Source organism: Mytilus californianus, unplaced genomic scaffold, assembly GCF_021869535.1.
Source record: "Mytilus californianus isolate M0D057914Y unplaced genomic scaffold, xbMytCali1.0.p SCAF_45, whole genome shotgun sequence".
NCBI lineage: Eukaryota > Metazoa > Mollusca > Bivalvia > Mytilida > Mytilidae > Mytilus > Mytilus californianus.
The window spans coordinates 1,606,737-1,678,825 of NW_026262696.1; the positions used below are offsets into that span (position 1 = coordinate 1,606,737).

The 72,089-nt window shown below is 34.1% G+C and overlaps 5 protein-coding genes across 5 annotated transcripts; 1 reads left to right on the forward strand and 4 right to left on the reverse strand.

Annotated features, from left to right (window-relative positions):
* Positions 1-7,406: 7,406 nt before the first annotated feature.
* Positions 7,407-11,677, forward strand: LOC127699949 (uncharacterized membrane protein DDB_G0293934-like). Its single transcript, XM_052203324.1, has one exon. It carries the CDS (start codon positions 7,407-7,409, stop codon positions 10,617-10,619), a length of 3,213 nt encoding a protein of 1,070 aa, XP_052059284.1. The 3' UTR covers positions 10,620-11,677.
* Positions 11,678-22,542: 10,865 nt separating this feature from the next.
* LOC127699950 (collagen alpha chain-like) lies at positions 22,543-34,401 on the reverse strand. The gene is made up of 4 exons (XM_052203325.1): positions 33,705-34,401; positions 31,703-32,062; positions 31,217-31,645; positions 22,543-22,640 (listed from the first exon to the last, which is right to left on the reverse strand). Exons 1-4 carry the CDS (start codon positions 34,399-34,401, stop codon positions 22,543-22,545), a joined length of 1,584 nt encoding a protein of 527 aa, XP_052059285.1.
* A 537-nt stretch (positions 34,402-34,938) lies between these two features.
* LOC127699951 (fibril-forming collagen alpha chain-like) lies at positions 34,939-40,193 on the reverse strand. Its single transcript, XM_052203326.1, has 5 exons — positions 40,142-40,193; positions 38,475-39,518; positions 37,277-37,636; positions 35,219-35,695; positions 34,939-34,943 (listed from the first exon to the last, which is right to left on the reverse strand). The coding sequence occupies exons 1-5, from the start codon at positions 40,191-40,193 to the stop codon at positions 34,939-34,941; spliced, it is 1,938 nt and encodes a 645-aa protein (XP_052059286.1).
* Positions 40,194-40,233: 40 nt separating this feature from the next.
* Positions 40,234-45,121, reverse strand: LOC127699952 (fibril-forming collagen alpha chain-like). Its single transcript, XM_052203327.1, has 3 exons — positions 44,344-45,121; positions 43,975-44,271; positions 40,234-41,222 (listed from the first exon to the last, which is right to left on the reverse strand). The coding sequence occupies exons 1-3, from the start codon at positions 45,119-45,121 to the stop codon at positions 40,234-40,236; spliced, it is 2,064 nt and encodes a 687-aa protein (XP_052059287.1).
* A 2,713-nt stretch (positions 45,122-47,834) lies between these two features.
* Positions 47,835-52,589, reverse strand: LOC127699953 (collagen alpha-1(XI) chain-like). The gene is made up of 5 exons (XM_052203328.1): positions 52,556-52,589; positions 52,055-52,198; positions 51,388-51,765; positions 49,573-50,022; positions 47,835-48,529 (listed from the first exon to the last, which is right to left on the reverse strand). The coding sequence occupies exons 1-5, from the start codon at positions 52,587-52,589 to the stop codon at positions 47,835-47,837; spliced, it is 1,701 nt and encodes a 566-aa protein (XP_052059288.1).
* Between the last annotated feature and the right edge of the window lie 19,500 nt (positions 52,590-72,089).

Consider the following 72,089-nt stretch of genomic DNA (forward strand, 5'->3'; position numbering starts at 1 on the left):
CCTTCTAGACTCGAGGAAATAAGTGTGACCTTCACATACACGGATTTCCCTACCTTCTAGACTCGAGGAGATAAGTGCAACCTTCACTAACACGGATTTCTCTTAAGAGCTTAATATTTATTTGACACTAGTTCATAGTTGAAGACAGTGTATATGGTATATTGTCGACTAAATTCTGTCAGATGTTTTGTTTCGTTGGGCTACTGTCTCATAGACGTATACCGAAATATCTCCTTTAATTCATACTGGTGGTCTAAAGGCTTGTCTCTGACGTTAATGGTATTTTTGTAACATTTTTACGTTTTAGTTTCTGCTTCAGGTAAATTATTTGCAAGTTATACCAAAAGTGTTTCATTATAGAATAACTAATCGAAGAATTCAAATAGAGAAAAATATTCAACGAGTGACCGAACAACACATTAATTCACGAATGCGCGTAGCGCATGAGTTAATTATCAGTGTTGTTCGGTCACGAGTTGAATATTTTTCGATATTTGAATTCTTTGATTAGTTATTCTTTTTATTACATTGGCAAATGGCTTTTTTTAATGAAATTAATGTAGAAAATGTAAGGAACTATATCTTTTTTCTACGCATTCACAATTTGTTTTGATCCGACGTTATCGACGTCTTGACAACGCCTATTGTTGTATGACGTCAGAGAGTGAAATAACCACGTTTATTTCACATGTGAAATTATCGGTTTTTATTTGACTGGGAAATCAATGTAATTCAAAGCTACCAATGTAATAGTTTTTAATAGCTTTATGCCTTGCAGTCTTGATGGAATCCCTGCACATTTACTGGGTTATGACTGTTATAGAACTGATATCTGTTTCACAGATGACGACGGATATGTTCCAATTGTCGTAATCACAATCCAGTCCTTTTTTCCCCGAAAGCTGCATCACCAAAATGTGTACTTACATCAGTAAAATGACGAGTGCCACATTTAGAGCACCCCCAGTGTTCGTGTTGCTCAATCTTTAGTTTTCTATGTTGTGATGTGTTGTGTTGACTGCTGCTTGTCTGTTCGTCGTTTTTCGTTTTTGCCATGACGTTGTCAGTTTGTTTTGGACTTGTGAGTTTAACTATCCCTTTGGTATCTTGTGAATTTGACTATCCCTTTGGTATCTTGTAAGTTTGACTATCCCTTTGGTATCTTGTAAGTTTGACTATCCCTTTGGTATCTTGTGAGTTTGACTATCCCTTTGGTATCTTGTAAGTTTGACTATCCCTTTGGTATCTTGTGAGTTTGACTATCCCTTTGGTACCTTATGAGTTTGACTATCCCTTCGGTATCTTGTGAGTTTGACTATCCCTTTGGTATCTTGTGAGTTTGACTATCCCTTTGGTACCTTATGAGTTTGACTATCCCTTTGGTATCTTGTGAGTTTGACTATCCCTTTTGAGTTTGACTATCCCTTTGGTATCTTGTGAGTTTGACTATCCCTTTTGAGTTTGACTATCCCTTTGGTATCTTGTGAGTTTGACTATCATTTTGGTATCTTGTGAGTTTGACTATCATTTTGGTATCTTGTGAGTTGACTATCCCTTTGGTTTATTCTGCTTTTATTTCAAGTGTATTTAATAAACTGACCTACACGTTTAAAAAACATGATTTTGGAAAATCCGCAACCGAATGTCTCGTTATCAACCTGACATGTACAAACTATAAAACTTGTGTTACACGATAAGTCATGCTGATATATCTTACAGAATACATACATTTATGAGAAGGACCTAATTATGAACATTAGGGAAGTGATGTTTTCGTAAACGTCAGTTAAACAGCTAATCAGCAAACAAGACTTTTTTTTTAAATTTTTATATTAACAAAAGAAAACGTTTAAATTTGAACGTTTATGTTTATTGATACTCTTTGAAGTTTTAATAATTTTGCTTTCCACATTTGTTAGTCTCTAGTGGGCGTACTTGGTGAAGCTTACACCATTTCTATATTATATCAGTTTGAAAACAAATATCTTTAGCGGAGCAGGATCTGAAGCATCTGAGATCACCGCTGATTTTTTGGTGGTGTTCGTGTAGCTCAGTCTATGGTTTTTGTGTTTAATAGACTGATGTTCGACTTTTCTTTGCGTTTTCGTTTTGGTGATGGTGTTGTCTGTTTTTCTTCCAATTTTGATCTTTAATTGTCTCCTTGGTATCTTCTGTCTTTTGATACACAACAGAGGATATTTGTGAGAGCATTATATCTTTAATTCACATAGCCATTGATATGTGTCATATATGGTATTAGTTTTCCGGCAATAATTTTATTTCATGTAAAGGGCTAGTCACTGAAATGTGTCAATCAGCGTTACAAGGGTGGGAACAGATTTTCGCGTACTGTCTTGTTGTTTTTTTAGATTAAAATCTCACGTTTTCTGTTTTTTTTTTCTTCTACAATTTATTGTTCTTTCCGATGTTTTTTCGTATATAATTAAGAAGTACAATCATTTAAATTTTCCTTGCTTTCTAATTGAAAAAAAAATATGTGTAATTGACCACATTAATCATCTATAAATTGTGATAATCAGTTAATAAAACATATGTAATTTTTGCATTGTTGTAATGAGATAAAATATTCCTTTGGAAAGGTAATTACATGAAATACATGATGTTAAAAAATTTGTAAAATTCAAAATTTAAATGTTAAACATGACATTCTTGATATTTCATTTAACGAGGTTTTTCAACATGTGAGTTCTTAATTGAAAAACATTAGTATTTGATTAATAAATTAAATGTATGTTTTTCATATTCAAATTTAACATAAAAAGATTTTTTTTCTCTCAAAAATTCAACCTACCACTTCTGAAATTAAATTCTTTATTTTTACTTTAAACGCAATCGTGTCGTGTCGACATTCTTATCGTTTGTCAATAATTGGGGGGAAAAGATAATAATTATAATTAATATTTCACGTGTATTATTTTACATGCATTTCCACGGATACAGTATGTATCAAAATGTACAAACGGTGACAATTACAACATGTCAATTTTTTTATTGTCTGATCACACTTAAACTCTTATTTTATGATTAATTATTACATGATTCTATTGTTTGCTATTTATTTATAATATCCGGAGGACAACAACAATACGGGCATAGATACGTCTTTCGGAAAGCGGATACAAATTTCATTATAATTTAGCAACATAATTGATATATGATATACATATACATGCATCTGTCAACAAATCAAACTCACAAGAACATTTTTACATTTTAATTTACACCAAATATAAAATGAAAACTAAAAGTTAGAAGAATATTGTATTGCACAGCAAATCAATATTTCCTAAATTTATCGTTTAAATAATTTAAGTTGCAGCGCAAAATTGCTTATCAATCATTTTAGATAAAATAATAAGACAATTTCACATTTTAATTTACCACTAATGAAAATATTTAATAAATGAGAGACCAATTCCAATCTTTATTTATATACCCTTAATGGATTTTTCTCACTCATTTTGGGACACTCATTATGTGTTCGAGCTTTTGCTTTGCTGATTCGACTGTAAATCGTTAAAGATATACGTTCACCAATATTATATAAAATTGCAGTCAATTACAATCACACGGGTAGTTAATTACCTTTAAAATTAGTAATTGATTAGATCTTCTTTTTAGTCCTTTTAACTGTTCATGTTGCTAATTTTGCCAAATAGATACACTAATTTTAATCAATAATTAGTTTGATATTGGGACTGCACTTCCTGTAATGGAGCTGATAGCTTACTCATTCGGAACACCCGAGTTCCTACGATGTGTTCTCTAGGTTTTGTGTCTCTTACTTCATCTTTCGTTTACCTTGTACCATTAATGATTTGTCTCTTTTTCTTTTGGTCTTGATGTTGTCTATACTTTTTCGGCTCCTGAATTATTGTCTTATGATCTTTATGTTTCATTTGTATGATGTTATTACAGTAACATTACCTTTGAAATTAATGGATTTTAAAATTAGTAATTAATTAGATCTTCTTTTTAGTCCTTCTAACTGTTCATGTTGCTAATTTTGCAAAATAGATACACTAATTTTAATCAATAATTAGTTTGATATTGGGACTGCACTGCCTGTAATGGAGCTGATAGCTTACTCATTCGGAACATCCGGGTTCCTACGATGTGTTCTCTAGGTTTTGTGTCTCTTACTTAATCTTTCGTTTACCTTGTACCATTAATGGTTTGTCTCTTTTTTTTTTTGGTCTTGATGTTGTCTATACTTTTTCGGCTCCTGAATTATTGTCTTATGTTCTTTTTGTTTCATTTATATGATGTTATTACAGTAACATTAAATTTAAGATATTTGTAAATTTTTATGGTAATCGGTCAGGTGAAGGCGTAAATTTGCATTAATATAAAGTATGTTTTTATGATCTTACAGCATATTAGGTTTATCCTCTTTTTATGACTGTTGTGAATTTTTGTGACAAATTTGTACAAAGATATGACCTCGAACATTGCATTTGTAATATGAGTATTATTTAGTTGTTTCACTGTTTACTACAAGATGTGCATGTGTAAACGACTTCGTACATAAAGACAAAAAAGAAAAACCCAGGAAGCATAAAAAGTTCTTTAAGGTATGCCATCGATACAATTTAAGAAAAAAACATTTCTCGTTTGAATTGTTTTACATTGTCATTTCGGGGCCTTTTATAGCTGACTGTGCGGTATGGGCTTTGCTCATTGTTGAAGGCCGTACAGTGACCTATAGTTGTTAATTTCTGTGTCATTTGGTCTCTTGTGGAGAGTTGTCTCATTGACAATCATACCACATCTTCTTTTTTATATTGGTTTTCTCTTTTAAACTGTTTCACATTTTCATCATAGGGCCTATAATAGCTTATTAAATGGTATTGGTTTTGTCAGTGAAGAAGGCCGTACTGTGATCTGTATAGGCTCACGTTCTTGTCCATTAGTTTTTGACATGTTTGGTGGATAGTTGTCTAATTAAAGTAATTTAAAAAAAAATAGTAGTAAAAAAGTATATAAAAAAATACCGAACTATAAGGTAAATCCAAAACTTACAAAATAAAACGGTATCAATCATCCGAACAAGTGAAAAAAACAACTGCCATATTGCTGACTTGGTACAGGCATTTTCCGAAAAAAAATGATGGGTTTTATAGCTAGCTAAACTCCCACTTGTATGACAGTTGTAAACCTACCTTATATACCTTATATTATTACTTTCTTTGCGATGTCTTTTAATCGGGATTCTATCACACAGTGAACTAAAATATTTATCACATTTATTACAGATAAGTTTACGACCAGGAGCCATTCACATTCCTTCCATTAGTTCAAGACACAGAAATATTGTCAGCCCGAACGATCTCCGAAATAGTAATGGTGACAGAAACAGATTCATGGGAACAGATCTACAGAATGAACTTGTAAGAAACAGGCCTTTAAATGGAAATAATGATTTATCTAGAACTATCACGAGTGTATCAGACCCTGTATTTGGAAATACACGAAGGAATGAAAACCAACAGACAAGAACGACACTGGATGACGTAATTAATTCTCGTATCTCAGAACAAGTTTCCCAACCACGCCGATCACGTGATCGAGTGCGACATAGAACTTCGTTAAATTCTGGAACGGCTATTTCTCGGATAAGAAGAAAACTTCTTGTCGATTTGCGTACAACGTTCCGTTATGTACTAAGAACAGGACAACTCCCTCGAGGTATAGCTTTTAACATGGAGAGTGGTAGACCACAACTTGTACAAATAACCCCTGGATCGCTGGCAGTCAATCCATTTACTTCCAGACAAGTACGTAGATACCTTCGATCAATAGAGCGATCATTAAACGGTCAAGAAAGTTCACCAACAGATAGAGCAGGTCAAGGAAATCAAGCTGACAGCACTTCGCGGATTGGCGGTTCTCCAGTTATAAATACAAGACAAAATAATGTTGAAAGTCTCAGAGATGTCACATTAGGTTCAGCATTTACTTCAAGTACAAATCATAGATCAGTAGGTCATCAAACATCTTCTCGTCAAGGGATTCAGCCATCTAGAACAACCTCCCAGAATATCAACTCTTTGACCACGAGATCTAGACCTAATTCCCAGAACACGCAAATATTCAGCGAACCGAGAACAACACATAGCCAGTCTCCAAGAATACTGCCAGGGGTTCCTGTACAAAGACCAGGGGATGGACAGAAATGGTCAAACACTTTATTTCGAGCGAAAATGTTTACTGAACCAGACAACACAATTCAAACAACAGAAATAGAAATACCAAGACAATTTACTCGGTCAAGAACTGAAAGGAGACCATCAGAACGACAGGTTCAACAACTGAACACTAGAACAAGAACGGAAATAAGACAACCAGAACGAGAGGTTCAACAACTGAACATTAGAACAAGAACTGAAAATAGACAACCAGAACGACAGGTTCAACAACTGAACACTAGAACAAGAACAGAAATAAGACAACCTGAACGACATGTTCAACAACTGAACACTCAAACAAGAACTGAAAATAGACAACCAGAACGACAGTTTCAACAACTGAACACTAGAACAAGAACTGACAATAGACAACCAGAACGACATGTACAACAACTGAACACTAGAACAAGAACTAAAAATAGACAAACAGAACGACAGATACGACAAATGAACACTAGACTAAGAACACATGTTCCAACAGTAGTCGAACAACCTGTCGTGCATTCGACAGTTGATACGGATTTGAAGATTTTACATCAAAAGATAGAAAAAGAAAAGGCATTGTTAATTGATTTAAAACGACAGGAAGAGACATTAAGAAACAATATTAATTCTTTAAATACTCAACAGACATCATCATCAAAGTTATTAGAGGATATTGCACTTTTACAAACTATGTTAAAACAAGCAGAATCGACATCTCTAGCTAGTGGTGCAAATTCGGAACACAGCTTAAACCAACCATCAAGTGCGAATATACAACCCGCGGAAATTCATCCACATGTTAGCCTTGAACAACAACGTATACAGCAAACAGGGATATCACAACCTCCAAATGTCAATCAAAATCTAAACGTGTTACCAAACGTTTTGAATCAAAACACGGCACAAAATAGTAAACAAGAACCACATGTAGTAAATGCACCAGTTCAACACACCGGCAGTACTTTAGCATCATTGGAGGCTTTAACAGGACAACCAGTTTTTATGAATAATGCTGTACCTTTACAACATACGTTACCCAAAAATCAGCCCAGAAAGGCAACTATGGGTCACAGTATTATGCCCATAAATCAGCCCGGGCAGGGATCTATGGGTCACAGTGTTATGCCCATAAATCAGCGCGGACAGTCATCTATGAGTCACAATATTATGCCCATACATCAGCCCGGACAGGCACATATGGGTAACAGTATTATGCCCATAAATCAGCCCGGACAAGCACCTATGAGTAACAGTATTATGGGCATAAATCAGCCCGCACAGGCACCTATGGGTCACAGAATTATGCCCAACAATCAGTTTGGAACATCACCTTTCGGGTTTAGACTTCCATCAGAGTTTTTACAGGAAATGATGTTTGGCGACACTACTGATCCTCCAGATCCCACTAATCCACCAACTACGACACCTATCCCGACAACACTTCCGCCTACAACTGCGCATGTTTTAACAACTCCGTTACCAAAACCTCCAGTACGAAATCAATATCACCAGCAAGTAACCAATGCCGCTACATTAAATGATATTTTATCCTCACTTCAGAATTCTGCAGTAAAAGGAGGCTTTAAATTATTATTTCAACTTCCGGGTTCTAATTCTAGTATACCAATAGAGGTACTTAATTCAAAAAGCACACCTTTGATAAAAGACTCCAACCCAACGGTTAAACTTGCAACAAGTAGTCCTGATAAGTTACTTCATAGACATCTATCTGGCAAGGAACACTCCAACCCAACGGTTAAACTTGCAACAAGTAGTCCTGATGAGTTATTTCATAAACATCTTTCTGGCAAGGAACAAACTGCTACAATTATACAAAATGGATATTTACCAGGCATTCCAATGCAAGCTGTGCCTATGTTATCACAAGAAATGAAAAATTTGAAAAATGATAACCGCAGGACAATGCATAACACCCATCATAAGCCGAATCAGTTACTTACGGTCCAGCCAATAACACAACTGCTACCAGATGTTAATCCTCATCCAACTTTACAGCAACCACATTCGTCTTTAAATCCACAGACAAGTCAAAGTGGTAACGTTCATACAACCCAAAGTCTTTCGCAGTTGAAAATTAAACAACAGGAAAATTCAGTCCATCAGTTTGATGTTAATAAAACACCAGTCAATTCAGATACACAGGTGAACAGAAATAATGATATTCAAATGGAAAACTTTCCATCATATTATGAGTATGACTTAGCAAAAGCCAAAAGTGTCAACAATGTTAAAATTCCTTCTGGAAATAGTCTCATTTTGGATATTAAGGGAAACCAGATTTCCAGGACGACAAATACCCTGAATCAACATGGAGTTATATCGCAGTCTCAAAAACCAAATTCATATTTATCGAAAGTCGAAATAAAACAAAATCCGGCAACAACAACTGCTAGTTACATAATTAATATGATACCGTACAATACACATGCTTCATTGCCCGCTATTCAACCAATGACAATAAATAACATTCCAAACTCAAACAGTAATGTAAATTTCAAACACACAGAAATCAACCCTGTAAGGATAATGCCTATATCGAAACAGCACACAAAAGTAAACCCGCTAACAGACAGACTTCAACGAATTGAGCACATGGTGAACAAGTTATTAACAGAGCAAAGAACTACTCCTAAGCCTTTACCTACTACACCATTTATAGAACCTGACGAATTAGAAGGCGAAGAATTACCCATTAGAACTACGCCAATGACGATGACAACGCAAGGGCAATTTGATAGCAATTCACAATGGCAATATAAAAATCCATCTCATCATAATCACCATTCTCATCACAATGCACATCCGAATCAACAACATTTGCCAAATATAGAATATCGACAACATGTAACGAATCAATTCAATCACAATCCAAGCAATCAGCATAATACTGCATTTTCGAACCAACCACATTTTACACAGCCACATGTGCCAAGTAATGATTTTGGTCAACTCCGAACCAACCAGCACTTGAAAAATCCACATACTAACCAAAATAATGCATTTTCTTATCAAATTCATAATCAGCAGGGAGGTCATCAATCAAATCTGCATTATCAAGACCCAAGTCATCGTCAAAATGATGTTAACTCAGTTAAACCACCTGTGTTCAGCAACCCACACATTCAACATCAAACAAATCAGCATCATCAGGAGCCATCCAATCAACCAAACATGTCAAATAATCATAATGGACATCTACGAACTAATCAAAATGAACATACCCATCGCCTTCACGGAAACGAGGCTACCAAACACCATAATATACCAGTTAGTCATCATGTTACACCAAATCATGAGACGATAACAAGTACAGTCAGTCATCAACAAGCACCATCAAGTAATATACAAAACACATCACATCAATGTCATCCCAAGCTTCCTAATTTTGGATGTGAAGGAGTAGGAATGTTTACGTCAATGAAATCAATTGGTGCATGGTGTGTCAGTAAGTGTGTACAAGGACAATGTGTGGAATCGGTATGCCAGTGTGGATGTTATATTAATTCTAAAACTAATATCAAGATTAATGAAATCGGAAACGAAATTGCATCTGCATTCTCTGGAAACTCTGGAAATTCTTCTAATGCAAATAAAGCATTGGTAGACCTGTACGCCTCTTTAAATAAAGATGCTTCAAGTCATGGTTATGCTGTTTCTCCAGTAGAAAAGCAAACAAATACACCTATTACAACTACGGCTGCACCTTCTGACGTAAAGTCACTGCTAACGTCAATCGAAAAGCTAATAGAATCAAAACTATCACATATAGGAAATTCTAACAATAACCACGAAAGCAGTACCAAACAAAATCCAAATATGAAGGAAAATTCTTTTGATCCACGAAAACCAATAGTGACAAGGTCAGATACAACTAACAATATTCACAAATCGCAGGCATCACAGGTCGTTGATTGGAGGTCGTCGCATATGTCACACAATTCTCCAAACAACCAATGGAACCCCCATCTTATTCATCAATCACCAAATGATGCTAGGCGATCTTCACAGTCACCAGGATGGAATCAGCACCAAGATGTTGGTTTTGAAAGGCGGCGAGTAGATAGCTGGCATGCACAGTCAAACAGAAACAACGATCATAATAACTGGAATCATCCTTCACATCATACTAATCCACAAAGCATGCAACATCATCAACGACAACATCCACACGATTCAACACCTCCAAACAACCACTGGGGGAATAGTGGGCATCGGCAAAACGGACCAACATCGCCTAGAACGTGGCATGATTCACGGCATTCCAGAAGTAGTGGTTGGCAACCTACGACAACTCAGGGGACTTGGAGTTTTCAGGGAAGACGACATTGGCAATCTCATCCTTTACCAAAACAAGAAGGGAAGAGAAAAGGAAAAAAGAAAGGAGAAGAGGCTGAGGAGCAGTAGACATGTAAACAAAATATTGTTTTAAAAATAGAAGACGTACAATCGTTGGAGTAAACCGCCTACACTGCGGGCATTACGTTGGAAGAAGTCAACCATGGTTTACTATATTGACCTTTTGTATTTAACAACACGTTCGTATATGCTTATTAATTTTTATAGCTTATAGCTAAATTTGACAGTAGTGTTATCATAACATAATGTAGTAAGCTTACGCTTAAATCTGTGATACTATATGATGTCTCAAAGAGGTGCATGCACTTGTCAACTCATTCTGCTCCATTTCATTTCTATTTAATATTTTTTGGGTGTGTCTTCTTATAATAAACTAATAAAAATGACGATTAATTATCCATAATAAATAGAAAATGGAGTCAAGACAAGATAGGAATACAATTTTGAATTCCCTTTTCAAAATTTGTTGAATTAATTAAAACATTAGATTGGAATACAATTATTATAATTGTTAACATGTTAATTCTCATTGAATTTTTTTTTTTTATTAGAAGAAATTTGGAAATTAGAGAGGAGCAAGCATCTTCAATGAGTAAACACTGTTAAAATCTAAAAACATTTAGACATACACTTTGAAATGAAAATTTACAGATTGAAAAATTCGTGCTTGAATTAACATTACAAGGGGAAGCTTAGGTGTGTAAACATATGAAAAATCAAATAGGGCATAATTGAAAGCGTTAGAGGCTGCTGGAGCGTACAAGTATAGGTACAAATTGTAAAAATGGTGTCTTTTAGGGTTGTGTATTACGTTGTGATTGATTCCAATGACAACATGAAATGCTAATACAATCGACCTGACCAATACTCAGTTCTATCCAATGATGTATGTCTGAAATTAAAAAAAAAAACATATTTAAAGCCAAATACTTTATTTATTTTATGTAAAATATTTACTTTTCTGTGCAAATATTTTAAATGATGTTGCTTGATATTCCTATTTTAAGTAATGAAAAAACCACTATTGTGAAGAAAAAAAATAGTCCTTATATACGTAAAAGGACTCTAAATAATGTATATGAATGCTAATAAAATAGTGAAATATGTATACTTTGTCATTTTTATCGTATTTTTGACACTTAACTCCATACTCCTTTCAACAGGTTTCAGATATAAACAGATCGAAATTTTAAGATATTTTTTTAGAGTACCAATCGATTAGGTGATAATGGATGTCTATAAAACGTCTAGTGAACAATAAAAATGCATATTCAGGATGAAAACATGTAAATGTGGTAATTATGAATACTAAACCTGCTTTGTACTAGACCGACTAGAACCGGATTTGAAACGTGCTAGCTCACAATGTAACAGTTTGCAGGAATACATAATACCCGGACACATTTTTTGTCTCCGGGTCAACCAGTCTTTACTCTTACTCTTTAATGATGCGTGATTAGCTAAAAAGCATCAAATGCCAAAATAAATCTTTGGTTTAACACGGTCGGGAATCGATCCCACGAGTTCCCGCACTATAGGCGAGCAAGCTACCACAAAACCACCAAAGCGGTTCCAGTCGATTGGACAATACTGTATAAAGAAACAAATTTCCTGACCATTTATCACCCACAAAAACATCTTTTAAAGGAAGAGAACAGTATTTTACAAATATAGAAACACAAAGAAAAGAATGACTGGCGATTTCTATATTATCATAGCGGAAGTAGTAATTATAATTATACAAGTTAACATGTAGATCAGTTTAGACATTTATTTTATTTCTATTCAATTTGGTATATCGGTGAAACCTTAAAATTACTTTTATGTCTACAATCGTGAATAAGACACAAAAAAAAGTAAAAAAATATAATTTTTATTTTTATGCACGCATTTTCCCGCCGTTTAGCCTTATCGTACATGTACTCCGATAGTTTTACTGTGAAATTTCAAATTACATATAATTTGATATTTTTCTTTGCAATTACACGAGATCATTCGATCTTACAACCAAAAATGAAAACTATATTTTCATTTCATAGACACAATTAAAAAGTACTTGAGCTTCACAAAAAAGGAAAAAGAAACACTCTTTAGTGATGAACATTTCAGTATAGCGGATGATGTTAAGAAATATAACGAAAAGGAAAGGTACTAGGTGTATATTAATGAAACAGCACCCAGTTATGATAAACTCACGAAGTTCCACGAGATGTGTATATAGTTTTGAATTAAGTACCATACGTAAGGCTGTGCAAAGCCCGGAATCTAGAAGAGCTAAACATATTGTATATTGATAGTGTTTTCTATGAATATTAACTTTACACAATAAATTAAACAAAGACTATAAAAGGTCTACAATGAGCACCAAATTATTTAAAGAAAAAAAGCTACTAAGATATAGACGGATAAACATACCAACGAGGGCCATGTGCCGTAAAAGATACGAAAAACATGACTATATAAATTTGTTTTTTGAGCGTTAACATACCTTCCTTTTTTTTTTTTTTTTTTTTTTATCTCAATCGGCAGTATAACAAAGAGTACAGAAAAGACAGTTAAACCATAAAAATTAGTGCCGAAATTTTTTTAATGATGATGTTACATACTACAACTGAAGTAAAACTTTAGTTCGGATATAAAAGAAAAACAAAGGATACGGGATATCCATCCATGACACAAAATCAGTACATGCACAGCAAAAAAACACACAAAAAGCAAAGAAACAGCGCTTTTATTGCTGTTCTTCATCTCAAAGTCACAGTGAGGACTTCATCACGGCGCAAAAAAAAACAACTCTCACCTCACTGCAAGTTTAAGACGGCCCCTATAACCGGCTTGAGCGGAATTCTTTGCAAAAACAATTTGGATAGACCTTGTAAGATGCAACACCACCTAATCGGACCAGGTAAAAAAAGAACATATAGCCTGTTTTCTCCCCAGGCAGGTTCCATTTTACACACATTATTCACACGATAACATCAAAATCTCTGCAGTGTTTGGATAAACACAACATCGTCTACTACATGAAAATGTAATGTTACCTTACCGTAAGTTTTCGTCACGGTAAGGAAGTCAAAATCGAAAAGTGTGGTAAAATATTTCTGGTGTAACTCTATCAAACATGTTAAAAGCATCCCTTTGCTTATAATTCGTCTGTTGGAAAAAATCTACGCAGATGAAAATATCACGTGATACAAATATAATAGTTGAAATGTATTAAAAGCATCCCTTTGCTTAATTCGCCTGTTTGAAAAACTAGGCAGATGAAAATGTCACGTGATACCAATTGTTCAACCTCTTCATTAAAACACAAATATCAAATATCTCAGAACTCTCCTATGCTTAAACCTATCGTTTCTAAGAATAGTCCAATGAAAGACAACTTATGTAACTTCATAATGAAAAAGTGTATCATCAGAATAAAATGATAGACACTAATTAATACGAACCTTTGATACCATATAACTCATCTAAAAATATATCACATTTATTCTGTATAAAAATAAGAAGATGTGGTATGATTGCAAATGAGACAACTACCTATTAAAGTTTAAATGGCGAAGATAAATGCAATTGTAGGTCACTGTACGGCCTTCGACAATGGGAAAAACCCATACCGTATAGTCAGCTATAAGAGGCCTCGACATGATAATTGTGAAACAATTAAAACGAGAAAACTAACGGTCTAATTTATATCAAAACAATTTATGAAAAACAAATATGACCGACATGAACCAACCACAACCACTGAATTGCAGGCTGTGTCTGATTATATCGTAATACCCGTTTCTGTTTTCACTTTTCTATTCTTTTAAAAGATGTTGGTCATTCTTTAGTTCCTTCTATAAAAGAAAAAAATACCTCACAGTCTATAATTAGTAGATTATGCATTTATCAATAATCTTAAGCAGGTTCCTATTCAAAAAGTAAAATCACAAAAATACTGAACTCCGAGGAAAATTCAAAACGGAAAGTCCCTAATCAAATGGCAAAATCAAATGATAAAACACATCAAACGAATGGACAACAACTGTCATATTCCTGACTTGGTACAGGTACAAACCCAGCTCAGGCCGTTAGTTTTCTGTTTAAAAAATCTTCACATTTTGTCATCCAGAGAATAACTTGCTATACAGTATGGTTTTTGCTCATTACTGAAGGCCGTAAGATGGATTGACAATCATACTACATCTCCTTATGTTCGTTTTATTGTCATCCCGAGGCCTTTTATAGCTTTCTAAATGGTATGGGTTTTGCTCATTGCTGAATGCCATAAGATGATTTGAAATTGTTCAGCATTTATGTTTTGGTCTTTAATGGATAGTTGTTATATTGGCAATCATAATTACCACATCTTTTTATTTTTATATTAATCTGCAGAATAAAATCCTGGACATTAATTACTAAAAAATTACCCGAATGAGAAATAATAAAAATGGGTAAGTCGTATTTTGCTCTAAATTTATAAAGCCGAAGGTCATTTACAATTTACAAGTCCGGACTGTGAAATGTTTTTTTCATGTGAACATATGCGATAAGGCTTATTCAATTAACTTCATCACGGAGACATGCCTTATGCAATACCACTAACAAGATTACACCGAATTCTCCTTAAAATCAGGGGAAGATCATCGTATCGTGCTCGCAACGCCAGTGATAATGTTTTCTGAAAGACTTAAATTGATATTTATTAATTCTTTGCTAAGAAAACACCATTTAATTATCATATCCGAGACTTGTACTGTAGGCTCCGGATCGGAATGATGTATCAGGGGCGAATTTTTTTCAACGAACCAAAAATAAATGTGCAGGCCAGCATGTAAAAAATCTGTTAATTCAGGCACATATTAGTGTTTATTCATATCTTATTATATGATATAGCCGTGAATATGCATGAAATATTTGCCACTGGATGTTAAGTCACAACCAATAAATAAGTTGATTGAATATTCCATAAAAATAACTGGAATATTTATTACTTCTAGAAAAACACAAGCTATCCATGATCGTTAAAAAGACCCGAAAAATTCCAATACATGTATGTGAAAGACTTATACACGAGGGTCTTCATGGGGGCTTACATATATATTTTTTAAAAATAGAATAATGGGTATACATTAGAGAATAAAGAATGACTGGGTGCTAAAATATAAACAATAACTTTTTTTGTACTTTTCTGTAACCTGTTGTTTGTCTCTTCTTCTTTCGGCCATGTTGTTGCCTGTCGTTCTTGGACCTACATTACTGTGGTATTTTCTCCATTTCAAAGGTATCATCAGCTCAGTAGTCGATATTTCGGTACTGACATGATTTGTAACACACCTTTATATTGTCCGTTTATGAATTAAGAAACTATTAAGAAACTAAGGTTCCAACTTACTCAGGCAAAGTTGACATTAGACAGATTTTTGTTGTTGTTTAAGGTCCGTTTTGGTCATACAGCTCTTCATGTATTTCTGTTCTTATACAATCTTGGCTTTCAAATAGTTGGTTTTGAGCGTTTCTTATGAAGGGCAATACAGAAATGCGCTTCAAATACAGCAATTTTTATCAACTGAAGATTATTTTCATTTTTTATAGCACTGGGTCGATACCACTGCTGATGGACTATTAGTCTCCAATGGTATCATCAGCTCACTACTTGGTACTGACATACCTTATTACATACATTTCTTAGGGAATGCCCATTAAATATTCTGAAAAGGGGAAGGGGACAGAAGAAATTTTTGCGTATATAACTGTTGCTACGCATGCTTATTTTATTTCCGTTTGTTAACAATTATTTTCATTTTGTGTTGCAGAATATTCATTTTCATCATATCTTGGGCAAAATTCTTTATTTTCAACTTTTACCAGGCTATGATATTTATTTTCACAAGCCCCCCCCCCCCCCCCCCTCCGAAAATTATAAATTCCAAGTTCTCAGGCCATGTTGAAATTGAATGGATTTTTCAATTATTTTTAGACTCCCGTTGGTCATATAGCTCTTCGTGTGTTTATGATTTTATACATCATTGGTTTTCAAATATTTGACTTTAATCGTTCCTGATGAAGGTAGATCCAGCAAAGCGCTTCGGAAGCAGCACATTTATTAAACGTTTATTTTCTTTTTTCATGGGACTGGGTCGATATTGCTGATGTTCGACTATTAGTCCCCGATGGTATCATCATCACAGAATTTTTATCTAAGGTTCCCATTTCGATAGAACTCATTGCGAAATGAACTAGTTTGTAGTCATTTTTCATTGAACATGGAGAATAGTAGTGCAAAGCTCAAAATATCAAAAGTTATGATATAACTGCAAAATAGTATAGATTGTGTAGAAGATTTTGGAGTAGATCTCTAGAATTTTTAAGAATCCACATTCTGATTGACACCGCTGGATGAATATACTTCATCATACTATTTCTGAAGGCCATCTTTAGTATGTTCAATTGTACTCTCATCTTTAGGGGCAGATCCAGGTATTTTCAAAGGCATAGGGGTGAAATTCCATAAAAAAAGTTTGACGATTTTAGGATTAAACTTTATATATATTTAAATCAAAAGGAGGCATACGCCCTCGTTGCCCCTCACCCTTGAATCCGCCACTGACCTACAGCATAGTTGATCAATAAACAACTGTATATACACTTTGTTGTTTCAAATTATGAAAAAGAAAGTACGTCTCTTTCCCTAGAACACTTTATGATGTTATGTGTACAATTTAAGTCTTAAATCAGTGTTTCAAAGTCATACAAGACAAAAAAATGTAATTTCTTTAAATATCCAAATACTAGTAGCTGAAACCTGATTTGGATTATTGTTACGATTCTTTAGATATAAATTCCTTTTTAAGTTGCCTATAATTGCTTACGTCCACTTCATTTGAACTTTGGTGGATAGTTGTTTCATTGGCAATCATACCACATCTCCTTATTTTTATATCAATAACCCTTTCATTTATGATTTGTCATACACCGATTAAAAAGTACATCAAACGGAACTAAGACTGTAGGAGATTTCAGTTATACGCCAATAAGACAGCAATCAAACGACAAAAACAACCAAAGCACATCTAGAGGGCAACATATATTTAGTAGTGTTCAACAAAAGACTGATTTCTTAACAATTTGTCAAGTTCTAAATCGTTTATGTCGGTTCAAAAGCTCACTCAGAGCTTATGCTGCATTGTTATTTATCTTGCCGACTTAAAAGAAAACTTATTTGATTTGATTTGTTCTTCACAAATTTATGTAAAAAAAGATTATGAAAGATCTGCAATTAAAACACAATTATCCAAATACTGTAACAATTTAGTTTAACAAACAATTTGCCTCAGTCTGATATAAAATAGTTGAAAGATAAATGTTTCTTTATTTGATATATATATATATATATATATATATATATATATTAAAAATTCCCTCATTTTAGCGACGCTTTTTATACGCATCATATTCAATCACAAAACAAAATTTACATAGATGCGATTCAAATGAAAGAACGAAAATGAGAAAAACAAAAAAAATCACACTAATGTGAAATTTAAATCAATAAACATTTTAATAGTAACTTTGAATCCTATAGATGCAGTGTCGAGGGATTTGATGCATTACGTTATTTGACATTGATTGCTTCGTCGTCTTCCTCCCATTCTTCTTCTCATTCATTACAGTTAAATATATACTTTTTAAATGTTCTATTGACAAGTACATGTAAACATTTGTACGATTTATCTTTCCGTGTTCTTATGCATAACAGACTGAGCTTTTTATTCTGGGTTGGTTTAATTTTGCCATACATTCTTATTTTATTAATGATGCATGCTGTTTCCCAAGAAAATTTTGTTCTGAAAGTAGAAATCCAAATGATATTTACGCATGATAATGTATGAAAATACGGGGAATTGTACCACAAGTAATGCAATTCCGCTAAGAAGCCCATTCGTTTTTAAATGGTCACCGAAAAATGTCGCTAGCAAAATAGAATAAACAGCTGCGCCATGAGCGCATGATACGCCCGTCGTCTTGTTATGAATTTTTATGCAATAAGCATAAATAGTTTCTGACATACGGCGTGACATGCGAAAACCCCCTTTTTTTTACAAAAAACTCAATATCTCTAAAATAATCTCTAAAATATAATTTTGAATCAAAACCAAAAAGTATACAGATCTTTAGATTAATATAACTAAAAAGTGTGTGTAAAATTTTAAGCAATAATCATAAATCATTTTTGAGATACGGCGCGACATGTGAAAACCCCCCTTTTAAAAAAAAATCAATATCTCAAAAATAAAATTTTGAATCAAAACCAAAAAGTATACAGATCTTTAGATCAATATAACTAAGAAATGTGTAAAATTTTAAGCAATAATCATAAATCGTTTTTGAGATACGGCGCGACATGTGAAAAACCCCTCCCCCTTTTTTTACAAAATACTCAATAACTCAAAAATAAAATTTTGAATCATCACCAAAAAGTATACAGATCTTAAGGTTAATATAACTAAGAAGTGTGTAAAGTTTTAAGCAATAATCATAAACTGTTTTTGAGATACGGCGCGACATGTGAAAAACCCCTCCCCCTTTTTTAACAAAATACTCAATATCTCTAGAATAAAATTTTGAATCATCACCAAAAAGTATACAGATCTTAAGATTAATATAACTAAGAAGTGTGTAAAGTTTTAAGCAATAATCATAAATTGTTTTTGAGATATGGCGCGACATGTGAAAAAAAAACACACATTGTGTTTTAGTTACTAAGTCCCGTAACTCAAAAAGTTTTAATCTTATTTTCACCAAAAAGTATACAGATTGTTTGACCATCATAAGAAACAACTATGTTAAGTTTCATGAAATTTGGATAAGTCATTCTCAAGTTACGGTGCGACATGTTTACGCCGGACAGACAGACGGACAGACGGACGGACACCGGACATTTGTATACCATAATACGTCCCGTCAAAAATTGACGGGCGTATAAAAAGGAACTTTATTAGAAAAAGAATACCGATAGCATTTAGCGAAAAAAAGCACCGTACAAGCAGACGTATAAACTCAGACAGAAAATGGTTTGTTGGCATGGAATGAAAAAAGAAGAGTAGTTGAACTTTACTATTTTGACCGAACAACTTGATTTATGTTTCAAGTGTAAACAGTCTTTGAAGCTTATTCGACTGTACAGAAAAATCCTATTTGGTTTCGGAAGCTTGTTTAAAATAAACTACTAGCATTGTAATCTTATAAGCACAGTCTAAACAGGGCAGCTACATCGGAATAAGGATAAAGCTAGCAAAGGCTTAAACATATGGGATGTCAACACTAAATGTGCACTCGATTAGGACGAAATAAAATAAAATCGTTCAGATCCCGTTACATTTTTTTCTATGAATTCCATTCTGAAATAAATTATTTTCTCGAAATTTACAATCAAGCGATTAATGAAAAACCTGCGGTCCTACAATAAATGAATGATCGATGCTTCGATGAAGGTAAATCCAAAAAAGCGCTTTGAACGCAAACATGTTATTAAAAGATATTTTCATTAACCTATTTTATTCAAACGGCAAAACAAACTGATTAAAAGAAAAGAGTTCCAATGCCCCCCCCCCCCCCCTTCCCGCGTTGTACATATTATATCTCTCAATGGCCTTTATAACTTTAAAAAAAATTGCTTGTTCTTTGATTTTTTTTATAAATATCGTTAATAGAGAAATGCAGGCTTGAGAGCAAACGATATAATTAATATTTCCAAGGGGCATAACTCTTTTAAAAATATTTGATCGGCACTGACTTTCGAAGTTATCCAAGACAATGCTGATATAAAACTTCAATATAAATTATTTAAAGATCTGGCAAAAAATGTACACTTGAGAGGGCTTACAAATGCAATTTTCCATATAATTAATATTTCCAAGGGACATAACTCTTTTAAAAATATTTGATCGGTACTGATTTTCAAGGCTGTCAGCGACGATGCTGATATAAACCTAATTTATAAGCTTTATAAAAATCTGGCAAGAATTGTACACGTGAGAGAGCTAAAAAGACCGGACGAACAAACGGACAGACGGAAGGACGAACGCCCGGTATTTTTATGTTCCACGCAACGTATCGCGCGGGGGACAAAAAGCCAACGAGATTTTAAAATCATTTTGATTTTAGATTCATATTATTTGCACTTAGGTCTTCGGGGATGAGTCAGTTTTTTTGGTGTTTTGAGTTGGACATGATGTACAGGTGCAGCTGACAAAAAACGCACCTTTTTACAAAGTGGGGAGACAAAACAACTCACAGACGATTAGCAAAGGTGCCCTTTTTTTTTGGGGGGGGGGGGGGGGAGTTATTGGGCATATTGCTCACCAAATGTGTCTTTTAGACACAACTATTTTAAATTGTATTGAAAATGCATGAAATATTTGCCACCGGACGTTAAGCAAACCACCAATCAATCAATTCAAATTGTACCTCAACATCACTGTTTACCGAATCAAATTTTTGAAGCACTTTATTTTATTCATGCATGGATACATCGGTGACATCATCTTTGTTTAGTTTGGTAGGGTTAAGTTGACGATTCAGTTTTGAAAAGCTTAAAGTGCACCCAGTTAAGACGAACGTCAGTCGAACGTCACACGTTTTCTGTCAAATTCTAAGCGTATCGGTCAACTTTGAAGCAATTTATCTAAAAAACAAGGATGGTGACATATGTATTTCTATACATGCATGGATTCAGTATACAATCCTGGATATTATGTTAGTTTTTAGTCTTTCTCCGTTTATAAGAACATAGCCATCCATTGAAAAATCTAAAAAAAATAAGTGAAAAAAAGACATTTTCCCTATATAACTAGGTAAAATTGTCGCCAAAATTGACCTTTCTTATAAAAATAAAAAAAAAAAAAACAAAAATAGTGACCCCCATTTTTTATTTCATATTCCGATATAACTCAATTCAAAGTACCATGCAGTGTGCCAAAAAATTTAGAAATCGGGAGATATGCCATTCGGTATTGTGTTACCTTAATACAGTTATTGACCAATCAAATCTGTATATATCATTTAATTTGAACGGTCGGGATGACCCATTAACCCAAACTCCTACGTCGTTCGGGTCAAGTACGGTCACCAGATCGGTGCAGATTAAATGATATATACTGACTTACTTGGTCAATAACTACGACTCAATCGACATTAGAAAATCAGTATTATGCGTTTAATTGACATTAATAAATCGGTACATGTATTATGCGTTTAATTGACATTAGAAAATCGGTATTATACGTGTAATTGACATTAGTAAATCGGTACATGTATTATGCGTTTAATTGACATTAGAAAATCGGTATTATGCGTTTAATTGACATTAAAAAATCGGTACATGTATTATGCGTTTGATTGACATTAGAAAATCGGTATTATGCGTTTAAATGACATTAACATGCATTCCGTCAAAAGTATTGTAGACGGGTATCACCTTCCTATATATATATATAAATTACATCAGGTTTTTACTAATTTATTCGAGGTCCAAATATTTGTTCTGGTCATTTGTGAAAATGAGATGGTGTGTTTGAGTAACAACAAGCGGTTTTAAATTTGCTGTAGTAACTCGCTACAGTTGAAAGGTTTTTAAAGGGTACTTGAGTACTTAATTACTCCGACTATAAACCTTTATATCAACCTTTGTACCCTACGGATTCTTAGAGAAAACCAATTAAACAAAAGGAAACAAAATAAGCAAGCATGCGCAATAAACAAAATTTTGTAAAAGATCTTTATTCCTAAAAGTATTCATGACATTTACAGTTTATACCATATACAATTTAATACATTTTGTTTGTTCCTTATTCTGTTTGGTCAAAGTATCGATCTTTATTTCTTTCCTCTATACCGAGTACGTAACTTTCTTGACGAGTACCAGCGTCTGCGCGTTTTTCTGTATCGGCTGTGTTTTGATGGTGACGAGGGTCTGTGCGTTTTTCTATATCGGCTGTGTTTTGATGGGGAACTCGTCTTGGCTGTAATCTTTTTGATAGCATTGTAGATCTGGTTCTGGATTCCAGCGTAATTCTTTACAGTCTGCAAAAGAGGAAGAATATTATAGAATAAATAATCAAACTCAGACTGCTAAAAATAGGAAAATAAATGATACATCTTTGCTTGCAAAAAATAAAAGTACCTAGAATAAATGATAGTTTCTAGTCTGCGATCAAATGAGAACAATGTAGATTAAATTATAGATATTGGTCTTCTAAAAAAGGAGAATATATAAGATACATGATGGATCTTAAAAGGAAGGAATGGATATAGTGCATTAGATCATGACAAACTGACTATCCCCATGTCAAAGGAAGACCGCTTTTGTTACTGTTCTTAAATAGTCAGAGTTATGTCGTCAAAACGGCAAAAGTGTTAAAAGTTTACTACAGAACAGCCCGTAGCACCAATTAAACAGAACTATTTGCTAGATTTTATTTTTGCTACGTCTGCGCACTGCAAAACACATATGTTGGGTGATTGCACTGCAAAACACATATGCTGGGTGATTGCACTGAAAAACACATATGTTGGGTGATTGCACTGCAAAAATTTATGCTGGGTGATTGCAAGTTGCAAAACACTTATTCTGGGTGATTGCACTGCAAAACACTTATGCTGGGTAATTGAAATGCAGAACAAATATTCTGGGTAAAATAAATGGGCAAAGAAATGAACAAAACACTATCATTGATTGCTGAGACTCTCATACTTAACATACAAGACCATAAACACGTTGCGCACGATGTTGGTACTATACTTAGCGTTACACGACGTTCCTCATAATGAAGCAATTTCACGATTTTAAAGAACGTTTCACTAAAGCGTTCAAGCTTATAATTGATGAGGTCAATTTACTGTTGTGAATTTGGTAACCGATTTCGGTTTGTCTGAAAATGCATAGTTTAACAAATAAAACTCAAAGTGGTCGTACACATCTTTTTTTTTTAATGAATATTCATTTATAGGAGTTGTCAGTCTTTCCAGGCCATAATTGATAATTTTACTTTTGGCAGCAGTTCGCATTAATGAATCATACATTAATTTCCAAATTTATACAGATTTCTTTTTAATATAAATTAGATTTTGAACTTATTTTCCCTTTTTATTGCATGTTTATACATACTCCTTGTGTTGCATTGCTTTCCGTTTCCGTTTCCGTTCTATATTTTATTATTTCCCGATGCTTTCTTTGTCGCAACATTTCTAGGTAGATAAACATTTTGGATTCATGTTTTTCTCATTTCCGTATTTTTGTGGCATTATGCATATCCTTTGTTTTGTTATAATTGCCAGCAATGGTTTTTCTCTATTTTATTTTATTAACAAAAAAATTATGCATGTCGCTTTTGATGATATAAAACTTGCAGATAGACAACGTTCCTTGAAAAAAAACCAATGTCATGAATGTGCTGGAAAAAAAAACTAAGATCCCGATATTTTTTATATCAATCTCATTTGGTCAACATTTGAATTTAAACTTAAACTTTTCCTTTATCATACATTGGTTATAAAATTATTATAACTTGTATTTTTATTTTCATTCGAATTAAACTGGATACAAATAATTATGATATAAAATTGAAAACCCGAGCATGACATCAATTACGTTTTGCGAACGTTGGGACAAAACGGCTATACTTTTTGAAACGATCTAAAAATCTTGTTGCCTATCGAAAAAATGTTAAACACTATATTGTTTAAAAAGAAAAAGAAAAAAAAACTTTTACCGCCTAGTTTTATTTTCTGTGATCTAACTATGCTTATTTAATATACAGCCGGTAAAAACCTCAATTGTAAAGAAAATACAGCGTTTTTTTCGTTGGGACAAGATGGCTATACTTTTTGAAGTCATTGCAATAGAAACTATACGCATGGTTTCGGCAAAAAAATATCATGAACCAGGAGAAAAATAAAAAAACTTTCAAAATATCATAAATATTTTTCCTCTCAGCTTTTCCAATTACACGGTATAAATGCGCAAACCCGATATATGCTTACCTTGCATATGCTTGGACATTTTTCAGACCGTTTTCAAAAATAACATTTTCCGGTTTATGGTTTCAGTGATATTGATTTTGCTTTAACAAGCAATTAACAATAACAATAGCAATACTCTTGTGAAGTTTTACGATGATCAGAAAAAAAAATACCGTAGGAAAGAAACGGAACTCCGATCTTTTGCACACAAAATGTAACGTTGGACATTACGTTTTTGCGTAAAAATAGGATAATTAAGTGTTATAATTCTTGATATTTTAAATTTCGGTTCCTTTTTTTCTTAATTTTCAAGTCTAATGTAATAAATTCAACCAGAAATCACTATATTTTTATCGAACTGACCAGTCTACGTATTTATTTTCATGCTAATCTATAGCAAAATGGAATTCGTACCAACATTGTGCGCAACGTCAAAACAAACAATAGATTCGGGTACAGATTAAGACAGCAATGACCCCCCCCCCCCCCACACACACACACACACCCACCCTTCACCCCCTAGTTGATCAATAAAAAAATGTTTGGCATTATATTGAAGAAAACATGTTTGATTCGCTACGCCGGTGCTATCTTTACCATTGCTGACAATTACGTCCCCCTGTCTGGAATCCTAGGTCCGCATAAGACCATACATATCATAGATAACTTGGTAAGGAATATTGCATGAAAACGGCAACCAATTTCGTTAACACTACATTTCAATTTCCAAAGGCAAACAGAACGGAAGAGAAAGACTAGAGTAAACTAGATAGAGGTTAACTGTAAAAATATAAGAGCATCATATTTTCTTGATACGATTTAAAACATTGACCTTTGGTCTGTATAATAACCAGGAAAACTACAGTAAGTCATGACAGACATATGAACTAAAAGCAGTCCAATATTATAGCCCTAGCCAATATAGGCATGACTATACCATGGTTTTGCAAGACATTTTCTATCTATAGTACATGTAACGGTAAGGATGTTGAATGAACGGCAAAACATATCCACCATGAATATTTTAATAATTGACATAAAGAAATAAAAAGCCAGGTTTGGTTCCAATCACTGGTTTCAGAGGATAACAGTTTGTGGGAGGATAATGATAAAGAACGCTAAAAGTTACCATTTAATTTCATCGATTTTGTCCAGATGACTTTATATTCCACGAGAATAACTGCAGCTCTTTTTCAGAGAAATATAACTTTAACAAAATAAAAATAAAGAACTGTCAGGAAATTGCCAATGAGGCAAAACACATATCCCCCCAGAAACTAAAAGACGAGGATTAAACAATTACAGGTCAGACCTCAACAACGAGGAAACACCATACTGTATCGTAAGCTATAAAAAGCCCCGACATGACAAAATCTGAAACATTTCAAAATAGAAAACCAATAACAAGATTTACGATAAAAAACAATAAAACGGAAAAAACAGGACAGACAGCAACAGGCTCTTGACCTGGGACAGGTACATACAAAATAGGCCTGGGTAAAACATGTTTGCAAGCGCTAAAATCTCCTGTAACCTTGGCATAACAAAGTTGCATAATAGAGAGGCGAAAGATACCCAATGGACATTCAAATTATAAGTCGAAAATAAACTGACAACGCCGTTCCTACAAAAGAAAAAGACCAACAAACAAACAATAGTACACAAAACACAACATAGAAAACTAAAGACTGAGCAACACGAACCCCACCAAAAACTGGGGTGATCTCAGGTGCTCCGGAAAGGTAAGCAGATCCTGCTCCACATGTGGCATCCGTCGTGTTGCTCATGTTAGTATACTTCTTTTTTCATGTGGTATTACGATCACGTGATTCAAATGGTATTCCATGTACCTGAAGCCTTGTTTCTATTTTCAAGTATATGGACGCTATTTTTCTATTTATATATATACTGTCGGTCAAAATTAAAAATCTTAAAAAATACAATGTAAAATACACAGAAAGAACATTGAATATAAAAATAAGGAGATGTGGTATGATTGCCAATGAGACAACTATCCGCCAAAGTGCAAATGTAGTGGAAGTCCATTTCCATATTACACTATTTATATAATTTATGGAATATATAAATTAAAGCCTTTCACTCAGTCAATACGTTATATATGAACCTGTTAGAACATATCGACACTCGGACTTCGTCCTCGGTCAATATAATCTGAATAGGTCCATATATAACGCATTGACCTCGTCAAACGTCCATAAATGAAAAATATATAATAGGCTGATATGATTTAAGATCTCATATGTAGCTATAACAAACATTTGCAAATCAATTGCATATATAGTAAGGTCAACTACTGCTTACCCTTCCGGAGCACCTTAGATCACCCCCAGTTTTTGGTGGGGTTCGTGTTGCTCATTCGTAAGTTTTCTATGTTGTGTTTTGTGTACTATTATTTGTCTGTTGGTCTTTTTCCTTTTTTTAGCAATGTCGTTGTAAGTTTTTTTTTCGACTTATGAGTTTGAATGTACCTCTGGTATCTTTCGCCTCTCTTCTACATATGACGACAAACAATCGTTGATCCCGTAAAATTATCGTTTACAAATTGTCATTACTATCGAGAATCAGAAAAATATGGTAACGGTTTCATGACAACTGGTGTAAATATCTGTTTTAGATTCTGAAAAGAGATGCGAAAGTTACCAAAGGGATATTTAAACTCGTACTTCGAAAACAAGCTGACAATGCCATGGCAAAAACCGAAAAACAAGGACAAGATAAACTACAGTACACAATACACAACATAGAAAATTAAAGACTGAGCTACGCGAATCCCATAAAAACACGGGGGTATTTTACTGATCTCATGTGCTCCGGAAATGGTCAGTCGATTCTGCTACGCATGTTGCATCCGTGGGGTTGCTCATGAAAGTACAAAAAAGGCGTTCTTTTATTGAATTTGAGTTGAATGAAGTTTAAAGTAACTGATGGTATTCCACCAGATATTTAACTGAACGGATAATGTAATCCTGTACAAATAATTATCCGATAAGGGATATGTTAACTTTCAAAGACTATATATATAAATTCTGTGCCAATCCTAATTCCATCATAGTGCCTCCGAAAAAGGTCTGCAAAGGACTGAAACCGGTCACGCTATGAACCATCATCAGGCGCAATTAACTATATGTTTTGGCATTTGATATTGAATGCGACAAACATTAATTTTTGTATACTTACACCAGCATTTACTTGGTAGGAACCGGGAGTTTTCTTAATGCCATATTTGGTTCCGTATGCTTTTTCTGAAGAAAAATCCATTATATCAATATACATAAGCATGAGTGTACCTTATATAAATCTCGGCAAATCATCAAGTATTAACGGGCATACTATTTAAATTAAGTGTCTTAAAGCTTCTCTCCTGACACAAATGACGATTTGCATAAACCTGGGACTATTATACTAACGTTAGTATAATAGTCCCAGCATAAACCGAGTTTGGTTTTTTTGTACTATTTCATGTGCTTTTACTGGTTTCTTGTTTGGCAAACTGGGAACCTGTCAGGTACAGCGCAATTATCTAGGTTTTCCCTGATCACTATTACGTAATAAAGGAACAACAGGTGCTCGAAATTCCTTAAATCCTATATCTAAGCAAAACAAAAATTGATCGATCGTGTCACCATCATAATAAAATGATTAAAAAATAAGTATCTATACTACTAAAATAACGAGGTCCAATTTGTTATCCGGTATGGGGTAAAAACGACGAATCCAAGAATTCAACTTTATTTATAACTAATATATAGGACAATGGTGTTGGTTTAGAATTTCACCATTCCAGGCCCTTTTGTTTTCCACATAATTAATATTACCAATAATTAACAAGTTCTGGGTCGAATCCGATACCGATACCAATAGTATATGTCACCTGTTACCTAACCTATTACCTAATCTGTACGTTCCGCATCTGTCAGATGCACTACCAAACGGTGTATTTGGGATTTGATATATGCACGGATCATAATCACACATGGATTTCGTCATTATACAGGGATTGACACTACTAAGTTCAATCATTGTCACATGTAGTTTACGGTTATAGTATTTTAATCAGCATGACTTTATACATGTAAGGTGACAATACGAATACTAAAATACAGACTAAAAATAAGGTGTACATGTAGGTACTTTCCAATTTGTTAGCCGGCATGAAGTGCATTTGTAAAAACATGGAATCAAAGAATTCAACTTCATATATAACTAATATAGGACAATGGTGTTGGTTAAAAAATTAAACCATTCCAGGCCCTTTTGTTTTCCACATAATTAATATTACCAATAATTAACAAGTTCTGGGTCGAATCCGATACCGATACCAATAGTATATGTCATCTGTTACCTATTACCTTATCTGTACGTTCCGCATCTGTCAGATGCACTACCAAACGGGGTATTTGGGATTTGATATATGCACGGATCATAATCACACATGGATTTCGTCATTGTACGGGGATTGACACTACTAAGTTCAATCATTGTCACATGTAGTTTACGGTTATAGTATTTTAATCAGCATGACTTTATAAGGTGACAATACGAATACTAAATACGAATACTAAAATACAGACTAAAATAAGGTGTAGGTACTTTCCAATTTGTTAGTCGGCATGAAGTACATTTGTAAAAACATAGAATCAAAGAATTCAATTTTATATATAACTAATATAGGACAATGGTGTTGGTTAAAAAGTTAAACCATTCCAGGCCCTTTTTGTTTTCCAAAAAAAATAATATTACCAATAGTTAATAAGTTCTGGGTCGACGGGTTCAAATAGAAAGATTTTAAAAGCAGAGAACAAAGTGCAGCTTATAATCAACATGACTTTATCAAATGACAACACGAATACTAAAAATCCATGCTATATAATAAGGCTTATATATAATTAGATACTTTAATTCTGTCATGGACCCGTGATGTCGCGGGTGTGGTCTAGTCATGACAAATAAAAATAGCAAAGTTACAGCGTGTTTATTTAACTTTTAACATAATATATTCAAAAAGTCAGAAAGTACTCACTGAATGGTCCCATAAAATAATGTCCAAGGAAATCGAAAGCTACATGAATCATTCCTTAAAAATAATTAATAATTAATAATAACTTTATTCGTAGCAACAAAGTACATAGAATATAATTATATACATTTACCTAATATCATCAGTGTCTAGATAGTAATATATGCACAAACAATTTGAAATCACAACGACGGACAATATTCAAAACAATCAATAGTTACGGAATTTCCACAAAGACATAAATATTTTTCCAAATTATTCAAACAAATCTTAGTAAACAGTCTATTAATATACGAAAGAAGTATCTGTACGAAATAATGCCGGATTTTATTTGCAACGACCTTAAACGATATTATTTTTTTACTTGGGATAAACTCTTTATCAAAAACTAGAATCGCAAAGCTGAAATTAATTTACACAGGAGTTTTCCTATCGATAATCCGGACATTTGTTCTTGGTAGTACGTCCGGTCAGGTGGAGTATATCAACACCAACTGCTTCTGTTCAATAACTTGAGAACTCTTCAAACATTGCTTTTCAAATTTCATTTTGGGGAAAATGGATTATCGAGGACAAAGTTGACATTGACAGCTTTCCGGCTTTGCTGTAGATTGGCAGCCTTTTGTTTTAAATGAAATGCTCGAAGATGTAACAATAATTAGTATTTAATTCAAAATTTTTGAAAATTATAAAAGCATACAGAATTTTTTTTTTAACATATTGTACATATGATTAGTGATGTTTAACTTTGAACATTTTATTTTTTTTCAAGTGGTCGTTGTTCAAAAACAGAGATAAAACTGAAAGAATTTTTTAGTGTGGCATATGTCTTTGTCTTTTTTTTTCAATTGAAAGCATTTTGTGGGAAATTATAACTTCCTAGAATCTCCGTAAATGGAGGTTAGTGTACGGTATGAAGTCACTGAGTCGAAGTTGTACTACAAACTGGCTCCTCCCCTTAAAATTCTTTACGGTTTATTGAACATATATTTTCATATGCAAGCACATGAAACCATGACATAACCGGAATATATATTATATTATAACGTGTATTTCGACCTCTTGTATTTGTTGCTGCTTTTTTTTGTCATTTCTCGTCCTGAACATATGCATGAGACATTTGCCACTGGACATCAAGCTAACAACAATCAGTTTTTGTAATTTCAAGATGAATATTATGTTCTTCAATTATAGGAATAGGCATTATTATGGAAGTTTATATGTGAAAGAAAATGTGGGATTAAACAAATAACTATAAGAGACAAACATCTTTTACTGATAACATCTATTTATATCGAAGTACAAATAATTCTGTTTATGTACTAGAGGAAAAAATGAGAAATGTGATCAATGCATATTTTATATGATTCCGCAGAAGGAATTAACACATAATCGGTCCGTGCAATATCATTTTTTAATACAAAGACAAATGTCAATGCATAAAAAATCTTGAGAACTATACATTTTACTTCAAATTTTACGGACTTTACAGCTGGAAGTTAATGACTGTATTTATTTAGAATTTAAACACTGTTTTCTTCCAAATTTTACAATATTTCAGTTTGTTTCTAAATAAATCGAAATGCTAGCTACAACTTACCTTTATCTCCTTGTGTCCCTTTATTTCCGGTCATCCCCTTGTCTCCTAACGTTCCCTTTTCTCCTGTTGAACCTTTGTCACCATCTGTTCCTTTATCGCCGGTAGATCCTTTCTCTCCAGTCTGTCCTTTGTCGCCCTGAGTTCCCTCAATTCCTTTGTCACCTTGTGTACCTTTATTTCCTGTCATTCCCTTATCACCTTGCGTTCCCTTTCCTCCTATCATGCCTTTGTCGCCCAGTGTTCCTTTGGCACCTGTCATTCCTTTGTCTCCCTGGGTTCCTTTCGCTCCAGTCATACCTTTATCTCCTAGTGTTCCTTTTTCACCAATCATTCCCTTGTCTCCCAATGTTCCTTTTTCTCCAGTCATCCCTTTGTCTCCTAGAGTTCCTTTTTCTCCAGTCATTCCTTTGTCTCCTTGTGTTCCTTTGCCTCCAGACAATCCTTAGTCTCCTTGCGTTCCTTTCTCTCCAGTAATTCCTTTATCACCTTGCGTTCCTTTATTTCCTTTCATTCCTTTATCTCTTTGTGTACCTTTCTCTCCGGTCATTCCCTTGTCTCCTTGCGTTCCTTTCATTCCAGTCATTCCTTTGTCTCCTTGAGTCCCCTTTTCGCCAGTCATGCCTTTAACTCCTTTCATTCCCTGCATTCCTTTCATTCCTTTATAGCCTGCCTCGCCTTTCATTCCCTTTGTACCTTTATCACCTAATGTTCCTTTTTCTCCTGCCATTCCTTTATCGCCTTGTGTACCCTTTATTCCTGTCATGCCTTTGTCGCCTTGTGTACCTTTATCACCTGTTTTGCCTTTGTCGCCTTGTGTTCCTATCATTCCCTTATCTCCTTGTGTTCCTTTAGAAAAAAATCACATTTTAGGTATTGTACACATATATTAAATTCAAGAATGCAGTTTACTTATTTTCATAAGTTATTTAGTCTGATAATTACTAAAAAATATCCCAAAGATAATACGAAATATTGATTATAATTAAATTTAACTTAAAAGTAGATTATCAGCTCTATATTCCAATAAAAAGTTGAAAGCAACAATTCCTTTTCTAAAATTTTAATTTATAGTTTATGTGAGAGTAACACGAGTACAGATGTTCGAATAGTTTTTAGTAAAATCGATTTATGCTTTGCTTCTTTAAAAAAGGGGGGATTTTAAATTTGTCTCAAATGCCACAGATTTGTGCCGTTCGGAAGCAAATACATGCAAAGTTGTGGTCCCTTTTAAGTAAAAAAAATTTAATAATTTTATATAATGACTACCAATATACATGGTATATAAGGAATTAAACTAACTGGCGATTTCTTTATTTTTTAGTTACAAAAACTGCGAGACTAAAAGTTCAGATATATACAATGTATAATACATATAAATGAAATTCACTATTCAATCCTATTTTTCAAGCAGAATGGAGAAATTAAAAGAAAAATATGTTTTAAGATTATTTTTTTAATCTTCATTAAAAGTAAATATAATCAATGGGATATTTTGGCGATCTGATTTTTATCGCGAATTCATCGAATATAAACCATTGCCAAATCAACAAATATAAACGCATCGCAAAATCAGCAAAAATAATCCTATTGCCAAATCAGCGAAAACAAACCCACCGCCAAATCATCGAAAATAAACCCATCGTAAATCTGCCCGCTTTACAATATGGATTTAGTTGTCCATGTTTGTTCATTTTATAAACATTTCGGTTAGTAATGTATTTCTTGAAAAATCTTGGACAGAGCACAATTGAAATGATGTAAATTTTACATCGTAATTTACTCCTTTTACCGAATTACTATTTTTCTAGGTGTATAATGAAAAAGAACAGTGTCACACTTGCGCGCTTTTTGGTTTTAAAATTGGGAATATATATCATAAATATCTCTTAGAAATTAAATCGGGATAGGAAAATGCTACTACACATTTATATGATAAATAAAAAACGCAGATTTGAAATGTGTATAATTTTTGGAAACCTGTCTTGGAGTTATGTTATACTGGCGTGCTAAAATGTAAAGCAACAGTGAGAAATATATAAATAGAAATTTCATATTCAACATTCAAGTAACTTAAATTTTCTGTGTTCAAAAATATATAGTAGTTGCGCAATAACACAATATAGGTCAGATCAGCACCAGTTTCTTGTTTTTTCAATAGCAATATCTAGTTGACAATGAATTATCAGAAATATCAAAATAATTTTTTTTTAAATATTTGCTAAAATTTCAGTTCACCCGTATAAACCTCGATGAATCCAGCACTAATGCAAATTCAAATTATGTATAATAATGATAAACATATGTTACTTTGATATCAAAATTTGGCCAGTTTCATAATTGTCTTACATCAAAAATTGTATATCAGAACCAACGTAGTTTATATATTTTTTGTTATTTATATACGCAAAACATTACGGGAATATTTAAAATAATTGAAAACAACAAATAAGTATCTATATATTTCAGCACCTTATCGATTGTTACCTACCCTTTTCGCCTGTCATTCCTGTCCCAGAGGTTCCCTTATCACCATGCGTTCCCTTTTCTCCTGTCATTCCTTTGTCTCCTTGCGTTCCTTTCAATCCAGTCGTTCCTTTGTCTCCTTGTGTGCCCTTTTCACCTGTCATACCTTTAACTCCTTTCATTCCTTTATAGCCTGTCTCGCCTTTCATTCCCTTTGCACCTTTATCGCCTACGGTTCCTTTTTGGCCGGTCATTCCTTTGTCTCCTTGTGTACCTTTCTGGCCAGTCTCTCCTTTCAAACCTTTGTCTCCCTGTGTTCCTTTATCCCCTGGTCCACCTGTTGCACCCTTATCTCCTTCTGTTCCTTTCATTCCTTTGTCCCCTTCTGTTCCCTTTACACCTGTCATACCCTTATCTCCTTGTGCTCCTTTCTCACCCGTCACACCTTTATCTCCGAATGTTCCTTTTTCACCAGTAATGCCTTTAACTCCTTTCATTCCTTTGTAGCCTGTCTCGCCTTTCATTCCCTTTGCACCTTTATCGCCTAGTGTTCCTTTTTCACCTGTCATTCCTTTGTCGCCTGATGTTCCTTTAGCACCTGTTGGTCCTCTGTTACCTGTAACACCTTTATCGCCTAACGTTCCTTTTTCGCCGGTCATTCCTTTATCGCCCAGAGTGCCTTTTTCTCCAGTTTCGCCTTTATTGCCCAGGGTACCTTTCATTCATTTTAAAGTAGAAAATGAGATCAATGAATATATTAGATATATTAACGTTATATAGTGGAAATAGCTTTTATTCTTGCATACAGTGATAGATTTCCACACATGCTAACGAACTCAATGTACATTAGATGTCCAAAATGGTAGTTATTGACAGTGTTTTTCACAATCAAAACAATGAAATGCTTCTCGGTCTTAACGAGAAAACGGAACATCTTTAATACAACGTTAAATGGCGTTTTATATGTAGGGCATGTCAATAAATATTTTTTTTCAAAGTAGAATCACACTCGATACAACATAAAACTAGAATTAAGACAAATGTCAACACTTGAATATGTGAAGTTTAAGATGTTTTAGATAAAGAATGTAGATAGTTTTCGACTTTATAAATCATATATTTTATGCAAATTTTAAACCTTAAGGCAACATGATTCTTAATTTGCACTTTTCTATATAAAAAAGCCGATTGTGGACACACAGTAATGTAGGAGCATGAACTTTTACTTGTATTGTTCGTCTTTAAATATAAATGTGTTACTAACCTTATAATTAATCAAAGTCAAACAGTTTCAAAATTATAAGTAACATGTATGTAACTATACTAACATATTGTTTCACATTTAGCAATTGTCATATTTAAAATTTCCTAGATGAGATAAGAAAAGATCAGATACATATAGCATGCATTTTGAAAATTCATTGGATTATAATGTAAACAAATTGTTATAAAATTTTTTATTCTTGTAACTATATTAAAAAAATGATTTTTGATAAGTTCCTTAATACAATGAGTGAAAGATTAGTTATAATATATTACCTTTATCTCCTTGAGTGCCTTTGTTTCCTGTCACTCCTTTATCTCCTTGTGTTCCTTTTACACCAGTCATACCCTTATCACCTTCGGTTCCTTTATTGCCTGTCGTACCTTTATCTCCTTGTGTTCCTTTGTTTCCCGTCATGCCTTTGACACCTTTCATTCCTTTATAGCCTTTTGCTCCTTTCTCTCCTGTTACACCTTTATCGCCCTCAGTACCCTTTTGTCCCGTCATTCCTTTATCTCCTGATGTTCCTTTATCACCAGTTGTTCCTTTACCGCCTGTCATTCCTTTGTCTCCTTGTGTTCCTTTATCTCCTGTTTCACCTTTATCGCCTTCCTTTCCTTTCGAACCTTTATCTCCTTGTGTGCCTTTTGACCCGGTCATTCCTTTATCTCCTTGTGTACCCTTTTCACCTGTCATTCCTATATCGCCTAGTGTTCCTTTCTGGCCAGTCATCCCTTTATCTCCCTGTGGCCCTAAATGTGATTGTTTTTGTATTAAGTTAAACAAAATGTAGCTTCCTTTTTAAACGTAAGACATTGTTGCAATTAACAATTATCAAAGTATTTTTAATTTATCTTATTTTTTTGCTGGTTTTTAAATTGTTTAATGGATGTGTGTAATTAGTTATATGTTTTTTATGTTAATACTTTTGTTTCTCATCCCAAAGTGAAAAAAAAACCTTCACAAGTTCTTCCTGTTGTTTATAATTATACATTTCTGACTCGAGTGTGCTAACTTAAAGATCAATTCCTTTATCAACGTATTTATGATATGGCAATAATATATAATGCAAAGAATACTGAATTTCAAGGACAAAATTAATCAATTTACATATACACATTATACAGACAAATACTAGAAATTATCTTACCTCCTATACATTTCTAGGAATATGATTGGTTAAAAGCAACCGCGTGGAGACCTTGTATATTTCATATTAGGTTTGTAGGCGGGGCTAATTTCAATACACAGTTAGTAGTGGTGTTACGTCCGTTTATAAAAACAAGACGGTGTTAAAGAAAAATCTGAAAGGTTTCAACAGACGAAGAAATTGATGATAAACGATTGAAATAAATTCATAATACACATTTAAAGGTAACAAGTTGTTACTGTTGGCATTTGTTTTTGTATAGACAAATGGAAGTAGGTTCTTAATACTAAGTATTGAAGACTGAATCACTTTGATAGGTCACTAGTCTAAATACCACATGTTAAAATAGTCGGTAAGATAAATTCGTTACAAAGTGTGCTAATGACCTAATACGATATATATGGGGTCAGTAAATTCCATATATATTTTATTAGGTTACTAGCACACTATGTAACTAATACTAGTAATATGCCCTGAGCATGCCGAGGAAATTCAAGATGTATTATTGGTTACATAATGTGCTAGTGACCTAATACGATATATATGGGGCCAATAAAATCCATATGGAGTGAGAGCAAAGCCGTGTTGATTTTTATAAAGGGACGTAACAGCACTACTAACTGTGAAACTAAAATAAGCCCCGCCTACTAACCTAATATGAAATATACAGGTCTCCACGCGGTTGCTGTTAACCAATCATATTCCTAGAAATGTATAGGAGGTAAGATAAAATAGTATACATGTGTTCCTTCATCCAGATTTAAAGAGTTTCACACACTGCACACATAATAATATCACATTCAATTATTGTTTTAAGACCAATTTAAAAAGGATTTATCGTTCGACCTTGAGACCTGACATCTTATTTAAAAGGACATATAACCTTTTAAAAAAAAGTTGTGACCTAAGTGGGGTAACCTACTGGAGCCCCATTTGCATACAAAGGACGGTAGGTGAAACTTAACATCATCAAGAAAAGAGGATGACATGTTTGAATGTGATAATACATGCACAAAGATTTTCCGATGAGAAGAATATACACATAGTTACGCACCATATGTATCTTTTAAAAAAAGTTTTAGTAACATTCAATGTAATGTGAATTGCTAGAGTAATATTCCACATTGTATTCTTAAATCAATTATAGATACAGGTTATGTTTGCGGGAACTATAATTCCATACCTTGCATGCCTTTATCGCCTCGTGTTCCTTTTTCTCCCATCATTCCTTTATCTCCCAGTGTTCCTTTATCGCCATCAGTTCCTTTGTCACCTTCTGTTCCTTTTGATCCTGCCATTCCTTTTACACCTTTCATTCCCTGCATTCCTTTCATACCTTTATATCCCGTCTCTCCTTTCATTCCTTTGGCTCCTTTATCGCCTAGTGTTCCTTTTTCTCCAGTCATTCCTTTATCACCTCGAGTTCCCTTGTTTCCTGGCATTCCCTTATCGCCGTTTGTTCCCTTTTCTCCTGTCATTCCTTTATCTCCCAACGTTCCTTTTTCTCCTTTATTTCCCGTCATTCCTTTATCCCCTTGTGTACCTAAATATTTGATGTATCATTAGAATTGCTTATTAGCTATGATAGAAGTTACATAAAAGAACAGAGTTCCAATGTCCCCCGCGTTGCACATATTTTATCTATCCAGGGGCAATATCTGAAAAAACAACACTTTTTTTTTGTTGATCTTTAAAACAATTTATAAATAAAAAGCGTGCGCGGTGGGACAAAAAAGATTTTTTTTTATTGTATACTAAATATTTCAAACAGACCTTCAAGGGTATTACTTATAGTATACTATAAGTTTAATAAAAAATGTACACGTGAGAGCACTAACGAGGCCATTTTCCATTCGTTTAATATTTCCAAGGGCATAACTCTTTCAAAAATGTCAATCGGCCACCATTATAGAACTTGTCCGAGATATTGCTGATATTAACCTATAGTACAAGTTTTATAAAAATCTGGCAAGAATCGTTCCCTTGAGAGTGCTAACACGGCCATTTCCATAGATTTAATATTTCCAAGGGGCATAACTCTTTAAAAAAAAAACCGATCGGCCACCATTATAGAACTTGTCCGAGATATTGCTGTTATTAACCTATAGTATAAGTACTATATATTCTGGCAAGATTTGCACCTGTGAGAGCGCTAACAAGACTGGACGGACGCACGGACCCCCGGTATTTCCATGTCCCCCGCAATGCGTTACGCGGGGGACAAAAAAGCTGTGCTCCAATAAAAAAATTTCGAAATATTAAACAAAATCGTATAAACTCTCCTGTCACTTAGATATTAGAAAGTTGTCTCAAGCAGTTTATATTTTTAATAAGCAGTCATACATTCACATAATATAAGGTTAACTACTTATAATTCTCACCTTTATTACCAGTCTCCCCCTTCTCACCGTCTGTTCCTTTTGTTCCTGTCATTCCTTTGACGCCTTTCAATCCTTGCACGCCTTTCATGCCTTTATATCCCGTCTCTCCCTTCATTCCCTTTGCTCCTTTGTCTCCTTCTGTTCCTTTTTCTCCGGTCATTCCTTTATCACCTAGCGTTCCTTTTGCTCCGGTCAATCCTTTGTCACCTTGTGTTCCCTTTCTCCCGGTCATACCCTTGTCACCTTGTGTTCCTTTTTCTCCGACCATACCCTTGTCACCTAATGTTCCCTTTTGACCTGTCATACCCTTATCACCTGTCGTTCCTTTCTCTCCTGTCATTCCCTCATCTCCTTGCGTTCCTTTTTGACCAGTCATTCCTTTGTCACCTTCTGTTCCTTTATCTCCTGCCATTCCTTTGGCGCCTTTCATACCTTTATATCCCGTCTCTCCCTTCATTCCTTTGGCTGCTTTATCGCCATTTGTTCCTTTTTGTCCTATCATTCCTTTATCACCTAGTGTTCCTTTTTCGCCTGTCATGCCTTTGTCCCCTTGTGTTCCTTTTTCACCAGTCATGCCTTTGTCTCCTTGAGTTCCTGTCATTCCTTTATCACCCTGTGATCCTTTTTCACCGAATTCCCCTTTGTCACCTTGGATACCCTTATTCCCAAGGGTTCCATTTTGTCCCGTCATTCCTTTGTCTCCTTGTGTCCCTTTTTCCCCAGTCATTCCTTTGTCTCCCATTGTTCCTTTCTCTCCTGTCATACCTTTATCACCTTGTGTTCCCTTAGTACCTGTCATTCCTTTATCCCCTTGTGTTCCTTTTTCACCTGCCATTCCTTTGTCCCCTAGAGTTCCCTTGTTTCCAGTCATTCCTTTATCACCGTCTGTTCCTTTTTCTCCTGTCATTCCTTTATTCCCTAGTGTACCTTTAGCTCCTACTGGACCCTTGAATCCTGTCATACCCTTATCGCCCTGGGTTCCCTTGTTGCCTGTCATTCCTTTGTCTCCTGTTGTTCCTTTCATTCCTTTATCCCCTTGCGTGCCTGGAATTTATAATTCATATTTCAAAAGATGTTCACTGAAAAATATATATGATTAAATGCGCATATAGAATGCTTGTATTAAATCGTCAACTAGTTGATTAAACATTAAGCAAAATAATAAGACTCCCTATGTATGACTTATACGAAATATTGAACGAAGAATGAAAATATTAGTCTTATTGTTTTCGTTTTGAAATTCGTCATCAATTTTAACATACCAATAATATTTTATATAGATTCGTTTTACTTGAACATTGTATTTAATTTTCCACTTAATTTCATCGCAAGAACGTATAGGAAAATTTGAAAAATATCTAGATAGATATTTGCTGAAATAAGCACTCGTATAAACAATATTTAAACTTTATGTTCGTGTAGAAAAAGACAACTAACTTGACATGTACACAAATAATTTAGACTTTAAGATTTTAAGAATCTTGCAACATTATTGATGTAAAAATCCTTGACAACGAACCTTGTCCCAAACCGAGATATCAATAGAAACTCTTCAACGAAGATTTCAAAAAATTTCCAATTTGATACTTTTGCAAGCTATTTTCTGACTCTTTTTAAAAAGTCCCAGACATTCACATAACATTTGATTATCTACACATCAATCTCACCTTTATCACCAGTCGTTCCTTTGTCACCTTCTGTTCCTGTTGCTCCTGTCATTCCTTTTACCCCCTTTCAATCCTTGCATTCCTTTCATGCCTTAATATCCCGTCTCTCCCTTCATTCCTTTAGCTCCTTTATCGCCGTGTGTTCCTTTTTCACCGGTCATCCCTTTATCCCCTTGTGTTCCCTTTGTTCCAGTCATTCCTTCGTCTCCTTGTGTTCCCTTATTTCCTGTTATTCCTTTGTCACCTTCTGTTCCTTTTTCACCTGTCATTCCCTTGTCTCCCAGTGTTCCTTTCCCACCAGTTATTCCTTTGTCGCCTTGCGTTCCTTTTTCACCTGTCATTCCTTTGTCTGCTAGTGTTCCTTTCTCACCGGTCATTCCTTTGTCGCCTTGTGTTCCTTTTTCACCTGTGGCTCCTTTATCTCCAGAAGTTCCCTTATTTCCTGTCATTCCTTTGTCACCATTTGTTCCTTTTGCTCCTGTCATGCCTTTCATTCCTTTGATTCCTTTTTGTCCTGTCATTCCTTTGATTCCTTTGTCGCCTTGTGTTCCTTCTTGTCCTGTCATTCCTTTGTCTCCTAGTGTGCCTTTTTCTCCTTGTGTTCCTTTTCCGCCCGTCAATTCCTTGTCGCCCAGCGTTCCTTTGCTTCCTGTCATACCCTTGTCTCCCTGTGTACCGTTAGCTCCAACATTACCAGTGTCACCTTTATCACCATCTGTTCCCTTCTTTCCTGACATTCCTTTGTCTCCTTGCGTTCCTTTCGATCCTATCATTCCTTTATCTCCTTGCGTTCCTTTCTGTCCAGTCATTCCTTTGTCACCTTCTGTTCCTTTTGTGCCTGTCATTCCTTTTACACCTTTTATTCCCTGTATTCCTTTCATTTCCTTGTAACCTCTCTCGCCTTTCATTCCTTTGTCGCCTTGTGTTCCTTTTTGTCCTGTCATTCCTTTATCTCCGTGTGTGCCGTAGTTTCCTGTTAGACCTTTGTTTCCTGTTTCTCCCTTATCTCCCCGAGTTCCTTCTCCTCCTGTCATTCCCTTGTCACCAGTTGTTCCTTTCATTCCTTTATCTCCTTGTGTTCCTGAAATGATCAAATGTGGCCTTGTTCATCTAACATGACTGATGAATTGCAAAATAAATCAACAAAAATAAAAATAATTAAAAGTTGAATGTGAAAATAACAAAAATTCTGCTTAAATTTACTCTTTTAGCAAATCTCTTTTAAACCAAAGAAAACTTTGAACCATTCTTTTTTCTCATATAAATGATCTCTTGAATCAAACAATGAAAATGTGAATCATATAGATCATCAATTATTAGATTGAAACACTTGCCTTGGCACAAAACCTTCCTTTACATAAATATACAGGGGAAACGTACATTGCTGAAACAAAGTGTCTTATGCAATAAAAAAAGGCTCTTTAATGTAGTACATTTGTACGAACAACTAATTTTCAGGCCTACATAATTAAAACATGTTATGTCTAAACAAGAGGCTCTCAAGAGCCTGAATCGCTCAGCTGTATTTTTTGTTTTGCTTAAATTTTTCATCAATGATTATTTTTGCTTTTAAATATATATTAATGAGTGGCTTAAAATGCCATTTAAATGATCTTTGTATCTGTTATATTTTCTTCAAAGCAAAAAAATGCATTTTACCCCTATGTTCCATTTTAGCCATAGTGGCTATGTTTATTGACATACAAGGAAATAAAATACTAAATTTATACTAGATACTCTGAAACTCATTCAGCCCAAGTTTGGCTGAAATTGATTCAACAGTGTCAAATGATAAGATTTTTTAAAGTAAGCAAACTAGATGAACAAATTGTGAAAAATTGTCTTTAATGGACAATAACTCCTTAAGGGGTCAATTGGCAATTTTGGTCATATACAAAATTATTTGAAGATGTTACTTTGCTGAACATTTTTGCTGTTCACAGTTTATCTTTATCTATAATAATATTCAAGATAATAACCGAAAACTGAAAAATTTCCTTAAAATCATCAATTTAGGGGCAATAACCTCAAAATCAGATACCCTATTTTGCTGATAATTTCAGGGCAGGTAGACCTTGACCTAATGAATACTTTAACTTCCTGTCTGATTTGCTCTAAATGCTTTAGGTTTTGAGATATAAATCAAAAACTGCATTTTACCCTATGTTCTATGTTTAGCCATGTTTTCTGAGGAAACAGAAAATAAAACACAAACTTTATTCTAGATAACCTAAGAATCATTCAGCTTAAGTTTTGGTTTAATTTGGTTCAGTACAGGGGTTAAAAAAAATTGTTACAGCTCACTAGCCCAGGACTTATTGGTAGCAGGATTTTACTAGCCCTGTTGAAAGAGCTGCTAGCCCATCAAAACTGACCTGCTAGCCCGAGTATACCTTACAAATTTAGAGTGGGTGTCCCTTGTTTTGAATGCGGCATTATACACGGTATTTGATAAAATAAATCAAATAAATTTTTGTTTTATTAATTATAACAAGGATCTCTAGACATCTTTTTGGATATCCCTTGTACTATGTGTTGTTAAATATTGTCGGGCACAGAAAACATGTTCATTGATCTTGTCATGTCAAACCAGTGGTTCAATTCGTATATTTGTTGTTCCCACATACAAAGCAGACTTTTTATCAGCGTTATCAGGAAAATAACGGCAATATTCACAAAACATCATCTCTTGTTTATCATCAGTAACAGTCGACCTTGCCCATGGGGAATCTTTCTGTCCATGACACTATAAATGTTTTTTTCCGCTTTTCCTGGTCGTATTTGGCATTTTTTGGGTATAAATTTTCAGCCTCATTACCCCCTTCATCTACCGTTTTTCGTTCTGAAACTGACAAAGTTCCTATGGTGGCCGTACTAACATGACTAAAATGTTTAGAAATAATTTGTGCATGGTTTCAAGCTCAAATTAACAGCATATTCGGTTACAAGTTTTAATTGCCTGAAGTGTAAAAGTCTAGTCCCGGGCGTCGGGCTAGTGGATTTTTTAACCCCTGTCAGTAGTTTCAGAGGAGAAGATTTTTTAAAGTTAGAAAACATGATAAACAAATTGTGTAAAATTGTCCTTAAAGGTTTGTAACTCCTTACGGGGTCAATTGACAGTTTTGGTCATATAAAACTTATTTGTAGATCTTACATTGCTGAACATTTTTTCTGTTTACAGTTTATCTTTATCTATAATAATATTCAAGATGATAACCGAAAACTGCAAAATTTCCTAATTTACCAATTTAGTGACAGCAACCCATGGTGGCCATGTTTTTTGAAGAAACTTAAAAACAAAACACAAACTTTATTCTGTATACCCTATACCCTAAGAATTATTCAGCTTTAGTTTGGTTGGAATTGTTTTAGTAGTTTTAGAGGAGAAGATTTTTTAAAGTTAGAAAACATGATTAACACATTGTGTAAAATTGTCCTTAAAGGGCAATAACTCCTTAAGGGGTCAATTGACAATTTTGGTCATATTAACTTATTTGTAGAACTTACTTTGTTAAACATTTTTGCTGTTTACAGTTTATCTTTATCTATAATAATATTCAAGATAATAACCAAAAACTGCAAAATTTCAAATGATTTGTTTAAAACGTTCTAAACAATGGAAATTCCACCAATGAAATAACGTTATTTTCATTTTGGTGTACGCACATTGAGATTACCCATAGTCCTTTAGATTTTGAAAAAGGCTAATTATTCAAAGTGATAAACGAACATTAAGTCCACAAATAAGATTTAAATGAACAAGAAAGAATGATAAAAAAAGTCGGAAGTATAATTTTTCACCTAACATAAATACAATTGAAGTAATACCGTACCGTTTTCTCCAGTCATTCCTTTATCTCCTTCAGTTCCCCTTTCTCCTGTTATTCCTTTGTCTCCTTGATTTCCCATCATTCCTTTATCACCTTGTGTTCCTTTTTCTCCTGTCATTCCCTTAATACCTTGTGTGCCTTTCTCTCCTAACATTCCTTTATCGCCTAATGTGCCTTTGTTTCCTGTCATTCCTTTATCTCCCAGTGTTCCGTGTTCACCTTTGTCTCCCTGTGTACCTTTTTCACCAGTCATTCCTTTATCTCCTTGAGTTCCTTTATTTCCTGTACCACCTTTATCCCCTAGAGTTCCCTGTCCACCCTTATCACCTTATCTTCCTTTTGATCCTGTCATTCCTTTAACTCCTTTCATACCCTTGTATCCTTGTTCTCCCTTCATGCCTTTAGTTCCTTTATCCCCTAGTGTACCCTTTTCTCCCAATTCTCCTTTATCGCCAGAAGTTCCTTTAGCACCACGCTCTCCAGGTTTACCCTTATCTCCTTCAGTACCCTTTTGTCCTGTCATACCTTTGTCACCTTGTGTTCCCTTTTCGCCGGTCACACCTTTATCACCCTGTGTTCCTTTTTCTCCTGTCATTCCCTTATCCCCTAGTGTACCCTTTTCTCCTGTTTCCCCTTTATCGCCAGAAGTTCCTTTAGCACCACCCTCTCCAGGTTTGCCCTTATCTCCTCCAGTACCATTTTGTCCTTTCACACCTTTGTCACCTTGTGTTCCCTTTTGGCCGGTCAGACCTTTATTACCCTGTGTTCCTTTTTCTCCAGTCATTCCCTTATCCCCTAATGTTCCCTTTCCGCCTGCCATTCCTTTGTCACCTTGAGTTCCCTTATTTTTTGTCATTCCTTTGTCACCTTGAGTTCCTTTTTCGCCAGTCAATCCTTTGTCACCTTCTGTTCCTTTCTGTCCTGTTATTCCTTTATCTCCAAGTGTTCCTTTCGTGCCAGTCATTCCTTTGTCTCCTTGAGTTCCCTTTTCTCCTGTCATTCCTTTATCACCTAGTGTTCCTCCTTGTCCCGTCATTCCTTTGTCCCCTTGCGTTCCTTTATTTCCTGTCATTCCCTTATCACCATCAGTTCCTTTTTCCCCTGTGACTCCTTTATGTCCTTGTGTTCCTAGCAATGATAAGTAATTCATGTGTATTAATGGCTAGTTTAATTATATTCATAATCCACGGTGACCTATAGTTTTTAATTTCAGTGTCATTTAGTCTCTTGTGGAGAGTTGTCTCATTGGCAATCATACCACATCTTCTTATTTTATATTATATTTCAATATCTTAATCTGATCGAATTCCCTATCAAAAAGGTATGAAAAAATGACAAGTTTAAAATGATATCTTGAAATGAAGATTACTCTCAATTGTCAAGGATGCAAGACAACTTTTTTTTAACAGACGAGAAGCATTGTTTTTACGGGGCCATACAAATTAGGTCAAAACCACTTTATTGTCTTCCAATGATGCAAAACCAAAGCGAAAACAGACACGAACAAGTTTGAGCTTTCTAAAAAGCTGTGGACTGCTTCGCTCTATCCTAATTTAAGGTAATATATGTGCATGTGGTTGTTGATTTAGTATTGGAAATGTGGTATTTTTAGATATTGATTGATATAAAATGGATGTCTTAGACTTGGAATATCAATTTTTGTATATTTAATAAGATGAACTTTTCTGAAATTTTAAACTGGCTGTTCGGTGTTTAGTTATCAATATGTTTTTGTGGAGTGTGGTTTTCTAGTTCTTTCAGCTGATCATTGACTTGCGATTTTGATTGCTAGTTCTGTATATAATTTATTTAGATATATATGAATGTTTAGGTATGTTGATTAAGAGTAACATGATTTCGAGTGATGAAGACAATAACAATCAAAATCAAGGAGTAAACACAGACTTGTACAACCAAATGATATGTTCACTTTACTTGTTGAAAATTAAAACATTTACAAATAGACATCACTCTGGAGGTGTGCCTCTCTGGAGGTGTGCCTAGATTGGCAGAAGTTATAAAATACAGATAATGCATTTTTGTAAACATTGTATAGGAACATTGTTAAGCAAACAAATCGTGCATATTGCAGATTAACAAAGAAAATAAACGTATTAATAATTGATATTTTAATATTGAATTTCAGTCTGCAATATATGCATAATAAAACGAACATGAATTAATGACAGTTGATCGGAACTGAAATACACATAGTTTATTTTCCGCATTTGATGTCTTATTCTGAGACGAAAAAAGTCTGTAATTCTTTATCTCATTCAAGCAAATAGCTGTTGCTGTATCGCAGCCGCATCATAAAGCAACCAATCAGAATCTATACTAGTATGTGATAAGTAATTATTTCAAGATGGCGAGTTTATCGACTGAAACTTATAGCTCCGCACCGTGATGCGAAGCAAATAGTGTTTTTTCAGGATCATACAAATTAAAACAAAAAAACACGTTATTATCTTCCCATGATGCAACACCAAAGCGAAAATAGACGAGAAGCATTGTTTACAGGATCATACAAACTAAGTCAAAGCTACTTTATTGTCTTCCTATGATGCAACACCAAAGCGAAAACAGACTAGAAGCATTGTTTTACACGACCATACAAATTATGTCACAACCGCTTTATCATCTTCCCATGATGCAACACCAAAGCGAAAACAGACGAGAAGCATTGTTGTACAGGACCATACAAATTAGGTCACAGCTACTTTATTGTCTTCAAATCCTCTAGAGTTTACTATTATGCAATATTAGTCCTACTTTAATGAATAACAAAAAAAAATAAATAAACAAGCATTTCTAACTGCAAAGCTGTTTGAGTACTCCTTAAAGGGGCATTAGCTGTCAAATTTATGTTCACCGATTTGACTCAAATTCTCATATCTGATTTATAACATACTAAAACGTATAAAAAATTATCCAAATTACAATACGTCTGAAATAAACAATTAACAATGCATTGACTCGATAAAGTAACCCGATATAAACATAAACATAAATATAAATAGATTGCGACCACGTGCAAGTGGATTTTTCTAGGTCTGTTTGATTCCGTATTATAGGTTGAAAAAAATAGGTTAATCATCGTTTTTACCTATAATGAATGATCTTTTGTGGATCGAATCAGTCAACGAAATGGTTCACCTTTGTTTCACTTTCAATGTTGACATTCCTTTCCTTTTAATGGCTAAACACGCTTAATACATTGGTAACCTATCTCGAGGATCTAGCTTAGGGGTTAAATTGAAGGTCACATGAATACAGATTCAATGAGGTCGAATTATTCACTTGCAAGTGAATAATTCACCAGCGATGTTTCTTAGCTTATTGTGAACAAAACTGCCCGCTAAAAGCGAATTATTATTTCACTATTTTTACTTTCATTAATGATTGAACAAAAAAAAATCATATTTTAATTTTTTATATCTCGTGGCTAATGTCCCGTTTAAAGACGATATAAAACCATGGTGTTGTTTCGACTTCTTTGGATATTTCTTTTTAAAGAAAAATGGAAAGAATGGGTATGGTATAATAATTCATGACACAAAACCTCTTCAAGAACTTAGCAAATTCTAAAATTACGAAAATATGTCCTTTATAATTGTTCTTAATCTAAAAGTCACAGTATGACATTTAAAATGGTTCAAAGGCTAACATCTCCATTCAAGACGTCAACCATCGGTTTAAACGCAATTCTTTGCAGAATTTTGATAACTCGACATTTATGCATTGAGTATTAGGGTAAATTGATGTTAACAAATTATAGAGTATAAAAAGCAAAGAAATCTGAACAATACTGTCATAGTTTGTCTGACAATCTCATTGAAAAATACAAATCATCAAATTGTTTCTTAATATGTACCTGTTACTCCTTTATCGCCTTGTGTTCCTTTCATTCCTTTGTCTCCTGGTGTTCCTTTGTCTCCTGGTGTTCCTTTGTCTCCAGTAGTTCCTTTCATTCCAGTCATGCCCTTGTCTCCCAGTGTACCTTTATTTCCCTGCATGCCTTTAACTCCTTTCATTCCTTTGAATCCTGTTTCGCCTTTCATTCCCTTGCTACCTTTGTCACCCTGCGTTCCTGTCATTCCTTTATCTCCTTGAGTACCTTTGTGTCCTGTCTCTCCCTTATTACCTGTCATGCCCTTGTCACCTTCTGTTCCTTTCTCTCCTGCAATTCCCTTATCACCTTGTGTTCCTTTCACTCCTGTTATTCCCTTGTCTCCTTGAGTTCCCTTCTCTCCCGTCATTCCTTTATCTCCATGAGTTCCTTTCGCCCCTTTCATTCCCTTATTCCCTTGAGTACCCTTTTCACCCACATCGCCTTCAGTTCCCTTAAGACCTGTCATTCCTTTGTCTCCCTGTGTTCCTTTATTTCCAGCCATTCCTTTGTCTCCCTGAGTTCCCTTTTGACCAGTTATTCCTTTGTCCCCATCAGTTCCCTTTTCACCAATGTCGCCTTGTGTTCCTTTTGCCCCTTCTCCACCAGTTGCACCTTTGTCACCTAGTGTTCCTTTTTTGCCAGTCATACCTTTGTCGCCTTGTGTACCTTTGTGTGAACAATTTAATTATTTTATTTGTTTTATAATGAATATACTTTATTCAAGCCATGCCAAAAATAAAATCCTTAGTATTGTTAGTATTGCAAAAAATAGTCCTTAGTATTTCTTAACTAAAATGCATGTGTTGTCGTGCTAAGCATACCCCCCCCCCCTTTTGTAATTCAACGTATCATAAAACATGAAGTTGGTATGACATTATCTGCTCAAACGTTAAAACTCATAACTGGTGAGCTGCTGACAAAATATGAAGTCATTCTGTTCAGTAGTTTCTTAGAAAAGTGTGCCGGATATGTTTTATGTTCATTCGACATACTGTGGATTCATTTATTTTCGTGGATACATGTACCAATTTTCGTGGATTGAGGAAAACTTGGACTTTCGTGGATATTTGATTTCGTGGTTTTCCAAAAGTCTGCATATATTCATAAAGAAAATTTGTAATTCGTGAACTATTTCAATTTGTGGTTTCCCTGTATCCACGAAAAACACTAAAATTGGTATCCAACGAATATAAATGAATCCACAGTATCAAACTTTTTTTTTTAAATATCTGTAACCAGGAAGTATGTATTTGACAGATCCAAAAAAAATGCTCATAAAGTTCAAGCTGCTGGCCTAATATGAAATCATGCTGTTTAGTAGTTTTTGAGAAAATTGTACCGAATTAAATCGTTAGACGAACAAACTCGACAGAGGAACGCACAGGCCAGAAAACATAAGATCGCCTACAAAAACCAATATTATTATTTAAACTGATAATCTTATAAACAAGGGATATCAGTGGAGAACCTGTCACAGTTCTAACTTAGTGCTTGGAAATATATTTATGCTTTACTGTTTCATAGGATCGATAGTTTATTTCACTCTCATGTAAAATAGGTGAAAAAATCCCCCGTGCGTAAAGTTTGTAGTGAGCAGCAACACTGGTGTCAAAAAGGGCAAAATTATGGTACTTTGTGCGCAAAAAATTTATAGATTAAATCGCGAAAAAATCTACATTAACAGTATTTAGCTTTTACCATGTACGTACCTTTGTCTCCTCCTTCTCCAGGTGTACCTTTGTCACCTAGTGTGCCCTTTGCTCCAGTCATTCCTTTGTCACCTAGTGTCCCTTTTGGTCCGGTCATTCCTTTGTTTCCTTGTGTTCCCTTTTCTCCAGCCATACCCTTGTCACCTTGTGTTCCTTTTTTTCCGGTCATACCCTTGTCACCCTGTGTACCCTTTTCTCCAGTCATTCCTTTATCTCCAGTCATTCCTTTATCTCCTAGTGTTCCCTTTTCTCCTGTCATTCCTTTATCTCCGTCTGTCCCTTTTTGTCCTGTCATTCCTTTGTCTCCTTGTGTTCCTGTTGATCCTGTCATTCCTTTGTCTCCATCAGTTCCTTTGTCACCATCTGTTCCTTTTTCTCCCGCCATTCCTTTGACACCTTTCATTCCTTGCATTCCTTTCATACCTTTGTATCCCGTCTCTCCCTTCATTCATTTGGCTCCTTTATCGCCGAGTGTACCTTTTGGTCCAACAACTCCTGGCGCTCCTGTTGAAATCATTCAGATAACATGACTTTAAATTCAGACAAAATTATTAAATAACGTATTGAACTAAATGAGCAGAAGGATGCAACATTATATACAAAGATACATGTTTAATCTGTTAATATCAAGGCACTAACGATTTCTAGAAATTTTAAGATACTCGGAAAGAAGTTCTTGTTATATCAAAAAATAATATCCAGAACAAAATAATTTACTAATAAATGGATTATTAGACCGTTGGTTTTCCCGTTTGAATGGTTTTACACTAGTAATTCTGGGGGCCCTTTATAGCTTACCGTTCGGTGTGAGCCAAGGCTCCGTGTTGAAGACCGTACTGTGACCTATAATGGTTTACTTTTATAAATTTTGACTTGGATGGAGAGTTGTCTCATTGGCACTCATACCACATCTTCTTATATCTACTTAGTTTTTCTCTCAGTTTACATTAAGATATCGTTTAATGTTAAATTTTCTCAAACATCAATTACTCTTTCAACCCATCTCGGAATTATACGAAACTTGGACAGAAGCTTTTTATGATCAAACAACAGAGGAATTTCCAGAGGTTATTTGAAAAATAAGGGTTTCTGTATTTACTGATAAAAGGACCTTTTTCAGTAATTAACATAAAAATAGAGTCTTGGGTTATTTGTTTTAAGACCTATATAACTGTGTCAAACCTTTTCAGAATTTTATGACCCTGTAGCAGAAGTTTTTTCTAGGATTAAGAGATATTCTCGGTGATAAACTTGTAAATATTTCTATTTAAATTCTGTTAGTTTTTTATCTAAAAGATGGACTTAACTTTTTGTAATTAACATGTAGTATATACATTCTGGGATAAGTGTTTTTTTTTTTACATTAATAACTTTATTAAACCTTCATGGGATGTTACGAAACTTGGACAGAAGCTTGATCAAGATCAAGAAATACCATCTGAAGAAAATAATAAATGTTTTTTTATTCTGTCCGTAATTTACCAAAAAAGGATGGTTTACTCTGGTAGCAGCAATCGCATTTGCAGACACACGTCACACAGGTTTCCACGGAATCCTTTACGAATTGTATAAATCTAACTACACCTTTTGGATATACAAAAACCATCAAACGTCTTTTTCTGACTTATCAGAACTAACAAAAAATAGGGTTGAAATATAATGTGAACCTACATGTATGCATAGTAGTCTTCATCTATTAATTTTTTATTCATTTTAAATGCAGTTGCATGATCCATTTCAAAACATGCACACTTATTCACCTTAACTCAAACACGAAAAATCAGTTAAGCTGACAAACGAAATAAAATCAAGTACCTTTATCTCCATCTGTTCCCTTATTTCCTGTCATTCCCTTATCTCCTTGTGTTCCTTTCATCCCAGTCATCCCTTTGTCCCCTTGTGTACCTTTTTCACCAGTCATTCCTTTATCTCCAAGTGTTCCCTTTTCACCCATTGCTCCTTTATCCCCGTCAGTTCCTTTATTTCCTGAAAACCCTTTATCACCCTGTGTGCCTTTGTATCCTTTATCTCCTTGTGTTCCCTTTTCGCCTGTCCTTCCCTTGTCTCCTTGTGTTCCTTTCTGTCCAGTCATTCCTTTATCTCCAAGAGTTCCCTTTTCGCCGGTCATTCCTTTATCTCCTTGTGTACCTTTCCCTCCAGTCATTCCTTTATCTCCCAGTGTCCCTTTCTCTCCTGTCGAGAGAGTGCCACGCTCTTTGCACGTTAAGAACCCTTGCAACAACTCTTTGAGGGGTCCGTAGGTGACCTGTTGCAAGGCTAAATTTCTGTCCCTATCCGATATACCCTCATTTCCCGTGGCACTCTAAATTTCTCCGACCACAATCCCTTAATCTATTACAGAACCTACCTATTGTATTTATTGTGAACTTGTTCTCGTCCTGAATATGCATGAAATATTTGCCACTGGACGTTAAGCAACCAACAATCAATCAATCAATCTCTCCTGTCATTCCTTTATCACCTTGTGTTCCTGTTTCTCCTTTGTCACCTGCTGTTCCTTTTTCTCCCGCCATTCCTTTGACACCTTTCATACCCTGCATTCCTTTCATACCCTTATATCCTGCTTCTCCCTGCATTCCTTTAACTCCTTTATCGCCTTGAGTTCCTATTTACAAATATAAATAAGATTATTTAGAAAGTACAATAATAAGACGCTGATAACATTACTCTTTGATATATATGTGTTTTACGATATATGGTATAAGTAAACATTTGTATACTAGTACATGTATATGGTTCTGTCCATTTCAATTTTTTATGTCAAAGCTTTTGTCTTATCTTTGTGGATAATTTTAGGTTCGACCGTATGTTCATTCAAACTGTCATATTTAAAAAAAAAATGTGAAATATTTAAACCGAAACTGTGTTTATCGAACAGTTATGAAAAATATATAGGCAGTACCAAAAGGACAACCAAATATTAGGGACATATACTAAGGACAAATGTGTGTCCCCTTTTCACCTTTATCTCCCTGAGTCCCCTTATCTCCCATCATTCCTTTGTCACCTTGAGTTCCCCTTTATCCTATCATTCCCTTGTCTCCTTGAGTTCCTTTAGAACCTGCTGTACCATCCCCACCATCATTTCCTTTATACGTAAAGATTCATTAGATGTAATTAAACAAACTTGTCATAAGATATAAGTTATATTTACAAGGTATAAGTTAAATTTCAAATATATAAGTTAAATTTACAAGATAAACGTGATGTTTACAAGTTTTAAATAGTACCTAAATCAGAATATATTCCCGAAGATTGTTAAATTTAACAGGTTTTCACTATAACAATGGTGAGTTTTTTCTGTCTTATTTCATGTTTATGTGAAACGTTGCATTACAATCGATATGTAATCGTCTGATCAATAAAGGAGTAGATCCGCTAAGACCCCTTTTTGGCCCCAAAATATAGCATTTTTACAAATTTGTCAAAAATATAAACTTTTAACTATTTAATTAAAAGCAGAATACTTTTGTTACATACCTATGTTTTTTTTACAATACAATGCACATGCATCAGGTACTAGCATGATCATTAATTCATGCAAAATAACTGTAGTCTTCACAATTTTAGCATTTGTGCTAATTTTTAGACGGCTTTGTCTAAAAGGGAAGTGACCGCACTTGTGGTCAGTCTTCATACTTATATATATGATGTATTTAATGATAATATATAACATATATAAACTTAAGGTTACTTACATTTTAGACAAAAAACATCTGAAAAGTGACGTTTTGTGGCATATTTGATAGATTTTTCATATTTAAGCTTGAATTTGAGCGTCTTTAATGACCAAATCAGTACAAATCTTTTACATAAAATAATTGAATCGACTGTAGTAGACTTTTAAGTGTTAAAAAAGGTTAAAAATCTTTCATCAGATGTACTTCAAATTCTAGGCCAAAAATAGCCCTAACCGGACCTTCTCCTTTGCCAATTGTGTTCTATTTCAAACGTCACATTTTGACTGCGTCTGGATTTGCATGGAAGATAATGTATTTTTTGTAGGAGATGGATAACCCTGCCAACACATCTGGTCCCGATCCTTTCAGCTTTTTGTCAGATGTTTGAGTTTTGTTTTTGTACTGTTGTTTTTTTCTATTCAATTTACATGTATAGTGCTATCATGAAATGTTCTTGCCTGTAATAAGTTTTGAAATACTGACATAGTACACAGAGCTAATGGGTATTAACAAACACATTATCGTTAACATGTTTGATTTCGTATAACAATAAGAGACTTGAAGCTCTAAAGAGCCTATGTCGCTCACCTAGGTCAATGTGCATCTTCAACAATGGACATTCTCAAACATTGTTGGTTAGAATAGAATTAACTCATGACAAAACAAAAATTTCTTGCATTGCTGGTAATTTTTCTGTTTACAGTTTCTCTCTATCTTCTTTTGAATTAGTTTAGCCCAAAACACAAAAAAGGTTGAAAATCGCCATTTAAGGGTAATTACTCCTATGCAGAGTCTACTATGGTTATCGGTAAAATTTTACACATTTATAGATCTTGCCTTGCTGATAATTTTTGCACTTAAAGTGTTTTATCTATCTTCTATAATTTTCAAGATATTAGGCAAAAACGCAAAAAGTAAAACTTGTCATTAAAGAGCAAGAACTCCAATAAAGAGTCGACTAACAATTTCTTCCATGTTAACTCATTAGTAGATCTTAAATAGCTTATCATTATATTTTTTGCTATTTAAAGATAAAAGGCAAAATCACTAAAAATGGGCAAAGAGCAATAACTTCAACTAGAAGTCGACTGAAAGTTTCGACCATTACACTTATTCGTAGATCGGTAATGTTTGCTTATTTAAATTTATCTATCTGTTAAAGATGCAAAAACGCAAAACATTGGTAAAAATTGTTATCAAAGGACAATAACTCCAATAAGGAGTCGTCGGACAATTTCAACTATGTTGACATATTTGTAGATCTTGTCTTACTGATCAGTTTGCTAAGTTTCTCTCTATGTATTAAAGTGTTATAGGCTGGCCCCTAAACAAATATATATACTAGTTCAGTGATAATGAACGCCATACTAAACTCCAAATTGTACACAAGAAACTAAAATTAAAAATAATACAAGACTAACAAAGGCTAGAGGCTCCTGACTTGGGACAGGCGTAATGTTAACTGAAGACGGACGACGGACGTCGAGTTATGAGAAAAGCTCACTTGGCCCTTTAGTCTCACAAGTAACAAAAATGCTTAAGTGCATTAGTGCAATTCTAAGTATCAATCATTGCCCAAGTGTAGATACAAGTAACGCACATCGCTTTAGTGTAGTTATAAGTGTCAAACATTGCTTTAGTGTATACGTAGTTATAATGCCAAACATCGCTTAAGTGTAGTTAAAAGTGTCAAACATATCTTTAGTGTAGTTATAAGTGTAAAATGTCGCTTTAGTGTAGTTATAAGAGTCAAACATCGTTTTAGTGTAGTAATAAGTATCCACATTTATCGGTATTGAAGAGCATGTACGAAACGTATATGAACTCAGCACCGGAGATTGCAATGAGACTTGACATGAAAATAAGGTTTCTGTGTTCTGTTTCCGGTTTCTTGTAAGTTTTGCATGTGAAAAAAACATGTTTTTTAAATAAGAAATTTGCATTTGAGGGGAATAGTTTTATTTGTGGATGCCACGTCAGCAATCAGGTCTTTTTCGTATTTTAAATCATAAAACGTATTTTTTCCATACCTTTCCAGTCATATATTGTCAAAATCAGCTTCGTAAGTATACATAAACTCACTATAACAAACTTTTCTGATATTTCTTCATATATAATCAGAATTGTATTATTTTCGTTCCATACTACACAACACTAAATACTAAGTCGGGCATTGAATAGCATGTACAAAACGTATATGAACTCTGTACCGGAGATTGCAATGAGAATTGACATGAAAGTAAGGTTTCTGTGTTCTGTTTCCGGTTACTTGTAAGTTTTGCATGTAAAAAAAACATGTTTTTTTAATTAGAAATTTGCATTTGAGTGGACTTGCGAAATTCAGTGGTTATTTTGTTAAAAATATATACATTCTATGCTGATTTGTAGTTTTGCTGAACAACATTATCGAACCAGAATGATTTTGATGTTTCAAACTGCCTTGCATTCTTATAACTTTGTGTTTCTGTCCTGGTTGGCTGGTAAGTTCGGTTAATTTTTTCTAACCAAAAAAAAATGGCATTATTTCGTAAATGAACTATATAATAAATCAGTGACAACGTGTTTAGTTTTATTTGTGGATGCCACGTCAGCAATCAGGTGGTTTTCGTATTTTAAATCATAAAACGTATTTTGCCATACCTTTCCAGTCATATATTGTCAAAATCAGCTTGGTAAATATACATAAACTCACTATAACAAACCTTTCTGGCATTTCTTCATATATCATCAGAATTTTAAATTAAAGAAATTCCCATTTTATTCGTCACCAGCAAAATGCCCAAACATTTGTAGGGCCAACGATATGAGGATTTATACGAAGATATAAATTGAAATAACAATTAAAAATTATTTCATTTTACCGTTAGTCCATATTCCATGTATACATGTACATGAAAACAGCAGAAAGGCTGCCGACTTCCACTCCATGGTTAGTCCTGTAGGCAAATGATTAGCTAGCTACATTAGAAGCGTAGTTATACAAAGCAAACCATGTATTTTACAGTAACAGCTGAAATCATTTGCATAAAATCAATTTAATTTCTTAGGAACAAACGATATCATTAGTATATTTTGTTATCCTGATTCGAGTATATAAAATAATACATTTGTCATCATTTAATTGTACATAAAGTAGAAAATCTATTTTTTTTTTTTTTTATTGTCGATTAAAAAAAAAAGGACACGTGGTATGTGTCCATGAGACACTGGAAAGTAATAACTATAAAACAGACTTTGCTTTTATTGCTGTTCTTAATATTGAAAGTGAGCCTCGGGTGCCGAGTGGTCTATTAGATTGTCTACAGTGAGCACTAGCCTATCAACACTGAGGTTGTAATTCGAACCTCGCTTGTGGCAAGGTACGTTCAACTTCGATTTTCGATCTTAATTGGCTAGGATTGCAAGTGTTCTTGCCGAATGTCTAGGGTTTTTGCCTAGTACTCCGTCATGATATAGCCAAGAAGGTTTGCTAAAAGGTCTTCAACAATGAACTAAAAGTCGCATCTGAAAGCAATTAGTCCCTTGTCTCAACATTAGCACAATACTAATGACTAGTATTCTTTAGTAATCATTTTTTGGGGGCCTTTATAGCTTGCTGTTCGGTGTGAGCCAATGCTCCGTGTTGAAGGCCGTACCTTGAATTATAATGGTTTACTTTTATAAATTGTAACTTGGATGCAGAGTTGTCTCATTGGCACTCATACCACATCTTCCTATATCTATTGGCTATTTATAGAAGATGAATTTCATTTCTTCTTCAATGGCTAAAGAAATTGATATGTAAGGATCAATTACTTGTCTGGATTAATGAGTTGCACTCAAAAACATTATTTACAATATATTTTCAATCTAACAAAGTTTCAACAGGTACAAATTCTTAACATGGTTGATGGAACTAAAGACAAGAGACTCATGGTGTAATGATTGTTGTAGTAAGATTTGTTGTATTTATAAAAAGATGTGGTATGATTGCCAATGAGAAAACTCTTCACCAGTGACCAATTAACATAAAAGTTAACAACTACATGTATAGGTCACGGTATATATGTTATATATAATTCACGTTTTTTTACGCGCTATTTTCAAGGGGTTTTTTTTAAATAAAGTTACTGTATCATGTCTTTGAACGAATTAATGCAAAAGCTACATGTAAAACTGAGAACGTCTCCAATTAAATTCTACCGTGGTAATAAACTCATTAATAGATACCAGGATTGAAATTTTGTACGCCAGACGCTAGTTTCGTCTACAAAAGACTCATCAGTGACGCTCGAATAAAAAAAGATAGAAAGGCCATATAAAGTACAAAGTTGAAGAGCACTTGGGACCCAAAATGCCGAAAGGTTTTACCAAATACAGCTACATGTAACTAAGGTATCCTATTCCTGGGGTTGAAAATCCTTAGTATTATGAAAATTAAAAGTTTTATTAGCAGTTAATTTATGATTATGGCCATATCAATGATAATGCATGTCAAAACAGAAGTGCTGACTACTGGGCTGGTGAAACACTCGGGGAGAAACCTCCATCAGCAGTGGTATCGACCCAGAATGAAGTAAATGGATTTTTTTTTCGTGTTATTCAGAATGTGTATGATTATGCCAAATCTTGTATTATACATCAGGGCAACATAATCCGATTTCTTCCCTTGTGAGATGGGGGGGGGGGGGGGGGGGGGGGGGGGTACGGCAAGGGGAAAACCTTTCACCTGCTCTGTTTTCTATATTTTTAAATGATCTTCAAACTTTTTTTTGAAGAGAAAAATATAACTGGCATAAAATCGATAGTACAAGATAGCTGACAGTATTTTTTTAAATTATTTTACTTTTATATGCGGATGATACTGTTTTATATTAGCAGAAAATAGCACTGATCTACAATACATGTTAAATACCTTTTACGAATATTGTGAAGAATGGAAAATGAAAATAAATACAAACAAAACTAAAGTTTTGATCTTTTCCAGTAGCAGAATGCCAGCAAATCTCAAGTTCACAGTAAATTGTAATGATATTGAAATTGTAAAAGAATACAAATTTTTAGTTATTTTATTTTCTAGAAGTGGATCCTTTTTATCAAATAAAAATATTTCAAGGAACAAGCCACACAAGCTATGTATAGTGTATTAACAAAATGTAGACAAAATAATTTGTCAATAGAATGTCAGTTTAATTTGTTTGATAAAATGGTTTTATCAATACTTTTATATGGTTCAGAAATATGGGGTTTTGAAAATATAGATATACTTGGAACGTGTACATTTACAATTTTGTAAAATGATTTTACATTTAAAACAGTCTACTCCAAATTTCATATGCAGAGCTTGGCAGATACCCCATTACTGTGTCTGTAAAGTTGCGAATGATAAATTTCTGAAGGAGACTTCTTAATGGAAAAGAAAGTAAATTTTGTGTTGTATTATACAAACTTGTGTTTCTTTATTATGATGATTACGGAATAGAAACTAAGTGGATATCATATATAAAAAATAATGTTCAACTTGGTAATTGTGGTATGTCCAATATATGGAATGCACAGTTTGCTGATAAGTGGGTGTCAAAATGTATTGAGCAAAACTATCAGTTTCAACAAAAATGCTTTGCTTTTGTTGGAGAATCACCAAAAACTTTATGTTATCGTTTTTTTTTAAATTAACAATTTGAAAAATATTTTTCATTTTTATCTTACACTTTCATTTATACATTACGCAAATATAGATGTGGTAGTCACCATCTGCTGATTGAATCTTGAAGGTGGCAGGGTTTACCGAGAGAAGATAGTGTCTGCCGTCTATGTGACTCAAACAACATTGGTGACGAGTACCATTACATTATGAATTGTAGAACATTTGAGTTAGAAAGAAAGAAATTTTTATCGCAATACTGTTGGTCAAACCCTAATATCTATAAATTTCATCAACTGTTCAAATCATCAAATATTGTTATACTAGAAAAATTATGTAAATTTATCAAAGTTATAAATGTGAAATCGGTCCTCCAAGTTAATTCCATTGTAGTGTTCACACATGCATGTAATAAATGTACCTTACAGTTATGTTTATATATGTTCTCTGTAACTATGTAATTATAGTTTTATGAGTAATAAAGTATTAGTATATTCGGTAGTAAATAAAGTCATCAAAGATACCAGGATTAAAAGTGTGTACACCAGACGCGCGGTTCGTCTACAATAGACTCAGCAGTAAAGGATTTTACAATTATAACAACTTTTTTGAAATTTTGAAAAACTTGACAAAAAGTTAGGATGGAAAATGTTGTATTGGACACTAGTTGTACCTATGTTCTTGTTGTTGTTTTGCATCTTATTTACATGAAATAAGGATTACAGACCTTTCAAACACAATTCAAACACAATATACAACTGCTAAAAAATGAATCCCTTTGGGTCTTTTATCCTCGTGCCCTTGCGCGTCATTTAATGAATTATACAAACACACAGAGAAAGGTGCAGTTGATCAAATTGAAAAAAAGACGAATAAACATAAAAGCTAGAATTTAACATTACAATTAAGTATCGAAGTACCACTCAACATAAACTGTGACCCATGCAAAGGTAATTATTGATTCTGATTGGTCAAATTTTAAAATGTCTTCTTTGAAGTTAAATGTACAAGGCGAAATCTTTTCAAACTTTATAGGATTGATGATTGGTAGACCTTCTACAAAAGTCATCATTGTGTGCTAATCAGGTGGCATATCTGGAGGCGTCAGTGGCACATATGTTTCCATTGAGGTGGCTTATTGAAAATCCTATTTCCGTCACCTCCTTTGAAACAACTGAGACAAATTGACAAAACTTTAAAGGAATAATACTTGGAAGGGTGTCTATAAATCACTTCATTTCATTCTGATTAGATTAAAACATTGCCGCCAGAGGTCCAATTTTCAAATTTCTTCTGATATAACAATGCCAAATATCTTAAAACTTTAAAGGAACGATGATTGGGAGACTCTCTACAAAAATTCCTCATTATTAGTGCTGATCAGTTTACAAACATGGCTTCCAGAGACAATTCTTGATTCTGATTAGTCGAAATTTATTATATTTTCTCCTCTGAAACTACAAAATCTTTTCAAAGTTTGTAGGAATGATCATTTAAAGGCCTTCTTATCAGGTAGAATATACGGTGGCTACGGTAGCTACGGTGGCTACGGTATCTACGGTGGCTACGGTGGCGCATATTTTCATCAATTTCTCTGAAACCAGATTTCCATTATTAGTTTGATTAACAAGACAATAAAAAGGTCATAATCGGAAGCGGCACGTGGCGCGAACTGAATCATAGACAGTCTTTGGAATAATTATACTACTCTAATTAATAACATCTTAATTCATTTTACATGGTTTAAATTGATTTAATGTTGCCTTTTTCCTTTTAACCTTTTGGAAATGTATAAAGCACCGTATAGTAATATTCTCAGCCTGAGATAAGTGTTTGTTAGTTCGTCAAACTTGATTGGAGTCAACCAACATTGTGATAACTGGAAACATTACACAGACGTCGGCGCGTGCCATGTAAAATGTAAATAATAGAATTTAAGTCTTGTACCTATTGGTGGTTACTGAACCTTAAAATCTGACGTAACGCGCCTTTTTCATGTTGGATCCATGGAGGAAGGCAGGAGACAATTGAACTCAAATATAAAACCCAAAACCCGCCATCCCTCCCAGTAAATTATTTATTTTGTAAATATAAACAAGTTTGGACACAGAGTTGTGTTATTCGATTGGCCATTTTTGTAATGATTTGTGCAGGGGTTAATAGTGCAGAATGTCCGTATATGCACATGACATTTAAATCAAACGTTTTGTTGTCTTTGGCTTGCAAATGTGGACACTGTTTTTACATCGAAATAGAAACATATACTTGGAGAAGTTACAGTACAATAACAATGAAGGACATCTCTCAGAAAAAAACACTTGAAAATTACCAAGAATGATATTGTTCTGCAAAATATACCCTAATACTGACTCCATACACCAAACTGAAATTTAAAGGAGCAAGATAAAATAAATGTTATCCAATCTTTGAAACGTGAATGCTGGAAAAAAAAGCGTCAATACTTCAGAATTTCAGTAAACATATTTGTTACTGATATTGAACATGCAATTCTTGTAAATATATTTAGAATTAGAAACTGCTTTGGTTTATGTTATCTTTTCAGGTGATGTATGAGTTGACATTTTTGGAAGCCTTCGTGTATTTTGCGAAATGGACAGATGAAGATTTCCGCTTGATGTAAAAAGAACTGTCGCAAAGAATGACTTACAAATGTACTCGGATTGCAGAATTCGCTGCATCAAAAAACATTTCGTTTTATAAATAGTATCATTCACTACAGATGAATATTGTAAGGATTTTCATCGATGCCTCACCTGTGTTCCACGGTGATCCAAATTGTTCTAATTTTATATTCAGTTACCACAATCTGTGGTAGTCATTTATATATATATTTGATAGTACGGTTGCCATAATCAGCGATATGCCGGTTACCTTATATTTTCAGATATACAAGTGACAGTTAAATTGCCAGCAATCTGCGGCACATACATACATTTATATTGAGATTACTTATATACAATATGTATAAATTTAAATAATATTAAGGCTGTGGCCAAATACTGCCAATATGTTGTTGGGTTTTAACAAGCATCTGGGATAACTCTTTTATTTTTAAATATATTGACACCAAATTTAATATATATGATATATATTTAAAACTTCATCGTACTTTTTGACCTTGGTGATAATATGACTATTCCATCACGTGAGTCATGCGGTTTCAGGAGCTTATTGCACTTTGAGATTACTATAACACAGTTATAGCAATCCATGTAAACTTAGGTGGCCCATGCGGGAAAGGAGTGGGATAATAATTTAAGGAAAAAAAGTCGCAAAACAAAGAGTTTTGAAATCTTTTTTTTTCTTTTAGAGAAGGGACGCGATGGACGACAATCTACACACGGCACGCAGATTTGTCTTCTAATATCGATCGGTCGCATTAGCGACATATATATGTTACAGCGAATTTACAAAATCAGGGATTTTAATCAGGGATTTTGTAAAATCCCTTAAATTTCAGGAGTTTACATGCGATTTTGGGAAATGGTTGTCATTTTTTGGGGGATATCGTTTTTAACCACCTAGCTGATCAGATTGAAAACTCTTTGTAGATGGCATTATGAATGAATTTCCTTCAGATAAGAGAATACATGAAGTTTGTTGACTATGTTTTGGAAACAAATACAACCCCTAAATGAAGATATCCACCATCATTTTGGGCTGCTACACCAACTGAGAACTGAGAACCAACAACGAACCAGAATCGTCCAATGCACATTTTAAAACATCCAAACTTTTTCTTTTATGTGGACGTAGTAAAGAAGATTTATAATAAAACTCTGTTTTAAAATTATTATCAAAAGTATCTATTTATTATAAGAACTTCTCAGTGTATAGTGTTTTCATTGTGGTTTTATGATGACTGATGTGACGATATGGGCCTCGTCTTTTAACTCTAGTTTTATGTTGGGACTAGCTCATGAACAAAAACACGTCTTACGTTAACGACATTCAACAGAGAGAGCGTAAATAAAAAGGCGTTTCCGGACAAAACTTGTACAATTCCGTATAAACATATAAAACTGAATGACACATATATAATACATATATATCTAAATATATAACATCCCCCGGCAGAAAGAAAATTCCCAATGAATTTTTGCATATGTGGAATTCAGACCACATTCAAATAAAAATACATGATCAATATTACCAATATATCTTTCTAACTTTCATAATATTCAAGATTCTCTATATTTCAATATATCTAAACGAACAAGTAACTGGTATGGATAACTTTGTGGAATAAGCATCTTGTAACACATTGAGGAGTACTACATGTATAGAAAATATCTTGCTTGTCATAAACGTGACAGTTAATATAATATAAAATACTATGAAATCACCAGAGACCTTACTCTTATTTTGTAGATAAATGTTAAAAGTGATGAAATATACACACAGTCAAACAGTCTTACAAACATACACATATACAATATAAGACCAGCTCATAATAATCTCACGCACTCAGAATTTCTCATTAACCACTCACAGCAATACTACTTAGGTTATTTATGATTAACATTATTATAAAAGTCACTGACAGATATTCATACAATCTCATTTGGTTATCTATGCCTTAAATTGTATTATTCAAATTTCCATGTTTCGGGGGTATTAAACTTATTTCATCAACAATCAACACTATAGAAAAACAATGTTTAGTTCTCAAAATAAAGTGTAGTTTTCTTTATATTTATAAAGTTTTGACAATACGATTAAGTCTTTAACTAAATGAATTCTTGCAACTTTCAACCGTACATTGTTATAACAAATTACATTCAAATACGATATACATAACTCCTTAATTCAAAATGGATAAGAAACAATAGGTTAATATAACCATGTAAATTATCTTACTACCTATTATATATTCAATAAATTTGCCTTTCAAAAACAATTTAGGGTAACTTCCTTTAAACTCTAATAAAAGTTTCATTTAAAAAATAAACATGTTAATCAAACAAAATTATTCATGTTATCAATAATCAATACGTATAAAATATGAAATTCAATAATCATATTTAAGTAATCAAAATGTAAGTGATGCCGGAATTATATAATAATAAAATCAATGCATTACTATACACAATATACTACAGCAATACACAATTAATGTCCGTACATGTCTGTTTCTTTTTCTTCTATGGTCTTCATCTACGGACATCTTTAGCAGAAGTTGCAGTTTCCCGAATATCTTACTATTAGATAAATCTCACAAATACATTGTAAGTCTACGGAAGAATATTAAGATACAGACGGCACTGACAATATCATGAAATAAAATCGTACAGATCCTGATGAATTCCTTATTTATGAGTCGATATTCCAAATCAAGAGAAATTTTACGTTGTACATAGCTACTTTATTAAATAGTCATGAAATATCTCTCACAGACAAATAGTAACTTGTCAATATATATATACAGTCGTATTGCTTATGTACTCATGTGATAAATCTAACGAGTATATAAATCGTGGACGCTAATTAGATGTTTTGACATTATTGCCATGATTATATGTTGACATAAAACAATCCACTGAATAAAGAAAATAAAATGTTTAAATTTGTGGCGGAGGTCGAGATTTAAATTTGGCCTCTGCTTTCGGTCCTAGCTGATTATCGTGAAGCCACATAGCGTGTTGGGTTGGTTCACCAACTATATGAGCAAGATACGATCTATTTCCGATTATAATTTTCTGTGCTAGAAATCTTTTAACTTTTAATTGCCTTGGAGACGTAGATTCGCTAGACACGTCAACTTCATTAAAGTTAATAAAATACTGATCTTTGAACCTAGCTGGTCATTTCTTAGTACGCTTTGGGCGAGACATGGCTTTACTATTTTCAACAAATAAAATATTGTCTGATTTGCGTGTATTATCAGAGTCGGAAATATTATTTGATAAATTGTCATAATTGGTGTTTGAGTTGTCATTCACATGCGTACTATCCTCGTCAAATGATATATGATCTTGCACTTCAACGTCGTCGAGTTTCGTAAGAACAGGGTCCATAAAATATTTTGACGGATTTGGTTTTCTTACATAAGCAGATTTCAGTCTATTGATATGCACTGGTTGTGATATTACTTTGTTCGTGTTTGGGTCCTTCAAAGTATACATATGAGGACTATTTACTGTTGAGATCACATATGGACCGGCAACTTCATTCTTAAATTTTTGTCCTGATCCGGTTGGCTTTTTTAACAAATAAACATAGTAGTTTTCAAGAAATGAAATATTTGGTATTTTGTCCTTATTAGTTCGGTCATCATTTAAACTTTCGAATTTATAGAATTTTTCTCGACTTCAGTACGTATAATGTTTATCTTTTCACATTGCTGTTTGAGATACGTATGACAATCTTTAGGTAGAGACGAAAAGTCTGTGTCCTTAATATGCAATGACAACGGAAATTGCGGTCTTTTTCCATACACTATTTCAAAAGGCGAAAATCCAACACTTTGGTTTGAAGTATTGTTCATCGAAAATACTATTCCCGGTAATACATCCTCTCATGGTTTTCCTTTTAAAATAAACGGTGTTAGTCTTTCAGACAAAGTTCTGTGAGGTCTCTAACAAGCTCCCAAACAGTGCTGAGCGAAGCTGGGGGTATATTCCTGAATAATATCCAATAAGCGACAAACTTCTCGGAAACATTTACCAATAAATTCCGATCCTTGATCACTAATGATAGTTCGACAAACTCCAAATTGCGTGACTAACTTAAAAAGAGCATGTCCGACTGTTAACGGATCAGTGTTAGGCATCGGCTCTGCAAACATGTATTTACTAAATAAATCAATTGCAGTGAAAATATAAGAATTGCCACTACGAGAGACAGGGACGGGTCAATATTGAAGGTCCATTTCCCAAACTTCAAATGGTGCACACGGCGTAGGAAATGACGTATTGCAGCTTTAGTTTTTAGTGTGGTATTTTTCCTGCTTTGACATTCATGACATGAACGAATATAATCAGTTACTTTTTCACTCAAATTCGGAAAATAGTACTGTTCTTGGATTAAATCAAGAGTATTTTGTATACCGCAATGTCCGCCTAACGTTGAATCATGATGTAATTCAATTATTGTTTTAGTGAAATTTCGGGAACAACTAGCTGAAAATTATTCATTGTTTTTGAACGGACTGATTTCCTATTTCGTGTATGAAATAATATGCCATTGATCAAATGAAAATTTGGTATTAATAAAAGAAGTCTGCGCGCTTCTCTCTGCAGTTTTGGTAGTTTGTTTCTTTCAAGATACTGAATCAACGGTCTGCAGTTTGTGTCATAGCCCTGCAATTCATATATCGAATCGACACTCAATCCCTTTTCCCGAAAAATTTCAATCGATGTCAAAATATTTACATTTGAATCATTATCAACACCAGAAAGAGAGTCTCGGTTTTTGGTAGAATTGTTCGGGGTTTCATTTTCACTAGAATAAGTAACCTGCGTTTCATTAACGTCTGTACTTTGTTCAACTTTGTTCGAATCCTGTATATTATCACTTGCAGTGCTTTGATTAAATATTTTGTCTGGCTCTTCATTTTGAGAACTTTCAGTGCTTTGATTTAAAAATATTGCATCACATTGAGAAGTAGCACTATCAGTACTTTGATCAAATATTTGGTCCGATTTTTGTAAATTAGTCGACTGAGTGATTTGTTGATAAATTTTGTCAAACTGGTTCAACTGATCAGAAATCGACATTTGAGTATGTTTTGAATCAAAATCGGTCAGTTTATTCAAAGGTTCTGATTCTTTCACTACGTTATATTTCTTTCGAGGGTAAAGTTGTATCGTTTTTCGCGGTTTACGTTTCTTTGATACATGTATATACTGTTGATCAATGTCTTCAGTGTCAGCATCATATTAATTTACAGTTTTATCAGAAATGTTAACATGGGCAGACTGGTGTACAGAAATTTTATCTAGTTGCCGCCCCGGGAGTCCTGCCCTGTGAACCCCGGGTTTACACACTGTGGACTCTTATGGCCCGCTTGTCCACAAATATGACAAATAAAAGAGAAATCTATATCTCCCTGTTCATTCCAGTTGCAGACACGTGCAAAGTGTCCAGGCGCTTGACATTTACGGCACAAATCACGATCAGATTGAGATAACTGACAAGTTTTGACACGGCTTGTGTTAGACTGTTTATTTGTCCTTGTAATCCACTAACCACATCAGTTTTGAAATTGTTTAAATCTTTCATCGCAGCGGGTGTGTTAATGGCAGATTTAGTAACAGCAGCTACGAGCGGTGCATCATCTTTTCGATAGCCGTAAGCTTCGCCCATTTTGGCAGCTGCTAGGCAATTTGCGCTATCATTATGGTGACCTGCCCGAACAAAAAAGGCGAGTTGGTCAGGCAACCCCTTTATACATTTAATCAGTATTTCGTCATCACTTTTGTGCAAAATTGTTGCTTTTTCAAGTAGTTGAGCGTAAAAATCGTCAATTGATTGCCCTTTATAAAGTTTTAATGTTTCAAATATTTCATCTTCAAGAAGTATACATGTAGTTGGACTTCGAAAATCATCATCAATATATTGCTTCTTGTAAACCTGTTCAAAAGTTTGCCATAATTGTTTATTGTCGGCTGGAAGAGTATTGAACCAAGTTAAAGCTGGGCCACAAAGGTGCAAATGGAAAGCGGCAATTTTTCTAGCATCCTCTTCCGGTAATATATGATGCAACACGGCATAAGACTCGAACTCACTCAAAAACTGATATGCATTTTCATGTGGATATCCCCCAAATTTTCGACAATTTGCTAACTTTTCCATTTTGTGAAAAGAATTATATTTGAAATTTGATATGGAAGGTTGAAATTCGTCGTCAAGTGTTGAAGAAACTACGGTATTTGGCGTACTAGAAGAAGTGGTAAAATCTGAGGTTTGAAATATATCAAATGGTGTCCAGGCAGGGGTAGCTGGTGTCTCTATATTTGGCAAACTAAACGAAGTATCTAACTGTAGTGGAGAAGCCGGTGGTTGAAATAAATAGCCACTATCGGGTTCTATGTCGTCTGTTATTTGGATATACAATAGAAAGTCTCTGTAAATACAGACTCGTTGTCGGATTCCGACATTTACTCATTAAAATACAATGTTGTATATACAACACGGAAAAAAATCAGTAATGAGAACAATCTCACATACTATACACTCTGCTGTAACTAAGTAGACGAGCAGAAATGAGATAAATCTCACATTCTACATAAATGAAAATAATACAAGCAATGCATACTATAATAAATCTTTATTTTGGCAATCTTCAACTATCCTAAGTAAATTCGAATCAACCACAAACGGGCCAAATATGGATGTGGGTGAATACTATCTATATAAAGACCACAGTTATTTGAACATACAGGCGTACGGCCATGGTGTTTTCTTACTTAAAACGGCCATGGTGTTTTCTTACTTTAGGTAAGTCCAAACCAAAATCTGGTGAATGAACACGAAGCAAAATATTTGTTTCCCTAATAAATCCATTGACCTCGGCAATCTGACATTCTAATAACCTATCCTGCGCACGAAACTACTATGGTTCAGGATGTTGTTGAAATAAATTCCACAAATAAATTGAATAGTATGGAACCTCGAGAAAAACAAGTTTAATTGTCGGGTAATCTGAAAGGAACTTGTAAATTTGTTTGTATGTATCACATATGTGTTTTACTCGATCATTATTATCCGATCGTAACTGAATAAATTTTCCAGATTTTCCGTCAGGTCACAAGTACCTAGCCAAATGTATATTGTAAGATGTCGTGAGGAAAGTTCCTGAATTTTAGATTCTAAATTTTCATAAGCCAAGTAAACTGAGTTTCAGTGTCCGCAACACTTTTCCACCACCAAAATATTTTATTTTCAGGATGTGATGACCAGTCAACAATGTTAGCTAAATATTTGGCCATGCTATCAGACAATACAACAGGTATTGTGCGCAAAAGAGGCGCTTGGTGAATTATCTGCTCTTAATTACACACTTGTTTACTCACACGGGCAAGACTCGTTTATAATGGCGAATAGATGTGAAAAATAATTATCAATCCGAGATCTGATAATCCGTGATAAAAGATTATCAATCTGAAATAACGGATTATCAATTCGAGGTCACAGATTAGCAATCTGAGATCACAGATTGTCAATCCAAGACCATGGATTGTCAATCCGAGATCACGGATTACCAATCCGAGATCAAGGATTATCAATCCGAGATCACGGATTTAATTCATTTTTTTACGTGTCCCTTTATGGCTTCCATAGTTAAACGACTATACCCTTTTACATTTTGTTTACAAAACGTTAAAACAAGATAAATTATTCACAAGATTGAAATTAATTGATCTAAAAAGTATTTATTAAACCTTTTTTTGGTTCTTAAAAAATATATTTGATCTTCTCCTACGTACTTTGATAAATATTATTGTTTAAGATTAATCTCAGTCCATACAGGCAACACAAATGATGGAGTATTTGTACTTTTTGAGATTGTCCCCACTTCATATTGTATTCGTCTTCCATCCAACACGAGCGCCAGCAATAGTATCGACTTTCCTAACACGTCTATTTGCAATCATACCGTGTGTCCTTGTTCATATCAGGTACTCCGGAAATGTATGAATTGTATGTTCATATATGACTGTTTCTTGTATCTTTCTTGATTACTCGTTTAAGGTCACTTTCGCTCATATAGTACTTCAAGTTTTCGAGTATTTATTCATCCTTGGTTTAAAAATTTATGACGTGGCAATTCCAGAAAAGCTCTGCAGACGAACCAATAGTACATGTATATAAAGTGATATAAATAAACTACACCTACACTCATGAAAAACGGATACACTGCATTCATGAAATACGGATACACTGCATTCATGAAATACGGGTACACTGCACTCATGAAATACGGATACACTGCACTCATAAAATATGTATGCACTGCACACATGGCATACTGATACACTGCACCCATGAGATACGAATACATTGCACCCATGACATACGGATGCACGAAACTCATTACATACGCATACAAGGCACCCATGAAATACGGTTACTCTGCACTCGTGACATACGGATACACTGCACCCATTATACACGGATACACTGATCCCATGGAATACGGATACACTGCACCCATAACATACATTGTACGAAGATACTCCTATGACATACTGATACGGATGCACTTATCTCGAACACATAAATCAGTATATACTAGTATGTTTATGCTTATATAAAATATTGTTAAGAAAGAGTACAAATAACTACAAGGGAAGTGTTTGCTAGAGATCAATGGCCCTACTCCCAACTGCTATAAACCGTGAGTTTGTACGAGGGTCTGGATGAGGGGCCCTTCAAGCCTGTATTCTTCATTTTTTTAGCCATTTTTCTCTATTCTTTATAAGTTTTACACATTCTTTTCGATCTACTCCTTATATATTTTAGCACCGAAGTATTCTCTATTATTTTTTTTTTGCAAATATTTCTTTTATTTGTGGGTTCATTTTCTGAAGTATTAACCCAGTATTATCTATTGTGTAAACCGCCCCATCCAAAGCCTATTGAATATGTCATTTTTGTTTAAATAGCCATTTAGATATGATATACGTAGTTGTTTAAACTCAGCAAATTTGTGAAGATGTTTTCGCAACATCTGGACAAAATAAATTTCTCTACATACCAAATGTCGCCCGACGATCACAAAATCAATGTACTTTATGTTGAGTTATGTGGCGACATATGATTTCGGAAGATGAGTAATTACATGTAAACGTGCGTGTGTCCCACGTCAGGAACGTTGTCGTTAACGGTCGTATTTCATATCGTAATGTTACCCCACCCCCTTTATTTAGAAAATTGTTTCTGTTGAATTTATATATATCTTTCATGGAATCGAGATAGTTAAGAGCGAGACATATTGCCAATGCGTAAACACCTGTCTATTTATCGTAGACTTAATGTCTGCATCAAGATGTTGTTTTTTTTTTATTTCTGTCTTTGGGCTGCTGTTCCATTGACGTATAACCCATATCTGATTCTCCTTCTATTTCACACTTAATTTTACGTGTATACTGCTGGCTGAAAAAAAAAAATGAAAATCTGATAGCACTTGTTAAGACACCTGTTTATTGTTGAACCTCTAGGTGACTTTTGGTTATTTCTGTAGTTGGGTTGCTGTCTCATTGACGTTTACCTCACATCTCCTTTTATTCATGCAGCACTTAATTGTGCACTGATGGCTGACAAAAATTATCATATGAATTTGATAGGCTAAGCACTGTATCAAGTATAGTGGATTAATCTGATTATTTTCTGCTTAATGTCCAGTGGCAAATATTCCGTGCATATTAAGGCCATTGTGTCAGAAATTCAAGTCTAGTCTACTTAGACATTTGCTTTTTTGTATATTTCTGAGTGAAGAAAGACAGAATTCTATAGAAACGCAGACACGCACTTGCTTCAAATGTGTTTTCTGGAATAAAACCACTATGCAATTTTAAGCATTTATAGCTATTTCGTCTTAAGTTGGAATAAAGCGACAGTTATTTCATAGCAAATTTATCTTATCCCGACTTGACTGTGCTGAAAAATTCAACATATTGCACAATAGAGCGCACTGGTTTCCGAAAGTTTGATAGTATGAAAACAGGTACTTCCGATCTGAGCAACAGGGCAAACATGTCCCCCCTCATAATTTCATATGTTTATTTTATTCACGAGAAACCTCCATCAAAGATTCTACAGTGATCCCAAGACGATGAGCCTTTCATTTGATATCAATCAATTAACCATTTTCTTTTACTTCTGGACAAAACTACAGCTACGAGTAGGAACTATTTTGTTTAACATATGTACTACTTTCTTGTATGTTCTATGTGACCGGGTCCGAATAATATACCTTCTTGGTGTCAAGCGAAAAACAAAAGAAATTAACGCACACACAATTCTGGAAAATTAGCGCAGCTCTACGTAAGTCTTACTAATTTTCTGAAGACAAATACAAATAAGCAAAAACTAAACGATGAGGAAAATGACCAAACAGAAAAAAAAATCTCCTTCTTTCTTGATTATTTCTTTTTTCATACCAACAATAGTCAGACTCTTTTTGAAACTCCACCCCTTTCACGTGAAAAGTGGTGTATATTTTAACT

Excerpts from the sequence above, each read along its gene's own strand:
- LOC127699949 (XM_052203324.1), top strand. The coding sequence starts at position 7,407 with ATGCCCATAAATCAGCCCGGACAAGCACCTATGAGTAACAGTATTATG.
- LOC127699950 (XM_052203325.1), bottom strand. The coding sequence starts at position 34,401 with ATGAAAGGTACCCTGGGCAATAAAGGCGAAACTGGAGAAAAAGGCACT. Across the intron at positions 32,063-33,704 it reads AGGAATGACAGGCGAAAAGG|GAACACAAGGAGATAAGGGA; the intron begins GTAGGTAACAAT and ends TTTTTTCTAAAG. Across the intron at positions 31,646-31,702 it reads AGGAAATAAAGGAACGCAAG|GCAAAGGAACACAAGGAGAC; the intron begins GTGATAAAGGAA and ends GATTGTCTGGAG.
- LOC127699951 (XM_052203326.1), bottom strand. The coding sequence starts at position 40,193 with ATGACAGGAGCAACAGGAACAGAAGGTGACAAAGGAACGACTGGTGAT. Across the intron at positions 37,637-38,474 it reads GGGGGAGACTGGTAATAAAG|GTACACAAGGGGATAAAGGA; the intron begins GTGAGAATTATA and ends TCAAATATTTAG. Across the intron at positions 35,696-37,276 it reads AGGCGATAAAGGCATGCAAG|GGCCACAGGGAGATAAAGGG; the intron begins GTATGGAATTAT and ends AATCACATTTAG.
- LOC127699952 (XM_052203327.1), bottom strand. The coding sequence starts at position 45,121 with ATGAATTACTTATCATTGCTAGGAACACAAGGACATAAAGGAGTCACA. Across the intron at positions 44,272-44,343 it reads GGGAGAACAAGGATACAAGG|GGGATAAAGGTGGTACAGGA; the intron begins GTATGAAAGGAG and ends AGGGAACTCTAG. Across the intron at positions 41,223-43,974 it reads AGGAATGACTGGAGAAAACG|GAACACAAGGAGATAAAGGA; the intron begins GTACGGTATTAC and ends TGATCATTTCAG.
- LOC127699953 (XM_052203328.1), bottom strand. The coding sequence starts at position 52,589 with ATGATGGGAGATAAGGGGACTCAGGGAGATAAAG. Across the intron at positions 52,199-52,555 it reads GGGGACTCAGGGAGATAAAG|GAACTCAAGGCGATAAAGGA; the intron begins GTGAAAAGGGGA and ends ATTTGTAAATAG. Across the intron at positions 50,023-51,387 it reads GGGAACAGATGGAGATAAAG|GAATGAAGGGAGAGACGGGA; the intron begins GTACTTGATTTT and ends AAGGAGCCAAAT.